Source organism: Hakea prostrata, chromosome 3, assembly GCF_041222555.1.
Source record: "Hakea prostrata isolate BN-2017 chromosome 3, UWA_Hpros_2, whole genome shotgun sequence".
NCBI lineage: Eukaryota > Viridiplantae > Streptophyta > Magnoliopsida > Proteales > Proteaceae > Hakea > Hakea prostrata.
The window spans coordinates 48,463,758-48,535,846 of record NC_142602.1 but is presented as its reverse complement, the minus strand read 5'-3'; the positions used below and the strand labels follow the sequence as shown (position 1 = coordinate 48,535,846).

Here is a 72,089-nt window from a genome sequence, read left to right as displayed (position 1 = left end):
AAGAGAGTTGTTCAAAAATCTATAACAAGTGCAGGAATAGCAAGGAACAGCTAGCCAGAGAGGAGTTCATCAATTGACAATGGAGCCAGTTTAATCTACGGCGATCAGAAGCAAAGCTACTACTGCTTCGAGATTCTCGATCTCGTCTCTTCCTAGTTCCCCATCTCCACTTACCTTCACTGACGTTAGAGAACACGCTACTCTGCTTTGAAGTTTGAACTCTGTTGACGGTTGAGAGTAAGAGTCTTAAACAAAGAGAAAAGTGTTGACTGAAAAAGGAAGTCCAACGCTTCTTCGGTTAACATCAATATTTGAGTTTTCCTTTGCCGCCGATGCTGAATTGCTGGGTCGGTTATTCAAGATTGAAAAACTGAAATCTAGAGATTTATAGATGAAAAAAGAAGAAGAAGAAGAAGAAGAAGAAGAAATTGCAGAAGCAGAGAGATCTACGGAGGATTCAACACTTTTTGTTAACATTTCGCAGATTTGCAAATTTTCTGACGATATTTGGTCAATCTCATTTTCGGAGGTTGTTTTGGTTCGGAGACTCTCGAACCCGTGAATATCGCCGAAACTTCTTACCCCGGCTAATACAAATCTAGTAGGGGGAAGTGAACAAAGATAAAATAAATGATGGGATATAAATTATATGCCAAAATATATACATACACAACTAATAATTGTCATGATACTTAACGGAATTACCAAAAAAAAATGTAAGAAATAATAATAGTAAACTTTAACTTACTACAGGAACACCCCCCCCCAAAAAAAAAAAAAAAAACACTAGGAATTGAAACCTTAAAGCATATGCCATAATTTAATCTATTGAAAAAACCATGTCTAATGAATTTTCTAGTAACACATTGAAGATTCTTATCTTTGCAACTTACCACAAAAATGAATTTTCTAAACATACTATTAATAAACCTTAAATCGCCCAATAAATTAAAAAAATTCTGACAATCATTAATCAACTAACTAATTTAAAAGAAAAGAAAAAAAAAGGATTCATGCAAGTGTCATAATATCGTATTTTTTAGAACAAATTGCACTGGCACCCCAAAATGGAGGCCTTAAAACATTGACACCTCACTTTATGTTTAAAAAACACATAAATCCTATTCTGTTAGAAGGGTTATTACTTGGTTAGTCATATTTTTGCAAAGACTATTATACCCTTGATTTATTCTTCAAGAAATCTATTCTCATTTACCAAAAAAAAAGACTAACTTTGTGCACGATTGGGAGTTCAACCATTTCACTTCTCATTTCTCACTTTTCATTTCTCATTTATCATTTCTCCCTGTGTGCATGTTGAAGGTTTTCTCCCTCCATTCAATCATTTCTCAATTTGAACTCAATCAAATGTCAACTATTAAGTTATTTCTGTTTTTAATTTCCCTCTGCTGCATAAGCCATTGGTAGACATTTTCTTCCAGTAATATTGATTAATACCTGATATTAGTGTTCTACAACTAAACAGGGTTGTTGGAAATACCTGAAAAACTGGTGTTTCTGCCCAATTTCTCTTTTGTTCACAATTTTGACTTCTATTTCATGAAGATATGCTTTTCCATCCTGAACAGCATGGATTTGCAATGAACATGAGTTGGTCTATTGTTGATTTTGACAATGTGGAGGGAAATCCTGTCATAACTCTGGAGCTCAGGGATGGTCCTTACAGCCGTTCTATGTGATAATAAATCAAGGCGATCGCCCAACTTTTTATTGATTCACTTTTATTGATCGCCCAACTTTCTATGTGATAAATTTATTTGCCATCACATTAAAACAAGATCTGAAGAAGACCGATCGGTTGAAGAAGTGAAGAACGATGAAGCCAGAACTTCGAATAGGTTCTTCCGCTTACGATGAAGATCGGTTGTGAAGAACGATGGATTTTTCTTTTCTTTTTTTCTTTCAGATTTTAGTAAGGTCATTTTTGGAATTAAAAAAAATTAACAGTGGGTTAACAGTTTCACTAACAGAATGGACTAGTGTGTTTATTGAATTGGGGTGTCAGTGTTTTTAAACATAAAGTGGGGTGTCAGTGTTTTAAGGCCTCCATTTTGGGGTGTCAGTGCAATTTGCTCTATTTTTTAACATGTTCAGATATTGATAAAACTCTCAAAGAAACCTTATTGTATCAATAAAAATAAATGACCTAATGTCTTTTCATTTGTTTAACTCTACGATTCAATATAAATCATATATCCTAATCATAATACACTTATATTGCAAGATGGATAAGACAAACTCCATTATTTACAAAAAGCAACTGCAGAGAGGTCGATCATCCTTTTTACCTTGGAATAGAAACCATAATGGTATATAGTCTTGTTATTATTATTATTATTATTATTATTATTATTATTATTATTATTATTATTATTATTATTATTATTATTATTATTATTATTTTTTATCAAAGCACAATTACGTTGAGCAGAGTTGTGATGATAGCGTGTTATAAAATGGAGAAAATATATTAAAAACAAGAAAGAAAATTAGGACAAGATGAATTTTGTATGTATTATATATTTATAGTAGAAATAACATTTTATATGATATGGAAATATCAGAGTCTACAAGGAAATACAATATATGATTCTTGCACATAATAAGATATTCTCAATATAGAATGATAGATTATTGTGATCTTTAGTTAATATGTGAATGTGGATCGCCAATGTTGTGTGGTGAGGCCGTTGGGATCTTCATTTGGAAGTTACATATTTTGATATTATCTCTTTGGGAGTGATGAACGTCTACAACTAATATTATTTATAACACCCTAATTTATTAGATTTAAATCCCTTCATTTCATCATGATTCCATAATACTTATTTGTAGATGAAAATTAACGACGTTTTCTTTTATGTAGAATCTTGTTCATTGGTTAATAAACATTCTTAAATAAAGCGAATTTCTATCACTCCCTTATACTTATGTTGTATTTACTAAAATTACCCTATTCAAACTTCCACATTTGATTCCTCAAAAAAAAAAAATAAATAAATAAATAATAAAAAATTCAAACTCTCACCTCTCCTTTTTCCATTATATTTTTATATACCTAATTTTACCCTTTTTTTTTAATCCAGTCAATTTTTCTCTTTCAAGTTGTATCGGTTCACATTATTTGTTTCAAATTATTACTGGAACAACCGAACTATCTTGTATGTTTTTCTCAAACACTAAAATCAATTTTTAGGAAAAAACCTTGAAATCAAAACAGACCAAGTTACCTGCAACTTCTGCTAGTTTCTCCAACAAAGAGAGAAAAATATGGAATACAAATGACAACACCACTCTTACAACAGAGAAGGAAAAGAAAATGAGGAGAAAGAAAAGCCTCCCCACCACAACCCTAATGAGATCCCTCCTTTCAATACGTTGCAGATCACAAATTCCTACCCAAATAGGAGAAAAAACTGAATTCCAGGGGTGAACTAAACCGGAAACACCTTTTTGGAGCAGAGAAAGAGAGATAGCATACTTGCAGTTAAAAAAAACGGAAACTTCTTCGTCTCGCTTGTTTGGCTTTGCAATTTCAAAGAGATATATTTTAACCTAGTGAGCATTGTTCATATAGCTGTTGGTTTGATATGATTGACATAAGCATGAAATCAGCAAGAGTAATCACTTCTTCATTTTGCCCTTTTCTTGATATGTTGGTGATGCATCCAAAATCTGCTCAGCGCTTGGATCTCTGTGGAGAAACTTGCAAAACAGTGTTAGATGTGACCCGACCATGGGATCGGGAGGCCACCTCCAAAGGCTAAGTTAGTTAAGGAACTGATCACAACGGCTCTGGCTAGATGCAGAGCATAAACTGAATATGATAGTAATGGGAACTATGTAGATACCTCCCCTGTACGTAGGTCAGAGTTTATATAGTTTTTACCTTCCAATCCTGACCATTGGATTCGTCTGCATCTTCTCTTGGTCATCGTTGGATCTTTTAGGGTTTTATCCTTGATATTCGGGGTTGTGGGCAGTTGCCAATCTTGGCACGATCTCCACTCCATATCAATGGTAGTTTCCTATTGTAACTCGATCACGTATCCCACAATATTCGAGATCACGTTTAGGCCTTATAATTGTCAAACTATTTCTCCACGCACAATCATTGAGACATGGTCAAGACTGATCTTGATCATGGTTCAACCGGGGTTTAAGAATCGAACCTGGCTCAATTTGGTTCGGTTTCATTTTTCCCGTATCATTTGCCCCCCAAGCCGAGTGATCGGGAGGAGTCTACAGACTGAACACTTGGCTTGGTTTTCTCTGCCTCGATCGTGAACGAAGATGAAAAGTCTTTTGATTGGATAAGATCACATTTATTGCTTCTGATGCTCTCATACAGCGGTGTGCCATTGAGCCACCTGAACTCCTCGTTACTCGTGCATCGTACGCCACGTAGCATTTGGGGAAGCATTGCCGTCATTACCCCGTCGCTCAAACTGTCAGCGATTGAGAACCGTTGATGATCTTGAATCTGGCTTGTTGATTGATTCCACTCAAACCGTCGCTTAATCTTGTTCGTTGATCAAACTTGATCTCGTTTGTTCATACTTGTCTTGAAGTTTATAAATGACTTCTCTTCCTCTTTTTTTACTTTCTACTTCCTTGCGAATTTGTTTGTGCTTGCAAAACTTTTGCTCTAGAGATTTCTTGCTTCCATCTTTGAGAATCAAGTCTTGTTTCTCAGTCGTCAGCTTTCTCCCTCAGATTACAACTAAGTTCCTTCATTCTCTCTACTTGTTCTGCTTGGGTACTTGGTTTGTTCTTCATCTTTCTCTTATTTTTTCTAGAAATTCCTAGTTCCAACCCAATCTGTTTCCCTTCTCTTCATATGTGTAGTGATAGGACTTCCAATGAGGACTCCGTCGATCGTTTGAGTGACTGAGAGGGCTCTGCTGATCAAGCTAGCCCTTCAGCCTCTGTTGAGTTATCCGGTGATTGGTATTATAGGATTACCGATCGTTGGTTGTCCTCTGCTCCTAGGGAGCCTTTGGCCAATGTAGCTAGAGTTCGAAATACTTCTTCCAAGAAGAGGAAGGCTCCTAAGCAATCATGGGCTGGGAGTTCCAGACCGTCTAAAAGACCTTCTACTGGCCCATCCTTTTATGTTTCTCACGTTCGCCCATCCGAACTCACGAGATGAATTTTGATTTTTCTATTCCTTTAGCTTATACTCTTCGGATCCTGACCTCCAATGAGAGGGTTGATTCCAACCTTCCCGAAGAGTTCGGTTACCTTTTTACTCCTCTCTTTTTGTTGAGGTTCTCAATCACTGGAAAATTTGTCCTGGTATGCTCCTTCCAAACAGTTGGAGGCACATCATCGGCATCATTGGGCTATGTCTCAAGCTTGAAATAACCCTGTCATTTGCTTTGTTTTTTCAGTTTTATTCTCTAAGCAAATCCAATCCTCCTGGTTGGGTTTTTCTTTCAAAACGCCCTAAAGGCGAATTATGTTGGCAAGGTGGAATTCTTTTCAAGGGCACCTGCCCCTCCAATCACAAGGGATGGCACCACCAGTACGTATTTTGCTGTGCCCCTTAGTCTGAACTCAACTTCCAATTTCCTGGAGTCGCCCGAACTCCTATACCATGCATAATCGTCCACTTGCTCTCTCTGCTACTTAAGACGAGGCGATTCGGGCTATCAAAGCCATCCAACCGCGTCAAGAAATCCATCGGTATGCCATGGAATATGAGGCAGTCCTTCGTTATTGGGGTCTAGCTCATGGTGAGCGCCCGAATCTTGTTGATTACTTTCCTTTGTTTTTCTTGTGATTATTCTAACTTTTTCTTTGATCATGCAGTGCCTCCCCAATTCAACCCATCAACAATAAAGGCCCTGGCCAAGCAGGGATTTGAGGCTGCGGAGGAAAGGGTGCCCATAACCAAGGGTAAAGACAAGGTTCCCGAGGGCTCTCCTGCCTCGAAGGGTGTGACCCTTTTTGTCCCAAAGGGGGTGATGAAGACAAGGTAGGATCCTGCTGCCAAAGAGAAAGAGACTGTGGACATTGCTGAGTCCACTTAGGATGATACTGCACTCGTTCGGAGAGAAACGGGAGTTGACTGATGATGCTGCTTCCAAGAGAAGTAAGGTCAGTCAAGAGGGGATCTATATCCCCAACTGGAAGCTGAGGCCTCGGGACTTGATCTCTGTAATCAGAGACCTGGCCATTGATTGGGCAGTCAATGCTCAGGCTCCTGGCGATCGGGAGGTTTTGGATTCCATGCCCGATGAAGAGTTGGTGAATTCTTCCATCAGGTTTGTTTTGTATCTTTGTACTTCATATTTCTTCTTCACCTTAGTCTTTACTGACTGATTCTCGAATCACTTTTGGATGTAGGGTCCTCAAAGAGCATTTCTAACGTGATATGGAAGTGCTGATGAGAGTGGGTCATCCTAGCGCTCAGGCTAAGCGCAGCGACGCGATGGTTGAGACCAAGCAACATGAGGTCTTGAAGCTGAAGGAGGAGTGCGCTCGGCTACGCGCTGGAGAGCTAATGGTGGCCAAGGCCCGTATGGAAGAGATGGTGAAGGAGATGAACCATCTGAAGGATTCCCTCTCTTCCTCTGAGTCCAAGATCGAGAATCTCATACGGGAAAAGGAGGAATTGGAAAACAAACTAGCATTTGTCACTCCTTCGAGTCTCGAATGCTTGAACTCTAAGATTAGGAAAGCCTGTGTGGAGAAGTACCTGAACAGCAAACCCTTTGGTCAATTGCTGGCTCACTACAACTTGCTGGCTTACCGAGCTGGTATCAATGATGTCTGGATGTCCATCTTGAGGAGGGATCCTGCTTTCTTGATTGAGTAGTATGCCAACCTCATCAATGTTGAGATCTTTCCCGAGTTGGACATGCCAACCCCTGAATGGGTGTTGGAGAAAGATTATCAACCCTCGGTAAACCCGAACATAGAGGGTCTCCTTAGTGACGAGCCTCCAATGACTCTTGAGAGAGAGACCGTGGAAGAAAATGTTGCTGCTCAGTTGACCGCTCAAGACTAGGCCCCCGAACCAGCTAATGACCAGATTCCCAACCCTCCTTTTTTTTTTTTTTTTTTTCTCTGTTTGTAAGGGTTGGCCCCCCATTTGGGTCTTTGTTGCATTAATGAAACTTTTACTTCCTCATTGTCTGCATGCTGTTGGTGCTTGGTAGTTAGCTTCTAAGTCTTATCCAAATATAAAAACCGAACCCTGTAAAACCGAACACCATGTACTTAATGAATCCCTCAAAGGATCCTTCCAGAGGTCTCATTCGGGTTTTAAATCGATGCCCCATCCTTAACAAATTCCTAAGAATTCTTAAGCTTTCAGAGGTCTCATTCAGGTTTTATACCGATGCCCCATATTTAACATACTTAACGAATTCCTAAGAATTCTTAAGCTTTTAGAGGTATCATTCGTTTTTACACCGATGCCTCATATTTAACATACTTAATGAATTCCTAAGAACTCTTAAGCTTTCGGAGGTCTCATTTGAGTTTTAAACCCATGTCCCATAATTAACATACTTAACGAATTCCTAAGAATTCTTAAGCTTTCGAAGGTCTCATTCGGGTTTTAAACCAATGCCCCATATTTAACATACTTAAGAAATTTCTAAGAATTCTTAAGCTTTTGGAGGTCTCATTCAGGTTTTAAACCGATGTCCCATTTAGGCCATAACTGAAACCTTTTGAATTGAAACTCTGGCGCTTGGCTAGCAATTATTCTCATATGCCCTCCATTCAAAAGGCATTTGGTGCTTGAAAACATGAACTGATATCTTGAACCAAAATTGATGTGATTTACATCAAAATAAAATAATTTCTTAAGGATAAAACTTCTTAAGATGCCTTGAATTCCATGATCGACTTAGCTCCCGATTGGTTGTTGGATCTTTTAGCATATAAGCTCCCAAACCAACCGGTTTCACGATCATGTACGGTCCTTCCCAGGAAGGATTCAATTTCCTTTGGTGACGTGGATCAGAGGCTAGGGTGTTTCTGAGGACTAAGTCTCTCGATCGATACTGTCGTTAATTTACTTGAGCGTTGTAATGAGAGGCTATCCTTCTTTGGTAGTGCTATAATCGGACACTGGCTCTTGCTAATTTGCCTTTTCTTCAAATTCTCGATCTCTGATAGTACCTGCCATCACTTCCATTGGAGCCAATGCTTCTGTTCCATAGGCTAGCTTAAATGGAGTTTCTCCCTTTGATGTTCGGACTGTGGTTCAGTATGCCCAGAGGACATTCGGGAGTTCTTCAACCCATAGGGCTTTGTCAGACTCTAGTCACTTTTTTATTCCTTCTAGTAGGGTTCGGTTGGTGACTTCTACCCGACTGTTGCTCTAGGGCTACGATACCTAAGATGAAATAATCAGGCTGTTCGGACCCAATATGGGTTGTTCTTCTTTCGTCTTCCTCATCCAACTGGATTCGTTCCAATTTTTCCACGGGTTTGGGCCTCTGCATTGTTTCCTAATCCCGATCATCTCTAACTTCTATCGGCAATGCCGTGGCCTTTTGAGGACTAGTTTTGTCCTTTAGATAAGAGACATAGCTTTTCCTAGTGGTTTTCTGATCTGAGGTTACCTCCCCGATTCCTTGATCGGTTGGGGACTTGATCTTCATATGCTTAGTTGACACAACAGCCCCAAGCTTTGTTAGGGAAGGCCTCACGAGTATGATGTTATATGCTGGTAGCTACCAAACCACAAGGAAGTTCACACGAATGGTAGCTTCCTTCAGGAAATTTCCCATTGTGAGGTCCAACTATACAGAACCTTTTGCAACCGCTGTTGATCTAGCGAATCCATACACATGAGTTGAAGATGGTTTTAGCAAGCCTTCTTCCGGCCTCAACCTTTGGTATGCTTAGTATGACAAGAGGTCTACTGATGAACCCATATCTACTAGCACTATGTGCACTTCCCGACGACCAATCTCCACTTTGATAAAGATTGCGTCATCGTGAGGTGTGCACACACCTTTTTCATCCTCCTCATTAAAAGTAATGCTTTCCTCCACATTTGGCTTCTTTCGCCACGGACTTCTCCCGATCCCACAAATTTGGCTTTTGCTTTTAGCTTTCTGAGAGATTCAGGCTCAGGACACCTGAATATAGTCAAGATAGGGGATTGGTTGGCCTCAACGACCTCTTTACCCTTTTTGGACTTTGGAGTGTAGGTACGACGTTCGCCGCTTCTCGAACGCTCCCTTCTTTTTCTGCAGCTGCCCTTTTTTACCCGATCATCTCCTCGACCCTTAACATAGTTTGACAGATGACCTTGGGTTATTAACCTTTCGATATCTGCTTTTAAATGATGGCATTTGTTCGTATAATGCCCGTAATCTTTGTGAAAGCGACAATAATCTCCATATTTCGCTCCCCAGGTTTGGCAACCTGCTTTGGTGGCCATTTCAGGATATCCTGGTCCTTGATCTACATCAAAATCTCCAATCGGGGTGCATTCAATGGTGTGTAATCATCCTAGTCGGGTGAACGCTGCCTCCAACCCCAACGTTGCTTCCTTCCCCGATCTTGATTGGACCGCTTCGTTCTCTGGCTTTTTTCAGGAGCCCTCGGGTCTTTATTGGATGCCTTGGTTTTTCCTTGGCGTGCATCTAGAATTTCAGTTACTTCGGCCTGCTTCTGATATCTTTGCACCAATTCGGGATATGTAGCAGGCATATCCTGAAGTAACAACTCCAAGAGTCTTTTATTGGTGAGTCTAGTGAAGAGTGCAGTCTTAGCCACCCGTTCGTCCAGATTCTCGATCTCTATGGTGACTTTAGTGAATCTTTTCAAGTAATCCTTAATCGACTCATTCTTTCCCTGCTTGACAGTGAACAGGGCCTCTTCCGTCTTTTTGGTCTAAATTCCACTTTGGAATCGACCGATGAATTTTCAGGTCAGCTCTTCAAAGTCAACAAGTTTTCCCAAAGGAAGGTTCGAGAACCACTTCTAAGATGCCCCTGTGAGAGATGACCCAAAGACTCTACGAGAGGATTTCATCGAAATTCCCAGCCTTGCCATGGTCTACTGATAGTAACTAATGTGGGCAATAGGATCTCCCGAACCATCAAATGAGGAAAAGGTTGGAACTCTAAAATTGTGGGGGAACTCAAACCTGGCAATAATGTCTACAAATGGGGTTTTTCTGATGATCGAGTAGATGTCATCAGTTCTCCTCCCTCGGGAGAGTTGCCCCAGTCTCAAATTCATGTCTGCCAGTTCCCGGTAGATGTGCACCATCCAACCGTCATCCGTGCAAACGCTATCTTTGCACGAACGTTGGGAGATGGGTGTGTGAGTGCGGACTCCTCTTTCCTGTCTAGTAATGGTTCCGGTTCGGCTTGCTTGTGGCCAGTCATGTCAACCATCTCTCCTAGGTAATTCTCCAGTTCTTGGTTCTCTGGATCGGCCTCGACAACCCCTTCGAGGATCTCACCCATAATTCTGACCTTAAGCGGCCCGTTCATCTCCCTGTTGGGATCATTCTCATATGGGAGAAGGGCGTGTATCCACTCCTCGCTCTCATCTTCGAGCTTCTTCCCTATCATTAAGATTAGAAGCCTAAGGAGCTACCACCTACCTCGCGATTGTGCGAAGCGTCTGTTGCATCTCTAGAAATTGAAGTTGCATCTGATTCATCTGTTCTTGAAGATTATCTGGGTTGTTGGGATGGTCATCCCTATCCAAGTGTTGATCTTCATGAGCTCTTCAAGTGTTACTCCCCTCAGGGAGTTCTGCTCAAGGAATTCCTCCTCCTGGAGGAGGACGAATATCTTGGAGTCTTTGGGCTGTAGCTGCTGCTGCCTCTGATCTAGTAACCATGGCTTTCTGAAGCATTTCCCACAGACAGCGCCAAATGATGCCTCCAAAATCTTCTCAGCCCTTGGATCTCTAAGGAGAAACCTGCAAAACAGTGTTAGATGTGGCCCGACCGTGGGGTTGGGAGGCCACCTTTGAAGGCTAAGTTAGTTAAGGAACTGATCACAAAGGCTTTGGCTAGATGTAGAGCATAAACTGAATATGATAGTAATGGGAACGATTCAGATACCTCCCTTGTACGTAGGTCAAGGTTTATATAGTTTTTAGCTTTCAATCCTGACCGTTGGATTCGTCTACATCTTCTCTTGTTCATTGTTGGATCTTTTAGGGTTTTACCCTTGATATTCGGAGTTGTGGGTAGTTACCAATCTTGGCATGATTTCCACTCCATATCAATGGGAGTTTCCTATTGTAACTCGATCACATATCCCACAATATTCGGGATCACGTTTAGGCCTTATAAGTTATAACCATCAAACTATTTCTCCACGCACAATCATTGAGACCTAGTCAAGACCGATCTTGATCATGGCTCAACCGGGGTTTAAGACTCGAACTTGGTTCAATCCGGTTCGGTTTCATTTTTCTAGTATCAGCTGGTTTTGTAAACTTAATCTTTTTGTGATTGAGCCTCCCATTGTGGGGAGGGCTAATATAGGTGATGAATCAGTCATTAAGATGAGCAGCCTGAAATAGAGGTAAGAAAATGTGAAACTACAAGGTCATACCTTTGATTTTTTATTTATTTATTTATTTATTTATTTATTCTTTTCCTTTTTGGGTTAAAATGTCATAACTTTAATTGAAGTGTAAAGCTTCTCGTCGTCCTTGAGAACATTAGAAAGAAAGAAGTAGAGTAAGATTGATTTTAGTCTTTGAGAATAGTTTGGTGATTTAAAAAATAAGTATGAATCAATAATATGAACCGGGCTCAAATTTGAAAGAGAGAAACAATCTGGTATAAAAAAAAAATATAAGGATGATTTAAGTATTTAAAAATATCAAGGGAGAATAAGAGGCAAAAGTGTTGTGTTTTTGGGAGAATTAGATATGAAGTTTAAGGTAATATTTAGATGTATTCAAAAATAAATTTACGTAAGGCACGTATTTTTTTCTTTTTTCCCTCTTTCTTTTGTCATCAACAAATGCTAATAGAAACAAAAAGATTGATACTAAATAGGTATGAATTGAGATATATTTATAACAGATGGAATGAGAATTTTTCCTATTTACAAAAGAAGTCTATTAGCTTTCCATGTGAAAAGCCAAGAATACTCTATCTATTGGTTCACCCTTGCAACGCCCAGATAACTTATTGCCACACCCATACATATATAAAGTCCATCATGTTTAATTAATAGTATATACTGTAATAAATTGTTTGTTTAAAATAGTGCATAAATTAAATCAAACCACGCATCACCCATTTTAAAATTAAGCTCCTTAGACCATATATCTGCATTGCAAAGCCGTATATATGTGTAGAATTAATCAAAAAAGTAGTTTTGTAATGAGTAAAATGTCTAAATTACTGAACATCACTTTCGTTTCTCAGAGTGTATGAATGAGGCAAAATCAAATATTTTAATGAAAAAAGAATTTAACTGATCAATCAGAATCAGAAAAGAAATCTGAGCTCTGAACTTGAAAACACAAATTAACTTTTGTTTCATCTGTTTCCCTAACAAGAGATTATCTTTTTCACCCTCTCTTTTCTCTCTCCTCGTGGGTTGAAAGTGAGAGGACTTGCACTTACTCCTGCTGCTGCTGCTACTATGAAAGTTTATATAATTATAAAATATTTAATAATAAAATAAATATTAAACAATTAATAAAGATGAAAGACTTAAAAGTGCAATTATGCAAATATGAAACCATGCATATGAGATGAATGAATCAAGAAATCAGTAAAACTGATTTGGGAATGTTATATATTGATGACATTCATTATTGTTAATGTTTAGATTTATTTTAAATGGAACAAAACATCTGGAAACGAAAACCGTAGAAGATGTATGAAGAAAGAGATTTTATCTATGAATTGAAGCTCCCATTAATTAATCCAAAATCAAGCTTGAAAGTTGATCAGGACTCCATCACCAAGATCATCTGATGATGATAATATAATAAAATCATGCAAATTGAACAATTACGAAAAGATCAAGATCCTTCATGAATTTGCATCAGATAATTAATTGCCACCGCCCAATGACAGATGATATATGGATATATATGGTCATATGGATATTCTGATGAAACCGATCCATGCCCCCCAACACAACACAACAGAACAGAAGAGAGCATATGGGTGGGTCAAACAAATAAGATTCAATTCCTTCCAACCGAAAAAGCTAGAATACTCTCTATTGCCACACCCATGTATACAAATAATAATAACCCACCACCATGTTTAATAGTGTTTATAGAAATAAATAGTTTGTTTATAAAGGCCAGAAGTCTGTTGGCCTTCCAAGTTCCAAGTGAAAATGAAAAGCTAGAAATAATAATACTCCATCTTTCTTTCTAATATTGGATCGACCATTAATTCCATGCCTCTGCATCTGCATCATGGCCCAGACAGACAGATGATACTTAATTTAATCCATACATAAATTGAAGCAGCCCCTCCCTCTCTTTTCTTTTACTACTCCTCCTCCATCTGTCTCTTCTTCTGCAACCTCCTTTGAACTCATTCTCGATCTTTTTAATAGCTGCAAATAATAATGACAATAATAATTCAAAAAAATTAATAGCAATTCAGTCACAAACGCTAGCTGATATCTAATATATATATATTTATATTTCTGTGAAAGGAAAGGATAGCTCACTTGTGATATTGCAAGCCTTCATCTTCATCTATTTATCAACCCTTGATAGTGACAGAGGGTACGTGCTTTATCTTTTCCCAATCCTCCCCGGCTCCTCCTTCTTCCGTGTCTTTTTGGATCCTAGCTTTAAACTCATCCGGGATGCCATATATGTTCAGCTCTTGAAGGGTAGTGACGTAGCGCAACCCATCTGGAATCATCTTTAGATTGTCGCACCAACTGATGGTCAAAACTTTAAGGCAGGGGAAGGCTCCTTGCTGCACCTGCACTTCCTCTAAGTCTGAATGTGACCATATTCTCAATTCTTGGAGTTTAGGAAAACCTCCTGCTGAACAAATCATTTCCTTTCCTTCAACTACATTGTCTACTAAGTGGAGAATCTTCAAGTTTGGTAGCTTCTCTAGTGTTTCCATTGGATGGTCTTCTTCCTTTAAATGTGACCATACCAATATCAACTCTATGAGATTCGGCGGAAATTCATCAGAGACAGGTATCTTCTCTAGTTTCCCAGACAATTCAATATAACGGAGATGCACATGGTGTGAAAATGAAACAAGATCAAACAAATTAGGAGGGAAACCCCGATCTAGAGACAAGACTCTAAGTTTTTCCAATTTGGCCAAAGAGCCAATTAATGCCTCTTTTCTGTCCAACGTGGTCTCCCCTCTATTGTATGATATAACGAGTTGCCTCAAATTCGTCAACTTGTCAATTGCACCTATCCAACTGCCTTTATCGAGACACAGCGTTTGGAGTTCCCTCAAATTATTGATTCTAGAAGGACCACTTTGACCACCAATCTTATTCACAACCTTTTCCATGCATTCCACTACTCTACCTCTACTTGAAGACCCCTGTAAGTAGTTGCAAATAAGATGTCTTAGTTGTTGCATTCTCCATATTTCCTTGGGAATGTCACTAAGATTTGTCTGAAACAGATCTAAGGTTTGTAAATTGCAAAGGTTCCCCATTGAATGTGGAATTCTTTTTATTTTGGTTCTTTTCAAGCTCAAGTACTTCAGAAGGACGAGCCCTCCAATTTCCTCAGGTAAAGTACAGATATCTTTGGCTCCCTCTAAATCCAATACACTAAGTAGATTGAACCCCTTCCACATCTTTTTGTCAAGTAGTACTCCTCCTCCACTAAAGTCCAACAAAGAATGAAGATGGAATAGGATACTAGAACTGCTCGGTACATGATGATACATACCATTATTGTTGTCGGAATGGATCCCAAGCCACCGGAATCTATTTAGAAAAGTCGAAGCCGAACAGTTACTAGTGCTACTTCCGTATATTTCAACAAGATTTTCTTCCTTGGCTTCTGAAACTGCTATGTCCAACAACAGATCATGGATACAGCATGTCTCAACATTTCCATCTGAACTCCTCTTTGTTGCTTGGATCATGCTCCTATCAATCAACTCTTCCAGGTACTCCTCTGCCACATCTTCCATTGACTCATTGCCCCTCTGTTGTATAAACCCTTCTGCAACCCATAACCGAATCAATTTTCCAGATTTGATCTCATGGTCTTCTGGGAAAACACTAAAATAGAGGAAACAAGATTTTAAGTAATACGGCAAGTCCGTATAACTTAGAGCTAATATGGCCATGCATTGCTCTTGGCCTTGATTAAGCTGCCATTTCACACTATCAAGTGTCTTCTGCCACATGCTTGTTGTCTGTGGCTTTGTTGATAAAACACCACCTAATGTCACAATTGCAAGCGGTAATCCATGGCAGCTGGCAACCAAATCCTTTCCAATTTCTTTTAATTCACTTGGTAATCTTCGCTGATCATGTGGCCCCTGAAATTGGAGGACCTTCTTTTCAAAAAGTTCAAGACTCTTCTCCTCATCCAAAGGCTGAGGATCAATAGCATTTAAAGGATCAGCATGTTTGGCTACTTCCAAATTGCGAGTAGTAAGTAACACTCGTTGCTTCCTTTGATGATTTTGATTAGGATCATATAGAAATGCCCTTTTCAACATATCCCAATCTTGTGTATTCCATACATCATCAAATACAAACAGGCAACTTTTCTGTTTCAATTGATCATAGAGCATTTTCTTCAAATCTTCTTCATTCATATTTTCCAGGTCCTTCTTATCCTGCTTCCCAACTTGTGATACTGTCGAGAAGAGAAGATCTTTGATTTGGTAGTCTTGGGAAACATAAATCCATGCACAAGAATCGAAACTCTTCTTGACCTCGTAACTTTTGTAAACTTTCTTCGCGAGAGTGGTCTTACCTAGACCACCCATACCAACTATGGAAACAACAAGAAGCTGCAGGGAATCTTGTTTTGTCAACAGAGTTGTTAGTTTTTCAATCTCTTTCTTAAAGCCCACAACATCACCAACTTCCTCTTCCATTGTATCTCTCCTTACCTTCTGCACAAATCCATCTCTTGTAGAAGTTTCTTGAAGTTCAGTAGCTTCAATCCCATACTTGGATTTGTTGGCTGAAATCTTTTCAATCCTTCTATTGATATCTTTCAATTGATTCCCTAACTTGTGCAGAGTGACAAGACGTTTAGGATAATTCATAACTCTCAACCCAATATTTTTTTGTTGTTGTTGCATGACTTCAGCCATATACAAATCAAGTATATCATTAGCAGAGAAAGCAAGGTTTCTGATTTGGCTCACCCATGTGTCAAACAATATGTTTCTTCTGCGCGTTTTATCAGCATATCTTAGTAAAGACTTAATCCACTCAAGTTCCTCATGAAGAGAGAGGATTTGAGTTTCTACTCCACCAAGAAAATCAGCTTCTTGTGACATCAAGGTGCCAAGCTTTCCAATTAGAGATGTGACAATTGACTCTGCCATTTTTAAAGCAGGCCTCTTCTCTTTTCACCCTGGTTACTTTGATAATGTGTCTACAAATGACCTAGGAAAAACAATTAAACGTAAGTATAAGTTAAAATTATTTCCTGTAAGGTATTTTAGAAAAAAGATAAAATAAAACCTAAGGAGCATGAACATGTGTAAAACCAGGTTGTAGGTAAATTCTTTGGGTCCCTCTATCTTAGCTCACTTGTATACTCATATGAGGACTTGAACCTGCTCTTGCTTCTAGTAGTAGTAGTACTACTAGGTTATGTATACCTATAAAGTATCTACCGACAAAATAAAATATTGAACAATCCAGAGAGAAAAGAAAAACCATAAAAGTGGAATTATGCAATATGAAACTATATATATATATATAATGATGTAATTAATTTAATTTTAGTTCGCTCTTATTAGTTTCATCATTCAGTTTCAAACCTATTTGTATTGGATTCGTATCCCTTTTAGATGTTTCAATAAACTTCTACATATTTAGAAATAATAATTCACTAAATTAATGCATATCTACGAACTGCTGCAATATCTTCACGGTATGTAAGGTAATAGAACATTACATGCTAGATAGTGTTAGTTGCTGACATATCACAAGTATGACAGTAATTAACATGTGTTAACAAAAACACAACTACCTAAAGAATGGTTTAGCACATGAGATTAAAGAATTTACCCAAAAACTAGTTATATTAGAATAGAGAGTATTCTACATGCACACCCCTGGTTTTGCCACAAAACTCATGACCTCCCTTGTCTGGCAAAAACTTTAGATATGTCCATTCTGTTAGTCACTCTTAAGGACCGTTACCAGAACTGAAATAATTTTTACAAATACGATCAAAATGCCCCCTTAGCTAATGTGTAAAAATGGCTCAAATGCCCCTTAACATCTATCTTCTTTACTGGTTAAGTTGAGCCGACAGAAACAAACACCAACAAATATTGCCCACCAGGCCACCACCACCATTTGTTATGTTGAATTATTACGGCTTTCCATTCACTGATTAAGGTTCGTTTGATTTTAGGGGTTCATTTCATTCACTGAGGATATGGACCAAACCCAAGTAAGGTGACTGTTAAATTTTTATTTTTTTTTTTGGTCCATAAGGTGACTGTTAAATTTTTGATATAGTAAAGAAGAAACATTGTTGGATTGGGGAGTAGGTTCACCATTAAAAAGCTTTGAAAAGGTAAAAGAGACACGAAGAGAAGAGAATAAATGGCTTTTCTTCTCTTATTTTAGTCTCTAGATTCTTCTTCTTCATTGTCGCCTTGAATTATCCCATTTGATCACCAAATAGCCGATGAAGCAGAGGTTTTCCATGGCGATCACCATTTCAATTCCTCTGCTTTTGCATTCGCCTGTCACTCTTTATTCTCCTCCAGCTTTTCACTTCTAGGCTAAAGTACCTACGCACAGAAGATACCTGCTTCAATCGTGTACCAAAAGAAAGAGACATATTTTCTCTTCTCTTGTTGAAGCTCACCAAAATGTTTGAAAGGAGAACATTGTCATCATGCATGTTGAAATTGTAGGGCTTACAACTGCGTTGTCCCTTCACAGGTCTGTTCACCCAAAACCCTAATAAGTTCGGATGTTGGTTTTCATGAATATTATGAATCGAACACTTAATTGGGCTTGGGATCCGGTCAATGTGGCTAGAGCAAGTGGAGTCTGATCCCAATCCATACATAGTAGAGTGTTTAGAAAAGCAGCACTAATATGCTTGAAGAGCAGCCTGCTTTTGTCACATCTCAAGAAGGAACCGGAACCAAATATGGGAGTGATGCTATCCCAACTCTTTTAGTTGACTAATAGCTTGAAATTTTGTATGTTTTCTATCTAGACTTTTGACTATAGGGGCCTTAATGACACTCCAATCACAATTACCAAGACATCACATGGCCTACTCTTGCTTGTGTCTATAGACTTGGTCCCCATTTGAATCTAAAACCCCATTGGAGTTCCTTTTCTTTACAATTAGAACTTGAAGTCTTTTGAACTCAAAGAGGTCTACCTCAAGCTTAACATCAAGAGTAAAATAACTCTCATCACTGCATTCGTACGAGGGTTTTTGCGACACCCTTTAGGTAATTTCTTTCTCGTCTCCTTTATTTGTAAGTTGACTGTTGTACCAAGTCCCTAGACTGGACTTGGTGTAATGGCACGAGGATACTCTTATCCTAAAATGATTGGTACCCTTGTGCTAGTTCGAGATTGTAAAGGCACTCTTACTTAGACCATGATTTTTGTAATAAAAGGAGTTGTGTCTCCTCTATTGCAACGAAAGGGACTCCCTAGTGGAATTTCTCAACAGTTAGAAAAGAGCGGACATAGATAGAGTTGAGTCAAACTACTATAAGAGTCTTGTGTGCTTTGCCTTGTTTTAGTTCTCTATTTAAATTTGATTTTGTACTTATTTATTTCATAAAGGCAATTTCACTAGTTCAATCTATTCCCTACCTCTAGGTTGACTTTGAATGGGCATCAAAGTCAAAGTTCACTTTCATTCGCTAATATTGAGTTAAAGATCCACGTGTTGTATGACTAGTGCTCTAGGACTGGAGGGACATAACACCTCTAGACGGCCAAACTTCAATGGTGAAGGCTTTGCCTATTTATGAGCCAATTCAAGAACTGCATCTATGCATTCGACTTGGATGTATGGGATGTAATCATCAAGGACCCAATTATCATTAAGGATGACTTAGGAAATAGCAGAAAATGTAGAGAAGACTGGATCCCCACTGAGAATCCCAAGTTTCAACTATACACATAGCCACTATGTTCTTACAATGTACCTTGAATGAGACGAATGAGACGATTTACGAATGTTGTAGAACCTGCAAATCTACTAAATGAATGTCTGGTAAGCTCTTGATCACTTTACGAAAGCACCGAAGATACAAGGGAGATGAATCTAGACATATATATATTGTAGTCTGAAATTTTTAAGTTGCTAAAGGTAAAGATATTACCTCGTTTTTTAATATTGTACTACATCATCAATAAAGTGCATAGGCTTGGCATAGATTAATCAGCAACATAGAGGTTTTGAGAAGAATATTAAGAAAATTTCCACCCCATGTAGAGGCTCAAAAGAACCAACCACAAAGATTCCAGAAATATATCTACAAAGAACTTGAAGAGGACAAATGGCATGAAGCTAAAGATCAAAATAAATAAAAAAGAATGGTTGTTGCCCTCAAATCTTCAAGCAGTACCCTCAATCAAAGTGACGATGAAAAAGAGTTTGACCAAATAAAAAAGATTTAGTGACCACAATCACAAAAAGATTCATTACGTTCCTCAAAAAGTAAAAAGGACGACTCAACAAGTGACAAACACAGACAACAAAAAGGAAAGCCTAGAAAGCCATGCTCATACGAGAGATATCTGATGACAAATAAGAAAAGTAAAACTCAGATGAAGTCATGAATCTTGCCCTTATGACCCAAAATGGAAAAGATTTTGAGGTATGCTCCTTTTCCTACTATGAAGATATTGAAAATGTCAATGACAATGATGAGGATGACCTATAAAAGGGCTTCGAAGCCCTACACAATGAAAACATGAGACTTGCGGCTTCAAACATAGCCCTAAGGAGGATGTTTGAATCAAAATACCAAGGTTTTTAGAATTAGTCTCAAATATATTAAAATGAGAAAGACAATGAAAATGTTACTAGTGCTCTACACACCTTGACAAAGGGTCAAAATTCCCTTGATAACCTCTCGGAACACCCCAAACATCACCTCAATACAAGGAAGGATTTCGATACAATGGAGATCAAGGACAATTGAAAATGAAATGTGGTTACCTTGAAAAGGAGACCATGAGAAATACTCTAAAGAACCTAACCGAAGAAGGAACCAAGAAGAAGAATGGGATGATCCTTTGAGCTCATCATTTGTAGGGTGTGCAATGAGCCTAGTCACTTTAAGATGAGAATGATCATGCACTCCTACATGTAGTGGAAATAATTGATACCTTAATGGTCGGTTAACCAACAACCAACCCAAAGAAGGTCCAACCAAAGCAAATTTCCTCATAGAAGACCACAAAGACCATAACGAAGACCGTACACGTATCCACCATATGAATATCATAAAGACTATCAAGAGAACATACTATATGGTTATGAAGGATATCATGCATATAAACACTTGCATACACACTACACATGACAAAGCATGCATGGATGCTCATGAATGAGATGACAAAGAAAGCCATGGAAAAGCCCCAAAAATAGTGTTGGGGATGGATGCACAACCACAAAGAAGAACACAAGTAAAACAGACTCAAATAATTTATTGTGGTTTAGAAAAATTTCCAAGGCCCACTAAAAAAAATTAGATTATACTATTCCCGAAAAACCTCAACACTCTCACATCTTATAAAGTGCTACCTTTTTCACCTTCTTTCGTCGGTCATCCTACAAAGATGAGACTTACAGGGAAACCTAAAACCCTAATCTCATAAAATTAAAATTCCACCGATGTACTAGAAATTGACTCAAAAACACATTCCAATTACAAATACAGCCAAATTTTAGTTATATGGACTTGTATAATACAATCCCAAATCCAAAAATCCCAATCTTAGCTTGAATTCTGCAAACCACCTTGAAGTAAACCACTGTTGATGTTTAGTTTGCAACTGTATTTGTTTTTGTGTATCCTTGATACCTTACCACATGACCCACATACCCTCCAGGGTTGTCTTTCCTTGCCGCCATAACCTAAACTTGCAAGGAGCACCCCCCCCCCCACACTTGCTGTCATATAGCTCATCACCACCATATGATGTGACGTGGCTCCACCTCTCCTATTATTGTAGCCTACTTTGAGAGATCAGCACCATTCACCAAATCCGAAGCCAAAATCACATGCCTCTTTCTATATTTGCCCTTTTTTGGTGCATGAACACATGCAACTTTGTCCACTTGTACTCCTTACCCAAGTTGCAACCATAGCTCCACCTGTTTTAACACTCCCTGCAAGCCTTACAGTTTAACAATCATATATCCCTACATCACAACCATGGCCCCTCTTGAAACTTAGAGAACTCCACCTTTAGATGAACATCTGAAACCTTCAGAATCTAGTGTTACCAATGAAATTAGATTCTTCCTTAGATCTGGTACATATCTAACCCTAATCAAAGTCGCACAGTCCTGATTATAATGCTTTTAGAATCTTAGGTTATGCTTGTTATCCTTGCCTTAGGTGTAAACTATTTACTAGGGTGAGGTGGGGCCCATGACACCTAAACCGCACTAGGAGACATGCAAGAGTAAATGGGGGCATGACATTCACCCCTATAACAAGAATAAGGAATTTCGATCTAGGTTGCATGTTTTCTTTGGTTATAGTTCTTGTCATTGGGGATGTAGATGCTTTGATCCTAAGATTGGAAAGATTTTAGTTTCCTACCATGTTTTGTTTGATGAGCAATAAAATCCCAGTGAGAATCCCTCTCCACATCAGACACCCTTGCCATCGATCCTTGAACCTCCTCCTGTGTGATCTTACCCTATGGCACCACTACCAAATTCGGGCCCACCCGCTTATCCCCTTGGCTAAATCCTCCTCCTTTGGGCCCACCTTATCCCTCTCCTCTCCTACCACTAAATCCTCTCTCTCTCTCTCTCCATGCCCTCCTCTCCCCCCCCCCCCCCCAAAAGAAAACTTGTGGTCAAGCCACCCTACGATCCCTACCCTACCTTATCAACATGTTCTCCCTGACCCTGCACCAATCCTAATATGACTGTAGATTCACATCCCATGATTACCATATCTAAAGAAAGTCTATCCTCCTAGGGACCTCCTTACCTCTATCCTTGATACTGACTTGACTCTGATTGAGCCAATCTCCTTTACCACTACAAATAAATCCCCTCATTGCGCAAGGCTATGGATGATGAATTTACTATTATTTTGAATAATAGAATTTGGTGTCTCATCCCTCCTCCTAGTCAAACAAATGTTACCAACTACAAGTAGGTTTGTCAAATAAAAAGAAAGACTAATGGTTGTCTACATGAAACAACCTCCAAGGTATGCTGACTCACATCACCAAATTATATTTGTAAGCTTCATAGGTCTCTATATGACCTCAAAACAGGCCTCTTGTGCTTGATTTGATAAACTTAGTTCTTTATTGGAATATGGCTTTATTAGATCCAATACTGACACTTAACCCTTTATTTATCATGGGACTGCTAGCACTATGTATATTTTGGTTTATGTTGAAGATATCATTCTCACTAGCAGTACTAACTCTTTTCTTACTCAATCATTGCACAAGATTGCCTCTGTGGTTGCTCCAAAGGACTTAGGCCCATTGCACTACTTTCTTAGTATGTTTGTTTCTAGATGTTCAGATGGCTTTGACATCTCCCAATAGTAGTATAATGAGGATCTTCTTGCAAATATGATTGATTGTAAGCCTATCACTACTCCAAAGCCACCTTCTACCCAACTAAGTAAATTTTCAAGGAAGCACATGGCCTATCCTACCTTGTATCATAGTATTGTTGGGGCTCTTCAATATGATACCATGACCAGACCCGATATTTAGTTTGCAATTAAAAAGGTGTCGGCAGATTCCAACTCTTGATCGCTAGTCTACTATGAAGAGGACTCTAAGTTACTTGAAGGGCACCTCCTCTTATGGCATTGATATTAGTAAGTACTTCAAAGTTACCTTAACAGCCTTCTCAGATGTTGTCTGGCCTGGCTACACTGATGATTACAAGTCTATTGGTTGTTGTGCTTTCTTTTTGGGATGTAATATTGTGAATTGGAAATCCAGGAAACAAGCCACATTTTCTCGTCCATGAACAGAATCCACATACAGAGCTCTACCCAATGCTGTTGTTGAACTTACATGGATTCAATCTCTCTTATAGGAACACTTTATCTTTCTGCCAGATGCTTCAGTTTTGTTGCGTGATCATGTTGGTGCCACATATCTTACAACAAACCCAGCTTTCCATGCTCGAACCAAGCATATTGAAAATGATTTTTGATTTTTTCCATGATAAAGTTGCAAGAAGGGATGTTCAGGTTTGTTTCCATCTACAAAAGATAACTCACTGACATCTTCATGAAACCTCTCTTTTATCAATGCTTCAGTAATCTACTGTTCAACCTCAAGGTCACTTCACTACCCTTGAGTTTGCAAGGATGTGTTGAGGATATTTCTAGGAATTCATCCCAAGCCCTAGCATCCACTTCTCCTAAGGCTTATGCAGTTAGGATTTCTCTCGGCTGGTAAAACCCTAGCCACCACTAATTTAGAAGCGCATGAAGGTGACAATGACTCTACCTTATCCAAAGCAATGTTTGAAGCAAATCATGACTCTCATGAAGGTGACAAGGACTTTTCTTATCCAAAGCAGTGTTTGGAGCTGATCATGACTCTCATGAAGTTGAAAAGGACTTTGTCTTATCCAAAGCCGTGTTTGAAGCTTAACATGACCCTTGTAAAACCTTGGATAATATATTATGTAATCTCAAACTCTTATCCAATATTTAATGTAGACCCAAACTCTAGATGACTTGTGATACACAGATTCCACACGATCACAACTACCAGAGTCGTTGTTTTCCTAGACGATTGAAGAACAACGACTCTGGTCCTACGAACTCTAGGTAAAGAGCATATAACACTCCATTTGACCATAGTGGTAACATCTCAAACTTTCTGTGGATGTAGGGTGCATTATTCAACTGAACCATGAAAATCCTGTGTCATCTCTCTCTATCCTCGCTTACTCTCAAACTTAAATGTGGGTTTCTAATAGTCCCAAACTCCACTTGCCTACCTTAACGGTTAAAACCCTAAACTATCACTCCTAGAGGTGGGTGAAGGAATTTCCTCTTCATCCATCTTCTTTCTTTCTTACACACATAGGAGTATCTACAATTGAGGAATCACAGTGAGTAAATAAAATCTCACTCATTGATTCTTACTAAAAATGAAATGCTATTTCCGAATAAATCCCCTTGTTAGCAAACCATTGCCATTACCGGGTTGCTTGTGGTTAATGGAGGGAGAATCAGGCTAAGGGTTTGCAGCCAATCAGCTACTAATGGAATCACAGTGGTATTAACAGCTAGAGATGATAAGTGTGCGGATGCTTTGGAAGTTCTCAATGGAACTTGGCTCTGCAGACCCTGATAGTATCGTTTCCCTTGCTAGTTTCTGCACAACCGTACTTCGAGAAGGTATTTATATATTGGTAGCATTAACATCAGATTTCAAGAAATTACGAACCATTTTTATTTATGATGAGCGAACAGAAAACATGTCTCCAGGTAAATAGCGCAGGGATTAGTTGAACGATAGAAAAGGCTGATGCTTTAAAGGCCACTAGAATTGTTGATGGCAAGGTTATAAGACTTTGATCTTGGTTGAACAGAAGAACCAGATCTGAAGTCTCTTGCTAGAAGAATATCATAGAGTTGGCTATAACAAATTTTGAATTACTTCTACTCACAAGCTACTTGAAAAATGTCCGAAGACTAATTTTTTCCAAACTAAAAGGATTTTGGAGGTGCAAAGTGATGATAGTCTCGCAGAAGAGAGATTGGATGAACTGTTTCTATAGAATTTCAAGGAAGATGATTATGCATTAAAAACGAAAGACTGGCCTGCTTTTTTGGCTGCTTGTTCAGTCTCAAAGGTAGCTCGGAATGGTTGCACAAAGATTTTTAGCATCACCATGCAGTAACTCCGCCTGTCACTGTTTTGTCGAAACTGACCTGAATTACCAAACTGGAACGTTGAGGGTGGAAGCATGCTCAGTAAGTGTTGTGAGGTGTGTCTTGGAAGCAGAAGAAGCCTGCTTAGTATATTCTAGGGTACTTTTTCTCAAGTACTTTTAAGTTGAGGGGTATTTTAATTTTTTGAGAATGTCAGGGATAAAAGCGATATTTTCTTTTACTTTGAGAGAAAGTTGACTTGGGAGGTTTTTGTCACCCTCTTCAAGTAAGAAGCGATGTAAGTGATGAATAACACTAATATTCTCACAGAAGTGGCATAAGTGTCATTAGCATGCTAAGAAAATGCCCAAGTGTCATTTAGCGAACTAATATGGAAATAATTGTCATTGTAAGTTTGGTTTACGTGATTCTTCAGATTCATAGTTCTCCAGGTAAAAACTTCTTATTTTAAAAAACGAAAAAATTTAATTCTTTAACAAACTAGCCTGACTTTTTTCTTATACAAGATTTGTGAAAATCATGGAGATCACTTCATCTACTTTGAAAATCACACTCTGCCCAACCTCGAGAGAGGACCTCGCAACTTAGGTGTTTCTCTTTTTCTTTCTCTAACTCAAAGATTTGCTAGAAAGAAAACATTTTGTTCTCTTCTTCTATGGCAAAAGGCAAGGTCAAAAATTTAAACATTCAGCCCCAAAAGAAAAATAATAATAATAAAATAGAATCAACATGATGATAGTGTTCAAAATTACATAAATGCCCCTAAGGTGCAAAAGTATATACAAAGACATGAAATCACATTTGAATGCTAAAAATGGTTAAGGATGCATAATTACCACTAACAACATACTAACCAAGCATTCAATACATTAATAATATTAAAAATAATAAGATTGTGGAGACGACTAAACTACCCTTATCAAGATGCAAATGCAAATAAACAAAATAAATCATGAAATAAAATCGTAATTGATATATATATATATATATAAAGAAAGCAATGGAGGTCTTCCTCGAGTTCTAAACATATTTCATTAGAAAATGACAAAGAATGCCCTTGAAGGAAGATGGTAGAAGTACATGTTCTATTTAAGTTCACTTCAAGTAGTGGGTGTAGTAGTAAATGTCGTAAAATAATTAAAAAATATAAAAAGTTTTAAACACCTACCAAATATTGACCACCTCAATTTTTTCCGGCTGGGAATCTTGAGCCTGCACCTAACTAACAGGTGGGTTTACCCTGAGGGGCTGCTGAATATAGAGCAAAAAGAAAGCCCAAAAAATTAGTAAAAGAATTAATGCATACAACAAGGTTATTTTGTTTGAAATAAGTTCAAGTGGAGAAAAATTCAAATGGCTTTTATTGGTTATTTTTTAATGCATACAACAAGGTTATTTTGAAATAAGTTCAAATGGCAAAAAATTCAAATGGCTTCTATTGGTTATTTTTGGAAGAGTCACTTAATAAGATTAAGGGGCCTTTTTTTTTTATCAATTCGCATTCTCAATTTTTAATATTTTTTTGTTCTTTTAATGTTTTTATATCTATTATAATACTTCATTTATTTAAAAGAATGAAAAAAAAAAAAGAAAAAAAAAAGTCTAGAATCAATAATAGAATTTTGCTCTATTATGGATTATCGGCTAAGAATTCATTCTAAGTGGTTTGTATGGTAAACGTGTAAATCCAAATGATGAAGTGGTGCAAAATAAGGACATATTGATAAAATCACATGTTTTTAGAGAGGGGAAAAAAATGAAAAAGAAAAAGACACAGTGGGAGAGCAACCTTCTTGATGTTTCTCACAACTATTTAGTCTCTCTATTCGATCTTATGCTTCCGAAACAGTCTCTACAAAGATCCAGAATCGGCTTCTATGTCTTCTCTCCTCTGCTGCTGAAAATGGTGAAGTTTTTGATCTATTAGGCATGTTGTTTTGGTTTGCGTTCGAGTTGAAGATATTATTGCAGTTGAAGACGGAATTTATTAACCAAAAAATGCTTGTTGTTTCCTAAGGCGATCCCTTAAAGAATCCAAGGTGGTTCTACTACTAACGTAGAGTGGAGTAGATTGTGACAGGAATAGTTGTTCCGTGGACCACAACCTCACGTTCTGGTCATCCCTTCTTCAGATCTTCCACAAAGTCTTCTGCTCATAAATAAAACCTGAAATTCACGCCAAGGATACTTTTCTTCCCCTTTACTGCCTCTTTGTTGCCCTCCTATTTCTGCTCACTATCTGTTTGTTAATTTGTCTCAGTGGAGTACTCTCCATCAGCACCATTTGCACCTGCACCTAACGCAAAAAGAGAAAACAAGGTTTCGCTTTGTCCATCAATATTCTTTCTAGTTTCTTGTTTTGGTGGGTCTTATCCTTCTGATTTTGGCTCAGTCTTCAAAGCCAAAAACCCAACCATAATAATCAAATCCGTTACTATGGAGTATCTTAAATCCTGATCAATTGATCTACCTCCATTAAGACCAACATTCTTTTTCTAATAAAACTCCCAGATGCTTGTGAGAGACCCAGTTCGATTTGCAATTAGACTCATATTGATTCTGGCCCATTTAAACTAGGCTCAAGTCGATTGGTGTCCATGCTGCATGCATATTTCTGAAATTCAAATCCATATCAAGTGAGGTTGTCCCATCAATTGAGCACTCAGTCTTTCTGTTGTCGCATGATCTGATTATTAGGTGTGATAAGGATGATTTTTCATCATTTCCCTAATTGTCTCTGATTTGAATTCTTTCCCTATCATTTCATCCTCTCATTTGAATTCTTTCCATATCATTTCATCTTCTCATTTGAATTCTTTACATTCATCACTCCTCTCATTTGAATTCTTCCATACCATCTCATCCTTCCATTTCATCAATATCCTAATTTGGCTTTGGTTTGATTAGGTTTCTCTATTAAATCATTTCCATACAAACATTTTCATGGATTATATTTCCATACAAACATTTCCATGTATTGTATTTCTATGTTTTATATATTTCTTTTATTGTTCATAGTTACCTAATAGCATGGGATGTATGCTTCCTATATATTTGAGGTTCTCTCATATGAAATCATTCAACCATTTTTCCCATTGAAGTTGTTTCTTAATATGGTATCAGCCTAACAAACGATTCTACATCTTCATTAGCCACGCCTCATCTTCCACCTCTTCTTCAATGGCTACCAATACTATGTCTTCAATGGATTCCTCTCATATGGTTCACTCTTTTGCTACAACTGTAATCCCTTCAGTTGTTGCACCATCTTTCACCACAGATCAGTACCATACACTTCTATCTCTGTTGGAATCTCGTAACATTCCACCATTGGCAAATTGCTCGATGAAATATCTTCTCTATGGGTTATTGATTCGGGTGCCAATCTTCATATGGTTTCCGACTTATCTTTATTTCATTCGGATAGTCTTGTTCCCCACACCCAATCTATTCGTCTTCCAAATGGTGGTTTTGCTTCCGTTACACATATTGGGAATTGCAGCCCCATACCCACTATACCTCTCACGAACGTATTACATGTTCCTTACTTTGGTTTTAATTTAGGGATAATTACTGTTGCCCCCTTGTATTCTGATTTTATTACTACTTTATCCCCTTTACTTTTTAAAATTGCTAATCCAACATTTAACTTTGTCTAAAATTAATTTTTCTTTTTTAAAAAGAAACTACCGAATAAAGAAAAGACTTGATTTTTCTTCTCTAAAAAGAATTCGCCGAATGAAGGAAATTTGTGAATAAATAAAACTTAAAATAGAAACTAAAATATTAGAAAATATCAAATGTAATTCAAAGTTGAAAATTGAAAATCTCCTAATATATGCTAACTATTGTACAAAGTGTGTGGTCCCACCAAAGCCAAAATTTATTGTAAAATACAAGATTTTAAGGATATAATTGATATTCAATATAGTTTATAGAAAAATGAGGGTAATGTCATATTTTTAATTTCTTAATTTTAATGAAAGGGCAAAATAGACATTGAATATTTGATGTTAACAACCACTTAACACCATTAAAAGTGAGGGGGGCAACAGTAATTTCATAAAGAAAGAGGTTTGATTAGTAATAAAACCAAAGTACAAGGGGGCAATAGTAATTATCCCTTTAATTTATTATCTGTTACCCAACAACTTCATTGTTTCATAACTTTCTATCATGATCATTGTGTGATAAGGGACCTACGTACAAAAGGAGAGGATTGGGCTAGGCAAGGCGTGCAATGGATTTTATTATTTGGAGTTGGGTTATCTCGTCGCTGCTGTTGTTTTACCACACCTTTGGCATTCTCGTTTTGGCCATCCATCTTTAAATGTTTCTAGTTATATTGCACATTTGGATCCGAATATTTCTTTTCCTAAAGATTGTGTTTGCTCCATTTGTCCTTTAGCTAAGCAAACTCAACTTCATTTTCCATCTATTACAAATTCTACCACCTCTTGCTTTGAATTGATACATTGTGACATATGGGGACCTTACTTCGTTCCCTCAATTTGTGATGCAAAATATTTTTTAACTATTGTGGAAGATTTTTTACAATGCACCTAGGTGTTTTTGTTAAATCATAAATCTAATGCTTAGTCCTGATTAAGAGAATTTTTTGCTATGATCAAAACCCAATTTGGATACCAAATTAAACAACTCCAAACTGATAATGGTCGTGAGTTTTTTAATCACCATTCAAATGCCTTTTTTACAACTCATGGTATTATTCATCAACATAGTTGCGTTGATACACCCCAACAAAATGGGGTTGTTGAACGCAAACACTGCCATCTTCTTAATGTGGCACGTGCTCTATCTTTTCAAGCAAGTCTACCTCATAAGTTTTGGGGTCCTTGTGTTTTGACAGCCGTTTACCTAATTAACCATTTACCCACCCCGCTGTTACATGGTAAGTCACCACTTCAAGTTTTATTTGGCAAGATCCCTTCATATTCTCATCTTCGAACTTTTGGATGCCTTTGTTATGGTCATAATCATTCATCCATTCGTCATAAATTTGATCCCCGAGCATCTTCAAGTGATTTATTGGATATCCATATGCACAAAAATGGTATACGATTTATGATTTACAAACACATAAGGTTTACATTAGTCGTGATGTCACATTTGTTGAAGATTTTTTTTCCTTTTTCAAAATTGTCATCCCCATTATTGTCTGTCTTACCTATTGCAACTTCAGATATTGATAGTTTACCCATCTTGTTAGATCCACCCTATCAACCACACCCTCCCCAATCGGTTGAAGAACCTCCTTCACCCACCCTCCCATCCACTACCATCTCTCGGTCATCTCGGGTTCATCAACAGCCACCCCATCTTCAAGACTATCATTGTTACGCCATAGATGCCCAAGCTCCTCCTTAAGGCACAGGTATTCTCACTCCTGAAAATTGTTTTTTATCCTATCATAGATTATCCTCACCCCATTTCAGGTATCTCAAGGCCCTCAATGTTATAACTAAACCTACAAGCTTTGAATAAGGCTATTATTTCACCTAATTGGAAGAAGGCAATGGACAATGAAATTGCAGCTCTTGACCTTAACAAGACTTGGTCTCTTGTACCTTTATCCCCAAACAAGAAACCAATAGGTTGTAAATGGGTTTACAAAATTAAATGGCATTCAAATGGGTCAATTGAGCGTTATAAAGCTCGTTTGGTGGCAAAGGGTTATACTCAAATTAAAGGAGTTGATTTCCATGAGACATTTGCCCCAGTTGCTAAGTTGGTTACTGTCAGAACACTTCTTCCATTCTCGCCATCAAAGGATGGTCCTTGCATCAATTGGACGTGAACAAACGCCTTTCTCCATGGCGATCTTGATGAAGAGGTATATGTGACACTTCCACTTGGTTATCATCGAAAGGGGGAGAAATTAGTTTGTTGCTTGCACAAATCATTATATGGGTTTAAGCAGGCATCCCGTTATTGGTTTTCCAAGCTTTTTGGTGCCCTTATTGATCTTGGATATACACAATATAAGGCATATTATTCTCTATTTTCTCTACTTACAGAGTCTTCATCTACCTTTGTACTTGTTTATGTTGATGACATTTTAATTGCTGGGTCTGACACAATTGTGATTTCCAACTTAAAATCACTTCTTCAGCAACGTTTCTGGATTAAAGATCTTGGATTGCTTAAATATTTCCTTGGTCTTGAGGTGGCACGTTCCAAAAAAGGTATTTTCATCAATCAATGAAAATACACATTGGACATCTTAACTGATGTTGGTTTCACAGGTGCTAATCCGACTCAATTTCCAATGGAACAACACTTCAAGTTAACTACTTCTGATGGTGAGCCCTTACTTGATCCAACACCATACCGTCGATTATTGGGAAGACTTATTTATCTCACAATTACTCGTCCAGATATTGTTCACACTGTGAATGTTCTTAATCAATTCATGTATGAGCCTCGTAAACCTCATATGGATGCTGTTAATCGTTTACTTCGTTACCTCCATGGCACTCCAGGACAAGAGATTCTTTTATCTGTTGGTCGTGAGTTATCTCTTCGTGCTTATTGTGACTCAGATTGGGCAAGTTGCCCTATGACTCGAAGATCTACTATTGGATATTGTGTATTTCTTGGTTCTAGCCCTTTATCTTGGAAATCTAAAAAACAAGCTATTGTGTCCCACTCATCTGCTGAGGGTGAATATCATGCTATGACTGTCACTACTTGTGAACTCATGTGCTTAGTTACAGTGCTAAAAGATCTTGGCGTCATGGTCCCTTGACCAATACCTTTATTTTGTGACAATCAAACTGCTTTACATATTGCTGCGAACCAAGTCTTTTACTAGTGCATCAAGCACATTGAAATTGATTGTCATGTGGTTCGTGATCAGGTTCGACATGGTCTTATTCAACCCACCTCCACCACTAGTGCTGCTCAAGTTGCTGACATTTTCACCAAGGCCCTTGGAAAATATTTATTTCTCAGTCATAGAGGCAAGTTGGAGTTCTTGACATTCATTCTCCAACTTGAGGGGGAGTATTAGGCGTGATAAGGATGATTATTCATCCTTTCCCTAATTGTCTCTGATTTGAATTCTTTCCATATCATTTCATCCTCTCATTTGAATTCTTTCCATGTCATTTTATCTTCTCATTTGAATTCTTTCCATTCATCACTCCTCTCATTTGAATTATTTTCATACCATCTCATCCTTCCATTTCATCAATATCCTAATTTGGCTTTGGCTTGATTAGGTTTCTCTATTAAATCATTTCCATACAAACATTTACATGTATTGTATTTCCATGTTTTATATCTTTCTTTTATTGTTCATAGTTACTTAACAGCATGGGATGTATACTGTATGCATATTTCTAAAATTCAAATCCATATCAAGTGAGGTTGTCCCATATCAATTGAGCACTCAGTCTTTCTATTGTTGCATGATCTGGTAGGCTCTTTTGAACCTCTTCGAAATTTTTTCTCTCAGCCCTATTGTATTCTCTGTACTATTTAAACCTCCTTTATCTCCATGTTTCCAATTTTTAGGTTTTCTATGATTTTAGCTGCATTTTAGATCCTAATTCTAGTTTTTACTTAAGTTTCAGAATATGAAGACATGAGGCCCGGGGTGGTAGGGCATTTATTTCTTACCCAAATCAATTTAGTTTTGATTTGGTTAAATGGGAGTTTTGGCCTGTGTGAAGTTAATCGTTAAACCAAATAAAGGAAAAGCAAGGAGAAAACATGACTGAAGGGAAAGGGAAGGCTGGTTGAATAATCAACACAATTTGAGTTGAGGGGAGTGGAATAGAATATTTATTCAATTCTCACGCATGTGGCATGAAGGAAACAATCACCAGCCATTAATGAAGAAAGTTCTCAAAAGTTAAATCATAGAAGGGGTGTTGATCCAGAGCCGTCTAGCTTATTTCTAGTTCCTTGGTCCAGTCTCTTGCAGTCAGACCTAGTGCATTGTGACTGCTCTAATGAATATTTTCGTTTTTAAAAAAAAAAATCTATACCACCCATTCATTGTTGCATTACAAGGTCTCTTTTCTTTATTTCACTACAGAAAGAGAAGGTGAGAGAAAACATAGAATAAAGTAGCAAACCCCATATTAACTAGGAAAGAGAGAGAAGATAATAATTCAATCTTGATTAATTGGGCTTTTTTGGTATCAATTTGCATAATCATTTTCTAATTATTTTCTATTTTGACATATCAAAACTTATTTTTCATTTTATAACTTATTTTCAATAAAAATAACCCCTATTTTTTTATTTTTGATCAAAATGAATTCTTGTACTCATTTCCTTTAAATAGGCATAATAGAGAATAATAATTGATAAAAAAAAAAAATTCCAACTATTTAGACTACAAGCATACAATATGATACTAATAAAAATAAAGAAATAAAGAAAAGCAAAGAAAGTCTTCAAGAGAGTCTGAACCAAGGTCCGACATGTCAGACCATGTCACCGTGTTGGTGGTTGGCGACACCACCGACACGGCAACATTTCGCTGACATGTTGACGATATTTTGCGGGGTGTCGATGAAAAATCGGTCCCTAGTTTCGGAGGGTGTTTAGGGTCATTTTGGCTGGAATTTTGTTGTGTAAACTAATTTGATGCTAATAAACACATTGAAAACATTATTTTGGCCTGAAACATCACTTAATCTAAAGTTTTTGATTGGCACATGTCCGACTATATGCTGGCAAAATTGGAAGTTTGAAAAATTCATATAAACTAATGTAACATGCAAAGAGAACACAAATACACAACTAGTGAATAGATGTACTAAAGTTTACAATTATGTTGAGTATGGCACATGCTTCACATTTTGTTGTCGGTGGACACGTGGGTCCGCCACCCCGGTGAGCGGGGTCCAGGAGGCCGCCCTGACGGGGGTTTGGGGGCAATGCCTCCGGAGCCTATAGAGGTCTTACGTCACTTTGGCAAAAATCAAACGAAAAATCGGTGAAAAACGGAATTGATTTTTATTAAATATGATGAATTTGGCGATATATTGCTGAAAAATTGACTTTTCGATCGGCGACATATTGTCAACTTTTTGTATAAATTGTGTCGCTGGGGGGAGTGGTATTGCCCCCCAGCAACACGACAATATATCGCCGACACAGTGTACATTGGTCTCAACTACATCAACGTCTACATTAGAAATTTTTAAAACAAATTATTGAAGGCCGGTCTAATGAACCATCAATGCGTGAGAATAATATAGAAAAACAATAACTAAAAGAGAAACTAAGTTTCATACCTTAGGATATATGACCTAGAAATTCCCAAGTCCAGGGTTTCACAACTGCTTCCTAGACAGAAAGAAAAATGGCAAACTAAAAATCCAAGTGGTTTCAGGTTGGAGAGTTAGGATTCAATTGTAAAATCTGTTGGCATCAGACCCTCTATTTAAAGAAGCATGAAGTTGTCTTCTTCCAGAGTGGTATTGTTGTTTCTTAATGAAACATGATGCCTTGTATGTTTGCAGAAGCAACCGAGTGGGTGAAAAGGAGGAATTTTGAGGTAAACAAGCAAGGAATTCTCTAGTCATAAGACTCATAACAGATACAAGTAACCTATATATATTCCATGCACTTTTATGCATCTGAAAAATGAATTTTAAGGAAATAGCAAAACTATTTTCTATTATGATATTAATGAGTTATCTAATGGCATGTCGTTCTTATGTTGGATATATATAAATAGGAAGTGTGTAATTTTGATTTTGACACCCGGGTTTGACACAAGTCATTTTTAGTTTTAAAAAAATAGTATTTTGTGTTTGCCTCCTTCGTAAAAACCAAATTAAAGACTGATGTGCGAAATTTCAGCAAATTTTGAAGGTTCGCCATTTGGCAAACCGGCAAAATATAGTCAGATTTTGGCCCCTATTTCGGATAATATTTTAGGTCATTTTGGACCCAAATTTTGTGTCTACCTAATTTGATGCCAATATTTTGTAAATTTGTACTATTTCCTTTAAATTCTTCCATGTAAATTCTCCTTTATAATCACATTTAACATGTTAACTTCTGAGGCCTAAATCATTCGGACATAATTGGAAATTTTACTCATTGACCTTGAAGATTACATTACAAAATCTCTTCATAATTTAAATTGCATCCAGATATTCTTTTATGTATATATTCTTCCCTAACCACATTTGGCACGTTGGCTTTTGAGGCCTAAATCACTAGAACATAATTGGTAAGTTTGCTCATTAATCTTGAAGATTTTGCTACAAAATGTCTTTCTAATTTTAATTATTTCCAGAAATTATTCTCTATAGATTCTCTCCTCCTTAACCACATCTGGCACATTGCCTTTTGAGGCTTGAATCATTGGGACAAAATTGGTAAGATTTTCTATTGATTTTAAAATCTCCCTTGAAGATTTTGTTATGGAATTGCAATAGAAAAAGAATAAAAACCATGAGAGAAATCGCCTAAAAATTGTGAGAAATTGTCAAAACATCGCAAAAAATCGAGATTTTGGCAATATATTCGTCTATCGCCGATATCTCGGTGATTTTCTGCCCGTTTCAGTTTCACCCCTAAAAAAAATTCGGGTACCACCGAAGCGGCCAAAATTCGACAATATGTTGTACCATATTAAAGACACATTGGTTTTTTGTGATTAGAATACCCTCATAAATTTTCAAATTTTTATTTTTTAAGTTCCTTAACTAAATACACAACCCCAGACTCTACCACAAAACTCATTGAACCCCTTAGTCATTCAAAAATTACAAATAGGTCCACACCATTAGTCACAATTTAAGATGGTTACTAATTAAATAATTTCTAAATATTACCAAAATACCCTTACGTGTCAAAATGACTCAAATGCCCCTGAAACACTATTTTCAAAGCTGAGCCTTACACACAGAGATAGGTGATTCACCCATCTTTATTGGTTCAATTGAGCCACACGGAAATGAAGGTCCCTGCTGGGAAGCACCCACGACTGCCCCAAGCCACTCGTTGAAACCACAAATTTTCATAGTCATAATTCCTCGCAAGATTCTACCCACCACAATTCCTCAATCTCACGATTTTCTACAAGCAAAATTTTCAAATATGACCAAGAAATGTAACCAAAGTTTTTTTTATTTATTTTTTTTTTTTTAAGAATATGAGGTTCATTCGGGCTAGCTTACGTGCACCACGATTACATCCTCAAGGGAGCTTTTATATAATTAATGCCGCCGAATATAACCAAAGTTCTTTCTCCTCTATTTTTGTTTTGCTTTCCATTCAGCCATTGTTGTTCTTTTAAAAGAAAAGGACACAACTGATGAGAGGAAAGCCAAAGCTACAATGAGTCGAAATGCACAAGGTGATCACGCATATTTCTTTCTATTCACTTTTGTTGCCTCATTTATTTTATCGGGATCATTCAATTGAATTTGTATATGTGGTGCAAATCTAGGCACATGTACGGTCACAAAAGGGGGAAAAAGAAGAAACTGAAAAATATATAAGGGTATTTTGGTCAAAAAAATCAACGTGCCCTTAATTGGGTTTTTTAGATACCACATGAGTTGCAAATGCAAATTTTTTTTTTTTTTTTTTTTTTTTTTTTTTTAAAGTGACTTGAATCAAACCTCAAGCGGTCCAAATAAAAGTTACCCTTAAGAAATTACTTTCACAACTCCAGAAGATGAATATTAACTACGGGGGAGCTGGTGGTTATTTCATTCGATTGATTCTGCTCTTCTTGAGGGTAACGTACAATACTATTCTATCCCACCATTTTACAATTACGGGGTATCCGACCTTGTCTACTCTTGGAAGTGGGTGTCCCTCAAAGGGAGGTGATCTCAACTCGTCATTTCACATGCGTATATGTCTAGATACAAGGCTCTACATCATATACCAAGTTGTTTTTCACCTATGAAAACTATGGATCCTTCATCTAAGATATGGAAGCTCTACCTGAACCGGTTCCTCAAAAGCAAAGAAAATCTAGTTTGCTTTGTGATGAAGAGGATGAGGATAAAAAGCATCTCTTTTTATAATGTGCTTGGTCCAAGTGCGTGTGGTTTAGAGGGCCATTGGATGATTCTGACAGATCTTGTTTACAACTGCTTAAGTTGTTTAAGAATGACAAAATTTACCAACACAGGTTTTTCACTATTTTTGTCATTACATGCTATTGCACCCAATTCTAACTTTTTATGGTCAATCCATTTGGTTGGCTTAAGAACTTATTCACAAGAGAAAGAGTGAGTCTAGGTCAGATTTGAGGCCGTTCAACCACCTTTGAAACTTAAGTCAGATTTGAGATCAACACTGCCCCGAGATCAAGGGCTTAAGAAAACTAGAAAGACGATGAGCAGTAAATATCCAAGGAGTAAAATGCACTTTACCAGGTATGGTGGTGGATGAGAGGTATCTATAGTGGAACCTGGTGCTTCGTGATGGTTGGATTGTCCCGCGTGTCCAGAGTTTTCTCCTTTGAAGCTGACACATGGCATCTTGGGAAACAAAGACTTATTATGCTCTAAAAAAGACTAGCAAACAATTGGAAACAGCACGGGGAAGAAGCAAGGGGGCTGGAAACTTCAGTTGTAGAAGACACAATGGCAATGGCAATGGCAATGGCAAGTAAAGGAAAGAGAAAAACTGGTCCGTTCATCCTATTTTTTTGTTACTAAAAACTGTTCAAAAATTCAAATGGATGGCTAGGATTTGATCAGATGAACGGATGAGACTAACAGAATCATCGTATGCGTGAGTAGCAATTATGGTGGGTCCATTGGGAACCCATCGTTTGGAAGGAAGTGAATGTCGGAACATGCCTTCTCAGACTTGACGTTCTATATGCTTTATGTACCGTAATGGCAGGAATACGTAGTGTATGTGCATCTATGTGATTTCGATTTTGCTTCAGTCATGCACATTAACTATCTAGCCAAAATTTCAGACCGTTGGATCCAAAATTTCAGTTGACATTGGATCTTATAACGTCTCTTTGTAAGATGTTTGTAGGCTCCTTTGTCATGCATGGCATTTAGCTTTGCAAACGCAATCAAACCGGTGTTCCTATGTGATGCATGGCTAGGTGGCTTATGGATTCTCTGGTCTAGCTCCACTTTGCAAATGGTTTATTCAATATGAACATTGCCAAAGCTCACAGGTTATAAATCCCTGGGTGGCTAGGAACATTGCCAAAGCTCTTCTATATAGATCTGTCTAGTAATCATCTTACAGGACAATTGCCTCTAGAGTTCATAGGGATGCCTGCTCTGCTCTCATCAGCTCCTTTGGTAAAGTATAGCATGCTTACTGCAGATCCAGAACATTACCATGCACAAAATCTCTTGGTTGTATAGCATGTTTACTGCAGCTTTTATTGGCCAAGTTACTGTTAATGTGGTTTTCACTTTTAAGATTGATAAGCCAGTATTTCTTTCAAATACAGCTATATTGATATGATTAGATGCAAAACTTGGCATCGGTAACTGCCGAAAAACAAAAGGAAGCAATATTTATAATGAATTCTGAACCAAGCCAATTCCACCCTCAAGAAATTCAGAAGGCTTTCTCAAGACTTACATTCTACATAAATAAATAAAACAATGGAGAAACTGTAGACCTTGCGGCAAGATTTAATTGACTAACAAAAAAGGAAGCTTAGATGGCCGATGGGAGACTTCCTTTCCATCGGTATAACCTCTATATTTTTGAGCCACAGTTCAATTTCCCTAATGACAGACACAGCTTGAAGAGATATTTATATTTCTCTACCATCCCGAAACAAAACTAGTGAGGACCGAAAAAAAAGTCCTTAGTTTTATCAAAACTTGTCAAAATTTTGTTGAAACCTGTCGAAACTTGGTTCAACCCAGTTGGACCAGCTGATTCATGAGAAGAAAAAAAAATTTCAAATTTCGTGGGAAACTTGAGAAATTTCATGGGAAACTTAGGAAATTTTGTGGAAACCTAGGAAATTTCGTGGAAACTTAGGACTTTTTCCTGTAAATTTTGTAGCTTTTCCAAATTTTCAATTTTTTTGTTTACTTCATGTTTCCCCAAATACCATGACAAATAACCCCTCCATTAGGATTTCCCTATCCAAAGTGCGTGTTCCCTCAAGCTAGTTATCTTAAGCATGTTGATGACCAGACTCATAAAGTTACAGTTGTTGATTATCTTGACAACCATAGGCATAAAATGTCATGAAATGTCTATGTTTGTTGGTTGGAGGAGAGGATGTTACAAGCACATAGTACTGCTTATCTCACACGATAGAATCCAATATTGGCACTCCTTTAAGCACTAAGTTGTATTTTTATTTTATTATTGTCAACTATTTTGAAGTTAGAAATTATATATTGAATGTTATGTGCTTAAGTAGTTAAGTTTATAATATACTTTTCGAACAACTCTACATTGATGTTATGTTCATTGAATGACATATCTATATTGATTTTTTTAGTAAAATACAATCAATGTGTTTTTTATACTCTAATTAGCTTAAATACAGAATCTCACCCCAAAATACTCTCTAAAACCTGTCGAAACTTGTACGGAAAAGTCATCGGTTTCTCAAAAATTTCCAAGTTTCCATTTAAGTTTCTCCATTTTCACCCGGTCAAAACTTGAGTTTCCCTCGAATTTTTTACCATGTATGCAAATCTTGACCGGATCAATTCAAGGCTTGAATTCTTATCAACACTGCAGAAAACAACCGTAGAGATGTCACAAACTGTTTCAAACTTTCTTTTAACAACTAAATGTGGAGAAATACTATAGAATCTGCAATAAAATTCAATTGAACTTTTGAGCATGGAGAACCTATTATAAAAACGACAAACAAATTAATGCCTCTTCATCATGATTCGAGAGATTCCATATGGTGCAGAAGCTCACACAAACTAATAGTAGGACATGATCCAACATTTGAAGTGACTTACCAGATGAGACACTCTCCACTGGCTGCCACCTTGCAGGAAATCCAATCAGGAATAAATTCCCCTAATAATTTCAACTGTTCTTCAACTTCTCCTGAAAAGAGAAACCAAGGAAATTTAGCTTAATTGAAGCTTCAGTAGATCTTCTAATTTCTTTCAGTTTTAATAATCAACATCTTACTTCTATCAATTGTATGATTTATACCACAATGGCTACGAATTATCTTATCCATTAGCTTTTCCTTTGTCATAACAGAGCGATTAATGGACTGAAATATGAGGAGGATCATGTCAAACAGCTTAGGTAGGCATGCAATCATCTGTTGCCTCCACTCTGCTTGTGACACACCTGTATCCAACTCCTCCATTGCCTTCATCTGTTTCTCTCGTATCTGCAAGGAATCATGTTGATTATTTCCTTGCATTCAAATATGAAGCACTTCAATGTAAATGGAAGCTACAAAGTTGACAGGCACTCTGAAAAACATTAAAATTAAACGGTAACTGGTTCACTTCAATGAACCAAGGAAAATTATTGATATCAAACCCACAAGCTTTTAAAGGACTTACTGATTCTAAAAGAGACTCTGGAAGAAAACCAATATCTGACTCAACCATTGCCTGCTCCCTTACATCTAACTCATCAAATTTCAATGACCTAGGCAGCAGCCGCTTTATTGATTTGCATGGAGTGTTGAAGTTGTCATCTGGGCTCATACTACATCTCTTCGGTGTCTGTAATTCCGGAGTGACACTCACCGGCCTGGAAGGAGTTGAGATTGGTTTTGCAGGAGTACCCTGAATACCAGAAATTCCTGATGATGAGTGGTCCTCTGGAACTTCATCCCCCTATAGAAGATTTGTAAATTGTTAACTTGACATAAATATGATGTTACAAAAGAATAAAAGCTAAAACAGTAAACCAACTTATCTGCATATATCTGCAATGTAAATAAAAATAAAAAATAAAAACTGTTTGGAATTGATAGAAGAAAAAAAAACCCAACTTGTACCTCAGGATGAGCATGGGAGAAACTAAAAATCCGCTCTCGGAACACCTTCCTCAAGCTCAAGTACTCAGTTCCCTCTTTTTGCTTCTTATCATTTTTGAAGGCATTGAATTGCAAGGTAACTTGAAGCTCTGGCTTCTCACAGAAGGATTGCTCATCTTGCAACAGAACCTTCTCTATTGAAACAGCTTCAGGCAATAAGTACTTTATTTGAGCTAAATGGGAAAAAGAAAACCTCCTGAAAGAACACATGTATAAAAGAACGACTACGCCTAATCTGACCTAGGGTTTACTCATCACGAACTCATATAATTAAAACAAAAAAGGGAGGAAGTGGAGAAACAATAACAATAGTATCATCAGCTAATAAATAGGGATTTTTTCCATTCCTAACAACAATCTATTGGAAGGCCAGAGCCTACCTGTCTGTTAGTGATTCGATCTTTGAGCAAATGTTGGTGAAAGTAGACATCGACCCCTTCGACCGAAGCAGCTGAATCGAACTTTCCATGCAATCAAAGAACTCACACAGTAACTTGTACCTGACTCCCCAACGAAAATTAAAAAACAATTAATGCCGGCGGTTAATTAAAACATATTGACTTTAATTCTGGAAACAATGACAAGCGGAAGGAACTAAGATCGTACTTGCTGGGGAGCTTCGTGGATACTCCACTTTTAGAAGATCCACCCGCTAAACCAGAAGTCGATTCCGAAAGCTTCAATCTTTTGTCGGATGAAACTCTTGCATTCGAGCTAATTTGATCTTGTCTATCAGAGTAGCCTTCTTCAAGCGGTGTCTGCAGCCCTTTCGCAAACTCTTTCACGGAACATTTGTTCCGTGTTCTCCGTGGGATTTGTAGTGGCTTCTCAGGAGTTTTCAAACTCCACTGATCATGAACCGATGCTTGGACCCCATTAAAAGAAGTGGATTTTCGGTCGATGTTCTTGGACTTCAAGCCATCGAGATTCGATGGTTTCACTTGTGATGAATCTTTGGTTGTTTGAGAGAATCTGGAGGAATCCATTGCAAAGGAGGGAAGTGGAGATCAGAGAATGAGACAATATTTCTTGGAAGTTCACTAGTATTTCAGCAAACAATAGACATGACTGGCAGGTACAGAACATACCCACTCAAATCAAGCAATTCTAGATTCTCATAGCTTGAAGTAATGGCAGCTACGGAGGCGTCCGTGATTTCTGAACCAAGTACAAGAGAGAGCATCCGCAGATTCCTGAATGGAGAAGCAACCATATGGAACTAATAAATATGGTTGCCTCCTTTTTAATAAAAAGAAACTGAATTGCATCATTTAAAGAACTAGAATCAAACAGTTCATGTCTAGTGTTTTCTGCAAAATACTAGCACATGTTGTTCTATAATATGCATTCTTACAAAACCGACAAAGGAAAAAATAATTCAAATATCATTGCAGATAACCTTAAGTTTGCAGCAGCAAGAGCAAGCACAACAGTGTGAGAGAGTTGAAGTGATGCAATGTGAACATTTTTCAACCCCGGGCAGGTCCTTCCAAGACTATCTGCCATGGTAACAAGATCAGTACAATCATTGCCCTGGTGAGAAAAATCCAATGAAAGTTCCTTCAAATTTGGGCTGTGAAAAACCTGCCAAGATCCAGCATGAACAACCAAGAAGGTTAGTTGAATAAACAAGTAGATGTAGAAAATCAGACAGAAATAAAATATCCCAATTGAATATAAAAATAGGAAAAAAATCAAGAAAATCACTATAAAAAAATAGAAAATAGATCCAAGAAAATCACCATTTTAGACAAAGAGAAGAGATCAGAAAGCCAAAGAGTAGACAAAGTTGAAGAACAGAGACTGATTCCTCCAAAGTTCAAGCAACCTTCCATCTTGAGGCTTGAAAGACAGCGTCTATCAGCAACAAATCGACCTAACTCATCTCTGCAATACGATGTCAGATGCATAATTAACGGTCACTAATCATACAGTCAAATACATACTCCTGCACCCAGAAAATAACCTAAACCAGCTAACCTAACAATAAGATAGAACTTAACAAATTGAAAAATGAAAAAAAGAAAATATCCCAGAACAGATGGCACATTGTGTCACTAGGGTTGAGATTATTACATATTAACTTGATAGACTGACCAACTATTTTGCCAAAGGCAAAGATATTTAAATCCTTCTACAGTAGCAGAAAAAACGCCAAAAGGCAAGTAAGAGTAGTAGCTCACAATTTATGGTTAAGATCGTCAATTTCATTGCTTTTAACCAAATGCAACAGAAAGGCCTCAAAATGTACAGTAGAACACAATTCCACGGACTATTTTGGATTTACCAATACTCAATGGAAGCAGAATGAGGAGGTACCAATAAAACCAGATGACTTCTTCTTTTTCTTTTTCTTCTTTTTTTATTTTTGGGAGAAAAAAATCCAGATGACTTCAATCACTCAAAACAATAGCAAATGACTCAACCACATAGTGACATAGGTCCATGATAATGAAAGAAATTGGGACCAAACCGAGGTTGGGAAACATACACAAGAACAATCCAGTAATAACCATGAGTCCATGATCACCCACTAAACATTGAGAACCCCAACTTCAACAGGAAAAACTAGAATAGAAAAATTAACAGAATAAAAAAAACATTGCCTGTTTTCATGATAGCAAAGATCACTGGCTAATGGGGAAATTAAAATAAGTTTACCCAGATATCCGATTCGCAGCCGAGTCAGACAAACGGATAGCCAATGACCCAAGATTAGGGCAAGAGAACGCTATGCAAGACAGCATCGTTACATCCACGTCACTGAAACAATAAACAAGTATGAAGACCAATGCTCCTGACTCTTTCCTGATTCGATTAGAAAATGTAAAAAAAATGAAACAAATAACAAGATGAAAACATCGATCTGGGAAACGTAAAAGAAGAAAGAATCACAGATTAAAGCTAATATATTTAATCCACTTTTCAAATTTCTCAGCTTCACATTGCCTCGAACCCTAACTGTTTTATTAGTACACACATTATCGCCGATAACCAATGCCGTTTGACTTCATGCGCTTCTGTCAAGATAAAACCCTAGATCTGCAAAACCATTACCTTAGAACTACAAAATATCTAACCTTTCAATCATAAGAGAGAGGCTAACGAGTCCCGAACACTTCTGCAACAGTGACCGAACCATTCCAACCGGAACTTTGGAAGGGATGTTAAGCTTTAACTCCTCTGCTGCTCGCCAGATCTTCCTGGAACAGTCTCTCCACCCCCGACAAACATTCGCCGCCGACAACAACGACGTAGGCGGCAATCTTCGCAGCACCTCCCAAATGCAATTCCAAGGAAGCCGAACATCACCGGTTTCGACACTCGTTTCAGGCGATCCATCGGATAAACCCTCATCATCAGACAAAGGTGAAAGATTCACCTCGTTCTCGTTGAATACCAAAGCTCGGCGAGGATGAGACTGAGGCTCCTCGTCGAATACCAGAGCTCGGCGAGGATGAGAGTGAGGCTCGCGTTGTGGTGTATGAATAGATAATGAAGAAGCTGGGGTGCTGACGGTTGATGAAGAATCGGCGGTGAAGGTCGTGGTTTCGGCATTGCAAATGTGACCTTTCTTTGGTTGGCCACAGCGGCCACAACTGTAGTTACCACGCTTCTTGCCGCTCATGATAGTTGAGAAATCGGAGCTGGTGGTGGCGGCGTTGCCGGAAAAGGTATGAGAGCGGTGGTGGCGATGCAATTGGTTCAGATCTGCGAAGAGACAAAGTTGGCTTTGGATGGAAGAGTGAAGGAGGGTCTGGAGCAGGGTATGAAACGATGATAGGAACGCGGGAGATTAGTATTGCTTTCGCGCCATGGTAGTTTCGAACTCTGGAAGAGAGTCCCTCGAGAAGAGGTATCTGCTTTAGACCGGACGATTTGAAATAATACGGGTCGGACCGGATTTGTATGGGCCAATATCAGTTGGGCTAGCTATTGCTATATGTTCGAAAAATTGAATCGAATGGGTTATTTAGTTGAACTTGCCCATGTGGGCTAAAAAGGATTTTATTGAATTAAGTGGGCTTAAGTGAAAGGTCTACATAACCTTGAGGCAGCCCATGTGAATTTAATACGAATAACTACTCTACATGGTTCAATGGCTCGAGTGAGTGAATTGGTTGTCTTCTCCTTTGTTTTTTCTTTTTCTTTTATTAGAATAATTATTGTTGCCTCCTTGTACTTTGATTTTATTACTGCTTTATCCCTGTGCTTTTTAAAATTACTATTCCAACCGTTAACTTTGTCAAAAATTACTAATGCCCCCTACCGTTAAGCTCTGTCAGTTTACTGATGATGTGGCATCTATATATTGTTTCAAAATCCCAAAAATAACCCTTCAATTATCTTTTTATTTATTTGCTCTTTTTCAAGTTATAATATTACCCTTAATAGGAAAAAATTAACTTTAATTTCACTTTTCTTTTTTAAAAAAAAACCACCATATAATGGAAAGATGTGATTTGTTTTTCTCTAAAAATAAATAACCAAATAAAGGAAAAATGTAATTAAATAGAAACTAAAATATTAAGAAATATCAAATTTAATTCAAAGCTGAAAATTTGAAAATCACCTAATATATGCTGACCATTATGTATATTACCAAATTTTCTATCAATTAGATCTTATATGCTAATTTGTTTGTAAAACTTCAATCATGGTGATTATGAAAAATTTAAGTGAAATGTGAAAGTTTCAACAATCATAAGTATGTGGTCCCACCAAATTCAAAACTAATTCTAAAATATAAGATTTTAAGGATATAATTGATATGCAATATAGTTTCTATAAATGAAGGTAATATCATATTTTTTACTTCTTAATTTTTAATGGCAAAATAGACATTTCATATTTGATGTTAACAGCCACTTAACACTTTTAGAAGTGAGGGGGGCAATAGTAATTTCACAAAGAAGGGGGTTTGATTAGTAATAAAACCAAAGTATAAGGCAATAGTAATTATCCCTATTTTATTTTATTTTATTTTATTTTATTTTATTTTTATGGTGATTACTGATTAGGCATCAGACTTACAAATGTCAATCTGCCAAGAGGGTGAAATTTGGTCGAATCATCCTACCTGTGACAGACAACGCCTTTGGATTCAAGCGATCAACCACACTGCTACCACTTTCAGAAATGGAGGAAAACTTACAATCATAAAAATGCTAGCAAAGCTCCCCTGTATCCAAAAACTAGGCTTTTCATCCAAATTCTGTAATCATCTCTAGGAAATAATCCTAGCTGAGTGTTTAAGATTGCCTAACGTGCGATAAGCAAGTCATATGAAAATCAAACAATTAAGAGTAGAAGCCGATGGAAGGGCTAATGATATCATCTAGGAAATTGAAGCTTAGGAAGCTAATAGTGAAGAAAGTTAGGCAAAGCACACCATTATCATTTCCATAAATCTATAAAAGAAATCATAATAATGGTTTATGCACTTCATCTTACTCAGTTTTCCATTCAAAACTTTAAAGATACCAACTCAAAAGAGTTGGTTCAGCTGGCACATTCCAACACCTCAAATATAGAAGATCAAAATATTAAATCTTCTTGGAGTTTGGATTTTGCCCCCAGAAATATAATTTTTTTTTTTTGGGTAACATATAAAAGTTACCCATTCGCTAAATAGTAAACTACCATCCCATCGTCTCAAAAATAAAAAAAGGTAAAAAATTTTGAAGTTACCATTTATTATTTGTAAAATCCCAATGAAGACGTATACAAAGGCACCAATATATATAGATGTCATTTTTTGAATTCATGAAGCACCGATAAATATGTTGCATTCTTACCAAAAAAAATAGGTTGCATTAGCACGCTAAGTGATGTTTTTTGCATGGACCATGCTTATGCTTAGGTCTCCGACTAAGTAAGTTATTTTTCACATATATGTTGGTGCCTCTCTATGTTATGTTTTCCCTGAGATAGGCATTAAAAGACATTAGCAAACACTACATAACCCGACATCAAACAAAACTATAATTTTCTTTTGAGTCACAAGATGCAACCCTCAACTGCTCGGCTGTGATGTCGTAAACATTAATCCCTTTTGTTTATCCTGCTCCTCTTTGTACGTGTAACTCTTTTTTTTATTGTTATCTTTATATCATTCTACATCTGATGATATGTCTTCCATAGAAAGATTTGTCATTTCAATTTTGATGATACAATCGACAATTATGTTGGACAAGATGATTATAACATTCCAAATAGAAACATAGAATAGTTCTTTGTAAAAGAAACCATTTATATCTTATTTTTGTATAGAAACTTGATGAGAATGCAAATGTTTTTCAATTATTCTGTGGAAATATACTAAGTTCTTTTGGTAGAACTAGACATTCGCATATATATTGTCTAAATGATTGGATTCATATTCTTATGAAATTCATTGAAAATTTACAAAGAATGATGAAAATGGAGGAGAGCATCTTAATTTGGAGCCCGATAATTGATGATTTACTTAATGAGTAAAATCATTCAAGGCTACAAGGAACTATTAATGTCCATACAAATTAAATAGTTTATGTAAAACCTTAATTTGATTTTATTTTGTTTAGATTTATTCTAAAACTAATGATTCTGGTTTAAGGTATTCATTTGAAATTAATTGGATATTATTCAATTTTGGAAAGTTATGAATGATTCTCTTGAGTTTGAACATTACATTTTTGGGACTAATGCTAGAGCCATATGTAAAACATAGGAGGAGATTGTTGAGGTATTTAGTCATACCCAACTTATGTTGAGGTACTCAAGTTATACCCAACTTATGTTTTAATATGGATCATCAGATTAGTTACGATCTAACGGTGTGATGGGCCTTTGTGGAAAAGTCAAATTACCAATAGAACTCAGTATGGTTCTATAAATACTAGCTGGAAGCAACGGTCTGGGTATTCCAATCTAGATACTCAAGGTGTAATACTTTAAGCAACAACCCCAACATATATGACTTAGTAACATAGTTGATTCGGAAATCAGGACATGGCAAGTGTTGTGGCAGTTCTAGGATGGACAAAAACTAAAGTTCTATGAAGTCTGCTTGAATTTTGTTTGATTAGCACAGGAGCACCGATTCAAAATCATAGTGTTTCCTGATATTTGCATCTACTCTTATCAAATCAAGGCGATCCGAGTCTCTCCTGGTCAGGTTTATAATCCGGATGAAATTTGATGGCTGAAAAGTTTTTTGGGAGGTCTGGCTTTAGATCTACATTTATTCCATGAAAAGGAAAATGAGTGTAGACTGCTTGTTTGAAAGCTGGTCCATATCTATGTTTTCTTGTTGAACTTGGTATCCTTCATGTGTTTTATGATATTTGAAGGTGTTGCCATTGTTGCCGCAGTCAAGAGTTCAAATTCTGTTTATCTACTTATGTTCTTTTGGCCTTTTCTTATGTCAAAAAAGGTGCAGGACCAAAAGATTTAAAGGCAGTTTGATTTGAGTCTGATCTGAGTCAAGATCCCATAAAGTGAAGCGAGTCTGGATCACCTTGTGCTCCCCAAACACATTTGTTTTTTCATCACACATAATGTGTGGGGCCAATATTTAAAATCGATAAAATCATTCAGCGGTGGGATCCTTAGTGGGTCTCACATGGGCTCCACACAATATGTGTGGTGCAAAAGCATTAGGGGAGCAATATGTGCTCCCCCTGTGAAGGGGAGGTTATCGAAACTCAAGGGGAAGCTTGTGGGATTAAAAGAGACCTACTTTGTGGTTTGATGCTTAGATACATTTTCGAAGGGAAGATTTGATCACAAGTTCAATTTTGGAGAGAGGTTAGTCATCCTTAATGATGTAATTTTCTTTTTGTGATGTCTAGTTTGAATGGAAACTGATATATCCTAATTCGACATAAAATTGAGCCTTATGCTGCTTTTAAAGCAATAATGTAATTTATAAATTAACTAAAAAATGATACAAGGTATTGCTTTCATATGGAAGAGAGGGGGAAGTGGATATTGGGACTAGATATTCTCTCCTTTGTGAACAACCCATGCCCCAAGTTTCTTCTTCCATTTATACATTCTGAAGTTGTTTGGTTGTTTTCATAGCAGGTATCGTCCATGACCACAGAATCAAGCAACTCTGATTTGAATAATCTTGTTAATCAGAGCAGTTATTCTTCTACTGACTAATTAGCTCCTGCAATGTAATGTTCAAAATGATTTTAGCCAACCATGATGAACTGCACCTGCTCTTCTTAAGCTAAATTTCCTACTTAATATGATTATTGTTTTTGGGAACCCATGACCAATTCCAATGCTCATGAGGCTAAGGGTTGAGATTAAGGGTTCAACAACCATCTTTTCTTTTACTTTTGGTACTAGATGATTTTCTTACATTTTGTACTTACTGATTTTATTTTGTGTTTATCTAAATAGATATATGATTCCATGTACCAGATGCATCAAACAATCTACATAGACCAATAGAAAAATCTAGGAAGGATCATACTAATAAAATTTAAGAAACAAAATCAAATTAGGGTATCTTCATTGAATAGTTAAATGAATCAAATAATAATTGGTCAGGTAAGGAGATTTACATATCCATGTCCGATTGGTTTTCATACACAGCCTTACCCCTGGTTTCAAGGAGGCAGATTCCAAGCCGCAACCCGTTATAATCCGTTTTACAACCCGTTTTGTAATTTTACATTAAATAATATTTGAATTGTTATATTACCATTAGGTAGTTGGTATAGACAATTAAAAAAAATTAAGCATGAAGTCAAAGATCAAATAGTCATTTTACAACCTAATATCCAGGTTCTTGATTTCTATAGAATGGGTGGGTTTTTTTTAATGGAAATTGACCAATAGCAACTTTGCTTTTATATAATTTTTGCTTTTGTTGTAGAATACTCAATTGTTTCTTCTTGTTCTTTTTCTTACACATCATAAACCATTAGTCAACCCGAGTCTAAACCATTAACCCAAACCATTAGTGAGCCCGAACCCAAACCACACCAAACCGAAACTGGCCCGAAACCGTTATCTTGCTAATGACCCATGTTTGAGTTAGGTATTTTTCAGCCTGAAACCGTTAAGCCCAGCCCGAAATCACTCCAAACCGCACCGTTGACACCCCTAGACCAAGCAGTCAGCTATGTGCACTTGACCCACAAACTCTACAGTTGGGGAAAAAAAAAATGTTTCTTGGGCATGTTCTTTTTGCACCCTTCCCCCTGTTAGATCTTTTTGCATGTACCCTCATTGGCTGCCCTTTGTTCCCTCTTACAACTCTGTCTGCTTGCTCTTTCTCACCAATGAATTGGAAATTAAATTGGGATAAAAATTTTCTCCTTATTCATGTAGTACAATATCCACTTGTACACCACTTGTCAATAGTGTAACCTACTTTGTAGACCACTGAGAGTGGAATCTTTAAGGTAATGTTGTTTTATGGTGATTCAATGAGTTTTTTTAGGAGTATAGGTACTAGCATACTTGATGACCAAGTACACTATATCTAGTTGGGTTAGGGCTAAGTATTAGAGGGCACGAATAACCATGGTTTGAAGTATCTTACGATGTAGCCAATACAATGCATATAGGTGTATGCCTCTTTGTTTTCTTATAAGGCTTGTATCAGATTGCACCAAAATATATTGGTCAGTACGATAGAATACTCGATAATAGACGCTATGTCTCTTAAAATTATATGATTGGTATAATACTCGATATTGATACTTTAAACCTTGCCAACGACATTATATTATTATGTTGAATTTTCGTAGAGAATTCAATTTGATATAGTGATGAGGATGATCCACTTATTGTTGGAATTGGCTTGCTAGTTTGTTGACTTTTTAAGAAGATCTACCTGTATAATTGGATTGTGACAAATGAGACACATTTCGTGATGTGCCTTACCCGTGCAAACTGAACAAGTAGCAGTTCTTTAAAGATCAATAAGGCGGAACCAAATCTAGGTACTTTAGGACTTGGTTGAAGGTTGAATTTGGAAGGTTGGGAAGGAGGGTTTACAATGATTCTGAGTAACAATAAACAAGGTTCAATCTAAGTTTCAAACGATTTTGAGTTTGGTGAGCCAGGGTGAAGCTCCGCCATTTATTTTAATTATATGTAACAAGTACTCCTTGAGGATGTAGTCAAAATATGCATAAGTTGGCCAGGCAAGCCTAAATTTTAAATTTTCTTTTAAAGTTTCCAAGAAAATAGGGGATGGCTGGGGGAATTGGAACTGGAATTGTCCCCAGTCTGACAAATACTTAATGTTTCCTTTGAGGGACCCTAATGGGGTGATAACTTTGAGATGATCCCACATAGTATTTCCAAAGGATATCCTTTGGGGTTTGGTTTTCCAAAATTTTTCCTTTTTCACATCTTATGATAGGAATGCACAACAAAAAAAATTGATGAGGTGCTTCTCATTAATCAAATTAAAGTATGAAACATGCATTTAAACAAATTAGAGAATATGTATACTTGGAGAGCTTCAAGTGTCCCTCCTCCGGTGGAAATTTTCCTCTGTTAATTATTCTAGTTCTTCTTGAAATCTCTTTACAAGTCTAACTTCTTGAACAAAACCCTATATTCATCGCAAAAGGAGTCTAACGTAAATTTCCAAGAAAGATATCACTAGAGCGGGGAAGTTGTTCCTGAGTGAATTTCGCTCACTCTCTTGTTATTCATTGAAAAAGGAAGTTAAGCCAATAAAGCCAGACACACCAACCTTCATTAGTAAAGCAAATACCCTATTTTTGTTCCTTTAAATATAAATTCTGTATCTATTTTAAATTCCTTCTCCCTATCAACTTTTGTTCAACTCATATTTTTGTCACCAAGATCTTGGAAAAATTGAAGTAATGCTTGGTGAACAAAGTATCAATCAAGGAGGCTCCACACAAAATAATCATATGCTAAAGGGAGATGACAGATTTTAGTGTCAATCTAGAGATTTAATATCTTTATTTATGGTCCCTAAGTATCAAAAGAAGCTTTCAAAGGCTTTCTATGGCCAAACCAAAAATATATAGGCTCACAGGAAACTCTATTTTTGATGCCCTTGATCGATATGGGGTTATCTATCTCTGCATCATGGTCTAAAAAATATTTTCATGAGGGTGAGTTCCTCTAAACTCGTGAGGGAGATACACAAGCAATAATAATTTAAATAGAAACATGATGATAGTAATCAAACACATACATTTTTAATCAGATAATAATGCAAGATCTTCTAATCGTCATGTTAATTTGATTACATTGGGAGCCCGATTCAATCATCCCTTTGTGGATTCTGTCATTCTTTCGGCCTCACAACTCCAACAACTCAACTAAGTTACTTGGTTAACCCTAATAGATTCAATTATCACTTCAAAAAATGCACAAGTAACGCACCACATGTTATCCAACACTTTTTGACTCATTGGTAGGGTCACCTAACCATATCATAACATGATGTCATGAATGAAAAATACAAGATGCCACCTTTCTCATTCTCATTCTCATATTCATAATAGAATCACAGTCTCAATAATTAAATATAATTAAATAAATGACTGCAAATATAAATACTAATACATGGTTCATATTATGCAACAAACACAATACATGCACAAATTCAATAAATCACATCCAAGGACCTGAGGGCAAACTGTTAGAACAATCGTGAATTTTTCTTAAAACCCTAATAAAAATTAGGATACAATTTAATATTCAGAGGAAAAGTTGCATGTACCTTACAACTAACGTATACTGAAAAAGTCAATCCAAAACTTGAATATTAAAATTTGCAAAGTAATGAAGCATTTTCGATTCTTCTTTCTTATGTATCCAATAATGATATGTGGTTCAAATTAGAAACAAACACAACACATACACAAATTCAATAAATCACATCTAAGAATCTAAGTGCAAACCCCCCTCATCATGAGTTAATGAACTTAAGTGTACTTAACCTGAGTTGATAGGCCTCATGCACCTATGAGTGCTTCTACTCTCTTTTGTGAGAAACAAATATTAAATTGGTGTAGGAACACCAAAAATGAGTCTCTTGTTCTGCCCAAAATTGGGTGTTGCTAGACTACTTACTTAGGCTCTTTTTGGTATCAATTATCATTATCAATTATGAAGTTTTTTCATTATTTTAAGTTATTTGGTATCTATTATCAGTTTTATTTTCATTTAAAATAATAGAAAAACTTTCAAAATTCATAATGAATTTTTTTTTGTCTATTATGAATTATGGTAATAATTGCATTCTCTTCATTTATGCACAAGTTTACTTAAAATTTTATGGTTAGGATGAGAGTAAAATAGTCAATACACATTTTTTTTAAAAATAAAAATCATACTTTTTCCCTCTTTTATCACTTGCTTACTATTATTTACTAACAATTTTTTATTTCGACACCAAACTTATTTTTCATTCCATAATTTATTTTTGACAAAATTCATCAAACCATTTTTCATTATTGACCAATAATGAATTCTTGTACTTATTTTTTTAAATAGGCATAATAGAGAATGAGAATTGAAACCAAAAAGAGCCTTAGTAGCAAACAATTGGTACTTTCAATCGACTAGTTAGTACCAACCAGTTCCTCCAGTAATAATAGTGTTAAATTCTGGGATTTTATGTGTTTTGGTTCCAAAGTCATGTCAAAGATTTCAAAAGCTTGAAGGGCATCAAAATGAGTTTACAAACTATATACAGATTGGTCAGATTAAAATTAGAAGGAAAAAGATTATGGCCCTTCAGAAGCAAGGATTATGGTGTAGTTAATGCTTAAGGGAAGGTAGCTGAAGGAGAAAATTTGGACAAAGGAGAACCATATCTTAAGAATTCTTCTTTTAAAGAAAAAATATCCCAACTTGTTTTGGTATTCTTAAAAGGCCATTATGGTTGAGGAGGGTTTTAAAATGTTTAATATTGATTTTCAAATTTCATCCAGCTAATTAAAGGATTAAAGATTACACCTGATTATCCAAGGGTGATTCAAATAAAATGGTTAAACAAGATTTCCTTATTTTTTGGATTACTCAGGTTGAATGCAGTAAAATAGATAGAGAATGAGAGGCAAAGATTCTAACAATGTGTAATGTATTGGAAACTAGATTCACATTATCATCTTTTATAGAAGCAAGTGGTCTAGTTTTTTCTGATAGATTTTGTCTATGAAAGGGTAGAATTTTTAATCTTTCTCTCCATTTGTCATGCAAAGTTGCCTAGATTTCTGTCAACCTTCAAATTCTTACTCAAGGTTTTATGAAGATCTTCAAAAAATTTAGACTTTGTTAACCCTTTCAATCCACTTCTAATCTTGGTAAGTTTGCAAATGGCAACCATACAAATCAGGCTTCACTAATAACATGACCACTGCTATTTCTCCTTCAAAGAGATGTCAATCTGAACCCCTGTTCTTCATATTCTGACAAGAGAACCTGCTTCTCCACAAAGAGACCTGTAACTTCAAATGGATCCTCAAGAGTTGGAGACACATTATCACAATAGGATACATGAAAACCAACAACTTTGACGTTAATCTGATGAAAACTACCAGAACAGATCCACAAAAACAATTTGGACTCCCTGAAAAACCAAAAGATGAATGCTAAAACAGAGTCCAGTAACTGGATGTAGGAGGGAACCAGTGCCCAGAAATCTCTTAAGGATCTAAGGGACAGATACAAAGTTCACAATTTGATCTTGTTAAACAGATTCCTGAAACAGAGTATCACAGAATCTTGTATGAAAAAAATTACAATGCAAAACCAGGAGCCCTAAAAACCTAGCAGCATGTGGTAGTCTTTATCCAGATAGCAAAACAAAAGAAGCTGATTTCGATTGATATAAACTAGATCTTTCTAATAAAAGTTGCAGCAAAAGTAGATGCACACCAAAAGGAAGAAATCTAAATGGAAACTCTCAGAATAGAAAAGGAGAAGTTTGCAAGTACTGATTCAGGGAGCTCTGATTCCAAATGATAATAACATAGAAAGAAAATCCCTACAAACAATCTAGGAGAAGAAAGAAGAAGAAATGAGAGAAACAGTCCATGATATCGGTATTCTTCATGTCAAATCTTTACTTAGAAATGAAAGCCACCAAAAATCATAGTATCACATCAACTTCATTGTAATGCTCCTGCAACACCACATAGAGCTCTAAAAAGGCTCCAATCACTTCACTGAGAACATAATTTACAAAGTACATGGATGAATACAAAACTTCCCAACAGCGCTATCTCAAACTGTTAAGCACTGACTCTCAAAAGAAGGGAAAGACAAACACAGAACCCCACATATCATGCATCAAGAAATTGAAACCGTATTCTTGAAGCAGTAAAGCAGAAATTATGCTGGCTAAAATAGAACTAAAAGGACGAAGATCATAACCATCAAAACAAAGCCCAAAGCTCAAACTGAAAGACCACAAAACTCAAATGTTTCTTTCTGTTCATACAACAATATTGGGAAGGCCAAATGTCTGTACTACCTCCTCTCTCCAAATTCTTCTCATTCCGAATCACTTGAACTGGAGCTGGAGCAGAAGTTTGAGCTTGCACTGGAATTTGCTTGATGAGATCCAGCTGAGGTACTCTTAACTCCAGCTTCAAATATTCATTTAAATGACTGCCTTGAATCTCCAGCACTTAATCCGTATATCAAGGCGTCCCAGATTCTTTAGGACCTGATGTACTCTCCTTGGCTCTTTCCATTTCCTTCACCTCCACTTCAAAAGACCTGGCCTCAAGAACTGGTAATTGTGAACCAGTCGTACTCAGATCTGTATTCTTTTCTGATAGACCAGAATCAGCCATCACAACTTCACTTGTCTCCCCTACTGCTTTATCATGGAGAGATTCAGCAGCGCAAGTTCTACGCACTCCTTCCTGGAGCTCCTTTAAAGCCATGTCAATATCTTCAAAAGAGCTTGCCCCGTGGAGGGATAGCTCTGCATCGGTTACAGTTGAACTTGCATCTCCTGATGATGGCTGAGAGTCAACCAATCCATGTTCACTATTCTCCCTGGTCAAGCTCTCATGGAAAGACTCGGTAACTGTGTTCTCAAGTCCATGATTCTGGAAGGTTGCATCAATATTTTCCATGGACTCTGCTTCAAGAACTGGCACCACTAAATTGTTCAAAGACTGAATTGAGTCTCTTTCTGATAGCCCATAATCACTAGGTCCAATTCCACTTTCCTCTGTTACTGACTTCTCCTGGACTGGTTCAGGAAGAACGGTTTCCTGAAATCCTTGATTGAGTCTATTGAAATCTGACTCTATATCAAGGGGGGATCTTGCTTCAACAGTAGAAAGCTCCGAACCAATATTTATTGGATTAGGACCTTGATTGGATAGTTCAACATCAGCAGATTCAACTTCCATTTTCTTCAATGATGGCTCATTGTGGATTAATTCAACAACCATAGATTTTTCAACCTCGCCTTCAGAAACATGCTTAAATTCCATATTGGCATCACCAATGGAGTTTGCTTCAAGAACTTGCAACTCTGAAGTAATTTCAGGCACTTCCAGAAATCTGTCTTTCACCAATAGACTTCCGTCCCCACTTTGGACTCTTGCGTGGATGCCGTCTTCTGTGTTAGTTGGAACTATCATAGGCTTGATCACAGTTAACATAGAAAGACTTGATGAATCCTCATTCTCAGTAGCTAGCACATTGGCTTCCTCATTAGACTTTACTAGAAAATCAAATGAGTCCTGTATCAGGGATTTATCTATTAGTCCCTCATTATCTGCATGTCATATGCTCAGAATACATGCTTTCTATGTGGACCATATACTCATCATTAGGAAGCATTAAGATGACAAGATGAAAAGTATGACAGAATCATCATTGCCACCAAAACAAGGTCAAGTTCTAGAAAATGTTTAGGAAAGCTAAATGGACCAGTCCAAAATCTAGGGTGAGAGAACATCAACTAAACAATTAAAGTTTGTTAAGCTACTGGCACAGGCATAGCATGTAATGAAGCAATGTGTGAAAAGCATCCTAGAGTAGACACTGGCCAAGTAAGTAATAGAGCAAGCTCCAGACTGATCAATGCGTGAAAAGCATCTTGGACATGTATACATGGCTCCAAAGAGTTGCAAGGCATAGGACTACACAACTGACAGTTGAAAACTGAAAGGGGATGGTCTAAGAACAATGGGAGATCCAGATCCTACGGGAAGTCAACTCAGCTTCAAAATGGTAACCCTCATTTTAATTCACAAAATCAACCTGGCTTCATATTTCAAAACAAGTGAGACCACCCAAAATACAAGAAATGAAAGTCGAAATAATAATAATAAAAAAATGTAGCAAATATAGTGCAACCAATCTTCTGAAGTTCAGATGGGTAAGAGATTAGCTTTTATTTTCCATCAAGGATAAAGTACATAGTGCAACCAATCTTCACAAAGCAATTTTCAATCTTGCCTTTTGAGCTTTCAGATTCCAAAAAGTGGCTTCCAAAAGCCTGTTCAAGCATAGTCTGATCAATTTTACAAGCCAAACTTTTGAAGAATGCAAATGGATCGTGGCTGATTCTCCCAAAGAAAGGGATTGGGGAAAAAGCAAAGCAGTTAAGGAAAATGCGATATATTTCACTAATTACACCATGAACAAAAGTTACAAAGAAAAAAAAAAGAGGAAAAGTAGTAACATTATCACAAACATCAGACCAATATACGACAGCTGATATTTCATGTTCTGTAACTCAAAACAGGAGTACTAACCTGAGTTTCCCGATGATCAAAATCAGTGGATTGATGAACAGTAAAGTCTTCCACCAAAGGTGTGGAATTCTCCATTACAGAAGATCTCAAACCTTCAGATGATGCTCCATCTGAATACCTTGATGCCATAATGTCCACCTTAATGTTGGCATCATGTCGCTGATCCCCTCCACAGAACTCTGGATTGGAGCTTGACAAAGAGAGATCCTGCTCTGAGTTAAAAGATGCTTCCTTACTTGTCGAACTTGAGCCAATTGCAGCTTCCCCAACTACTAGTTTTGGAACATGAGGATCACAAGAATTCTTGCCATCTTCAGAAAATCCCACCTCAATACCATCATGCTCACTAATCTCATTAACTTCCTTTGACTTAAATTCATTTTCATCCACTGCACACAAGGTTGGTGAGGCCACCCATGAACCTTCATTTCCAGGAGAAATTTGTACTCTACTCTCTTCATAATATACAGATTCAGCATTTTCCTCATCAACCAGAACTGAAGGTGAACCAACTTCAGAGACCTCTACCTGTAAGTCAGAAGCCATGGAAGGAAAAGAGGTGATAACTCCTTTATCCACATAAAAGAAAGCATCTTGGATGGGTGTAATGTTAGAGATTGTCTTCTCAGTCGCTGATGGACTAGAATCATAAACAGGCTCCTTGATTTGAATATCATCCCCACCTTCCATGATCCTGCTCCTAAGATTAGAATCTGATTCTATGAGAGATGATTGAATGGACACACTGGACCCTTCAGTATTATCATCCCTATTAAGCTTTAGATCCCTTGATCCTTCATCTGGATCTGTATGGAATAACTTTTCGTGCACTTCTGATAATGATGAGCTTGAGTCACTGTATCTCTCTTCTACAGCAGGAAAGTCCTCGTTTTCAGGTTCCACAAGCAAAGCAACAAGTCCTGAGTGGCTCTGGTGCAGTTCCACTTCATCGGAAGTCTCCTCACCAACTTCATCAACAGAAAAGTCTCCACTCTCTTCAGGATAAATTTCTGCTGAATCTAATTCTTCAGAGGACTGGCTTTCATGTTCAACATGATCAGAATCACTGTCAATATGTATCAACCCTCTGTCCTCATTGATCCCTTTGACATCAACAGCATCAATTTTGACACCTCTCCTTTCTTCAGCATCAGTCTCCACTAGGTCGTCTTCTTTTGAGGTTTGACTTTCATATTCAGTGTCATCAGAAGCATGGCCAATCTGAGAAGTCAGGTCACCTTCTTGAGATAATTGTGCCTTCTGATCTTCTTGATCTGCAACTGAGAAAGCTGACTCTGTTTCAGGAACAGAACTTACTTTAGAATCACTCTTATCACTCCATTGTCTATGAAATATGGGATATTCTGCCCCCTCTGAAGCTAACCTTTCAGTAACAAAATAGGGCTTCAAGTGACTTCTCTGCTTGGATTCTGCGGCTGCTCCCAAACTGAAGCTTTCATGCCTTCTGAACTGCATTTCCTTCGGTTGAAATGCTGTGAATTCTTGTTGGAAACTGTCATCCATGAGATTGGGTTTTTCTTCATATGGTTCATAAGGAAGATCAAAAGGGTTTCGTCTAGGCAACAAGACAGAGGGTGCAGAGCCAGGAATGGGTGGTAAACCCATGGCCTCATAGGAATCGATAGGAAAGTCAAAAGGGTTTTGCCTTGATGTCAAAATAGGAGCAATGGAAAATGGAGGATCATTACTGTCCAAGTCTATTAGGTTTTTCTCAGGTTCCATTGTCATCAATTTCCTCAACCTCCGCTTTGCTATTAAACTCTCCAACCGTTTGTTCCTTTCCAGCTCCAAAGTCCCAAGATCCATGAGATTCTTCTGATCATCTTCTGTCCATGTGACAACATTGTTAGTTCCATCCTCTTTGTCACCCTGGTTCTCAATCTCCTCTTCTGACTCACCACTGCCATCATGGGATCTATTGGAACTTTCTGAAGCTGCATCCTGGTTCTCAGTATCCTCTTCTGATAGGTTACTGCCATCATTGGACCTGATGGAATTTTCTGAAACAGCATTTGAGTTCCCAAGAGATATAAGAGGAGGTTGAGAAGCTTCAGACTCTAAGAGTGGATGGAGTTCATCAAGCAATGGCATGAGATCAGCCATGGAAGCATCGGGAGAGGAACTGTCATTGTGATCAGAATCTGAATCATAAGACCCAGAATGGCATTCAGCATGTTTCCAAGACAAATCTTGAGAAATGGAAAATGCCCCACTTGGCAAATCAATTTTCCTTCTTGGGGTCTCAATCTCTCTCCAACCAATGGAAGTAGTACCATCAATGTCTTTGCTAGCACTAAATGCAGCTCCAATAAGTGACTCCTCCTCATGAAATGCTTGCTTCTCAGGGAATTCCATCATACCAAACTCTCCCTCCTTAATCTGTTGATTCTCACCAAGATATTCTTTTGGTTTTTCATTTGCAGTTGTCTTACAATTGTCATTAATAGTTGAGTAAACCAAGTCCGCATCAACCTTATCTGCATTAGCTTCCCTTTCCTCCAGAACCATTGGCTCCTTCACCATTTTCTCTTCAACTTCCCTTCTCTTCTCCAAATGGGCCTCTGCAGAAAAGCTCTCATTCTTCCGCACAGTAAGATTATTATCAATAGCTGTTGCTCTCAGAGAATCAACCTCACTTCTCCCCCTATCATCCTTCTCAATTTCAGGGATATTTGGATTCCCAAAGATCAAAAGAGTCCCAAGGAGAATAGCAGTGCAGAAAAGAATAGGGAAAGAAGAGACCAACAGTCCAAACAGAGAAGGAAAGTATCTATACAGAAAAATGGAGAAGAACACCATACCAGAATAGAAGGGATGATCTCGAACTGATCTATAAAGAGTTCTGATTGGAAAAATCAGAACTCTCCTGATACGGACTGCAATCTCGATTACATTAAGACCCATCTCTTCCTACCTCTCCCAGAAATAAATAAATAATCAACAGATGAGGGCTATCAAAATCAAGTCTTCAAACAGAAATGGAACGAGGACAATCAGATCCAACCCAGAAAATCAAATTCTCGTTCCTCTTTTCCTTTCTCTCAGCCCAATTTCAAATAGCAAATCAAAACTTGATTAACTTATCATATATCGACAAATCCACATCTCAAAATGCAATCAAATCAAACCTTCGACCACAACATTCAAACAAGATGGTCAATTTCAATCCTGAAACCAAAATTAAATATTAAACGATATTTATGGCAAAAGCTAATATATTCAAATACAAAGAGATGTGCATGAAAATGAGGGAAATATCACTTACTTATCAAACGGAGTTCCAAAACAATTGGTTGAGAATCCAAGACAGACTGTCAAGCCTCCTGCTTCTCTGCAATGTTTCTGGGTATTGAATTTTCATTCTGCAATGCAAAGGAAGAGGAGAGGCATAAAAAAACTTTCATGGTCTTCTTCTCATTATTTCTTTAACACAAAAATATTTCTTTTTCCTTTTTTTTTTGGCCTTTTTTGTAAGGCATAAATATTTCTTTTTTGAGTCAAGGCTTAGAAAACATTTGAGGGCCTCATGTCAGCAAGAGGGCAGAGATTTACCCCAATCCCTTCTAAGAAAAGAACAGGGGTTAGCTTCTTGAACTCTTTCTAGTGTTTCTACCAGAAAAACAACAAAAATCTTTCTGTAAGATAACTACTAGTTGAGTACATAATAATTTTTTTTTTAATTATCACGATAATCTCTTCTAGCTGGTTAATAAATGACAATAATAAAACAGAATGGATGATTGATAGCCACAAAAATGCATGTTTGTTGTTCTCAGTTGTCACCATGGTTTAAGCCTCTAGGAGATTTGTATCATATCATATTCTTTGTAATACTATGGTACAAAATTAACCTTAAAGGGTTGACTGAGTTAGCAAAAGAATTATATATTAAATATGAGGTCAAGAGTTTAAATATTTATAGGGTCAGATGCGAAGTCCCATCATATAATTAAATTATATATATATATATATATATATATATATATAATGTTACTTTAAGAATGTCGTTAAAGTGCACGCAATCTGCTTGTCCAGATGAACCTCATATTAGAAAGAAAGAAAAAAAAAGATATGGTACAAAGAGTAAAAATAGTCAAACAAAAACATTTTTGAATGAAAATTTAAAGATGAATTCATCAATTATCATTTCATTATCGTCTTAGTTTTAGAAGTGACCATACCCCAATCATGTACCATATTTGATAACAATTTTATTGAGTTATATATTAGTAGATTTACATAATTAGATATGTAGTGGTTTATTTTATTTTTATTTTTTTCTTCTTAATATTATGGAATCAATAAAATAAAAACTTACGAGAATAAGGATTGTCAAATCGGAAATACGAGAATAAGGATAGGGATCCTTTCTAACTCTTTGCATGTTTTAATTCACTCTAACATCACATAGGCAACGGCAAGGTGATTGCTTTGCCCCTAACTGAAAGACCTACACAAGATGAGTTTTGTGCGATGCTTCAGAGCATTGAAACAATTCTGATCCTCAAAAATAATATATTTGATAAACACAATAGGATTTTCCGGGGGAGGGGGGGGGACCAAGGTGCAACATGGGTTTGACCATTTTGACCCCGATTTTCCTAGGATCCTAACCCTGGGCTTGAACTTCACTCTAAGCACATAATAATAAAACCCAACATAATTCTATAATGGTGACTACAAAAATCCTAAAAGTTGGTGGGCTGATTTGGAACCAGCCCTAGTCAAATACTCAACCTAGATTTGGCCTTGACCTTAATCTAGGGGCACCTAGATCTATCATAACCTACTCTCGAGGCTAGAATTTTGAGTGTAAACCTTGTTTTGGCTCGAGATTGACTAACACAAGTTTGGACCATTACAGCAAAAAACTTGCACTCTTTAAGTATCTTTGTTTATAAAATAAAAAGAAGTAGGAAAACATTAACATGTAAGACCCACTTATAATGGAATGAGGTATAAGAAAAGAAAGAAAATGATTTTGTAAAAAAGTTAGAAATGAATCTTATTTTTATTATATCCCTCACTTTCAAAAAACAAAGGTAAAAACTCTCATTAAATATATGAGATTATTAAAAGAGAAATATAGGATTGGAAAAGGAGGGTCACCTTAAATCATTAAGCAAAATTACTTAATATTTTCTAAGCACTTTATTTTGGGGGGAGAAAAATAGAATTATATTAACTAAAATAGAATTAGTTCCTGCTGCTTGGGAGAGTCACCGTCCCTTTCTAGATAGATCTATAGCCCATTTCCACCGTCTTTCACGTTCAACCCTGTACCATGCAATAATCAAAGTATTATTATTTAATTAAATCCCAATTGAAATGATCAGGTAATCCAAAGTGTAGGTCCTGATCAGATCTATTCATATTTCTAGTGTGCTTCCTGTTTTGGGGGTCTTTAGCTCCTTTAGCCAGAATAAAATGATCTTCAAAATCACACCTGGGTCCGCCTTCTTCCCTGCAAATACAACTTCATTCCAGGCTTTCTATACGTAATAAACCAAGACAGACACAACAGATAAAATCCAGAAAATCAAAGGTTTTTCCCAATTAAAACAGATGAAAAAAAAAATCCACCAGTAGATGAAGGAGAGAATCAACACTTAACAGTTAACAGTTATGTTCTAAGGGGATCTGCAGCCAATACATGTTTAGAAAACCAACAGGACAGCAGAATATGCCACAAAGTTTCGTTCGGACAGTCACAGAAACCACACTTTCCATCAGTTCTATTTCATTTTGAGACAATGCTATTCACAGTTAAAACATTATGGATAACTCTCCAAAGGAAGATCTTGTATCTTGGGTGCAGCTTAAATTTTGTAAATAGTATATAAAACCTAGATTCATTGCTATCCTGAATAGCATTCTCATAAGATAGATGTGAAGCTAGTAATTTAGTAGAAAACTTTCCGTTCTTAGCAAAAGGGTTGGACCGACCATCATCAAGAACAGTGTAATGAACTTTTCAGAAGCTCAGAGATGAAATGGGCAGGAACAATGTATTGTTCCTAAGCACTTAACTCTTGCAAGGGTGCTCAAAATACCTACCTTTTGTTGAATAAATTTGTATCACTCCCCCTATATACTTAGACCCTATTTACTAAAACCTCCCTACCCAAACTTCCACATTTGATTCCCCCAAAAATCCAAACTTTCACTTCTCCCTCTCCCTTGATGTTTTTAGCTACCCAAGCTACCCCTCTATTTCTTTAGCCCAAGTTGGTTTTCTCTTTCAGAACGAATCGGTTCCCATTATTTGGTTCAAACCTACTACTCTAACTACAAAACTATCTTCTATCTCCTCAACCATTTCTATTAGGAGTGAAAAAGAGATACAACCGAAGAATATACCTTCTCAACCATTTAAATCAACTATATTGAAGAAAAAAAAAGAAAGAGCTGCCACAGAGACTACAAATACTAGATAGAGACTGGTATGGTTAGTATACTAGATGAGATTATCATTGCATCCTTGCACCTTGGCATATACTATTCATGTGTGATATTTATACGTTTTACCTTGCGAGTTCTTTGAAATTCATTCCCGTTGGTAAAATATTTTCAAATTTTCCTGCAGGTCACATTGTCTTGAATGCATATGAGTTCTTTGCACCTACAGAGACATATGAGACACCAATTGTGGACGACTGCGAGCCACACAATAGTTCATGTGCACGTATGGAGTGTTCTTATGGAAACTCAGTAGATTTTATAGTTATTTTCGAGATTTGGAGATTATTCATTGGAAAACCATCCTCTAGTTAGTTTTCATTAAAGGAGGTAATTACTCACTTTTTCACCTTTTATTCCTTTTGTTATGCTTGACATTCCTTATTATACATATATATGACCTTATTATGTATATTTGACCTTATTCTTCTGCTCATGATCATGATGCTGTAAGGATTAAATTTATTGTCGTGTGTAACTAATGATGTTGTGACTATGGATCACATACATGGGTAGTTGTGTGAAATCCAGCCCTAAACCTAGCCTAGACACCCTGTTTGTTTTGGGATAAAGAAGTGACTTGTGGATATTAGACCTATAAGTGGGACCCAGAGTTCAGTGTGGATAGGTTTAGAAGACCTTAGAAAGTCAGTTCAGAACTTTCCCTAAGTTGGTTATGGGCCCAAGTGTCGGATTTAACTCCGGGAGACCAAAATTCAGCTTTTTGATGAAGGAAGACCCTTTGGTTGATCCTCCAATCGACCAAGGCATCGACCAAAGCTGCCCAGATTTGCTGAATTCTTATTTTTGGAAGTTTTGATTATGGGATCCTCTATATAATGCAACATTGTGTTAAACCCTATTGTTTGGCCTCTCAATTGCTAGTGAACGTGAGAAGAACCCTAAAGCCTCCTCTTCAAGCCAAGGAAGATCCCCAAGCATTCCTCTTTATTTCTAATTTGGTTTCATCTTCATCTAATTTAGTAATCTATCATTCTTCTCTGATTTCTTCTTCTTACTGTTCTAGCATGATGTTTTGATTATGGAAAAGGTGTTACACTACTGTAACTACCTATTATCTTGCCTCCTTGTTTCTTAGAGTGAACCCCCAATCACTCTATGCATTCCTTGAAGCCATATGGTGAATCTCCTCAATTGTTCATTGATTTTGATTGAGTTTTGGACAGCATGATCATCCTACTGTAGTTTCCTTTCTAATTAATGATTAACATGTGTAATCTTAGTCTATACTGTTGTTCTAATGTATTTCATCCCTTTGAATGATTTCCCATTAATTCTAGCCATTCTAGCTTGCTATGTTGATCATTGATTAAGCATTCTAGAAAGTTTCTATTTTTTATTCCTCTCACTTTAGGATTAGTATTCTTTTGATTATCTATTTAGTTACTTTTGTTATGATTAGGAAGATGGTATTGCATCCTTGCAAACACCTCTTCTATGATCTTCAAGGTTGCGAATCTATTCAATTCTAATGATGCTATGATTCCCCTATTTGATTTTCTACAAGGGATCATGGATATTTTCATGAATGCATGCTTGATGTTATTTCTTTTGTATTATTGATCTATTCTTATGATTATTCTTACCTCTGATATGTTATTGATATTCCATTAGAGTGAAGCTTTGTTCTTTCTAATTCCTCCCTTGAATCCATGGTGTGTTTTTCTATGAAAACCATGTTGTTTCTAATTTAGAAACTTATGTTCCCAAATTAGAAAATGCTGATTTTTTACCATGGATGATGTCCAATTCATGCTAGATAGTCTTATTATGTTTGTGTGAGGTTTCCTTTCGAATTTCGGATCAATCGGACTTCAAACGAAGAAGATATGACCAAAGCAATGTAATCTGCCCGGATTGAATTCTGCCTGGTCGATACCATCAACCAAAGACCATCGACCAAGCATGCTGCTGACAGCAACTTTATTCAGTTTTGCTCCGTTTTGACTCCGATCTTTTGGGAGTTTGTTCCGAAGACCTATATATATGTTTTGTCAAGCTTGTTTAGGTGATTTTAGATCTGTTCTCTGATATTTTATTTGAAGACTATAAGTTCGGATTTCGAAGTGAGTATTCCAACTCATAATATGCCTATTTACATGTCTTAATGTATTATGACATGAATACATGATCTAGCTGTTGTTACGTTGTTTTCTTTACATCATGATACTTCTGCAACAACAGTAGCTTATCCAAATTGTGAATTAAATATTAGAATTGATTATTGATTATAAGAATGTGATATGGACTATGATGTGGATATGAATGTGAATATGACTTGTATGGAATCATGATGTGATATGAATGCCTAGGTCGTAGTTGTGGAATGGGGAATGCCTTATTGGCATTTCTGTCTTTGGACATCAGTGGAGGTGGTATGGGACGCTCTCCTATGGTGCCCCTAGACTCTTTCCCTAACTACTGGTTGACATACCTAGGATTGGTATAGCAGTGTTTGGCTAGGAATACCCCGTTATATCAAACCTAATTTGGAAGGGTATTGAGACCGAACGACCCATGGTAGCAATGGGGATTTGTGGGCGCTCAAGATCGGTAACCAACCCGTGAGAGGACATGAATCACATTGAGAATACTCGTAAGAAGCCATTCATTGGTAGGGTTGCAAATAGTAGACTTGGGCTCATGGGTGCTCGAAACCGGTAGCCAACCCATGAGAGGACATGAGAGCTTTCCGTCTATTATTTGTGGATGACAAATAGGGTTGATGAGTCCGTAGTTCGGGACTACGTTGACTATAGTGAGAAGGATACCAGAAAGGATCGCCTGGGGCGAGGAATGGATGTATTTGGATTTGAGTTGATATAACTAAGTAGAAGACTTGCATTTGGCTAGGCTTTACCTTGACATGCGCCAATACTTAGACCAATGGTGATGTGAAGAGAGCAGTGACCTAAACCCCAACCATGGAATGTCCCGAGGGATGCTGGACCCACTGCTAACCGATGATGTGTGATTTGAGACCTTCCCAAAGAAGTATGGTGCTATGACTTAAAACATGTCTGCCAATAGAGACTAGCATACATACATAGAGTTAGAAGCATGCTTGCATATATTGTTTCATATCATCGCATATATGTTTGCCTGTGAATGCATGTGAAGATGTTTATTTTGTTTGGATTACTTGCTAAGTTCTTTTGAGCTTACCCTTCGGGAGACTTGTTTTTTAGATGACATTACGGGACCGAAAGGGAACTCGTGCCCCCACATGGAGGACCTTTCCATACATGGTACAGCTCCGGAAGTCCTTGGATAATGTGTTGACCAGCGAGGCAGCCAACACACAAATTTGGATTGCATTGACGGCTCCTATTGATGGCAGCTAGCATCGTCTTATTCGCCAATGGGATCGTGGGCTAGATGCTGATCTGAAGCTTCAAGAGCATAACCTAAAGGTGAAGAAGATGAAGACTGAAGAAGAAGAAGAGCCGACTGAAGATGTTGATTAGACTTCTCTTGTTTCTTCTAGACGTTTACTTTACTTGTATTAGTTTAGAGCTTTACTTTAGATTTCGATCTACCTTCCACATATGTTGTGGGGTATATTTCCGCTATCATTTACAGTTGTCTTTTGATTTGGTATCATGTAATTCCGCACTCTAATATTCTTTAGTGATCCTTTTGAGATCCTTTCTTGACTTTGATTAGTAAAATACTTGAATACAATGATTTGTTCTTGCTTTTGATTATGTTATTGTGCTAAATGGATATGATCGTTCCTAAACTTGATATTCGGGGTTGTGGATCACGCCTCCGGGTATTCTAGATAGGGTACCGGCTGGCGGGATGTGACAAGTTGGGTGGGTCATTGTTAGGTGGGGTGTAACGGAGGTGGTATCAAAGCCATGGTCATGAGTTCCTCAATGATAATATGGTATACAATATCTAATCAATCTTGGGTCATAGATTTAGAAGTGACCCAACAATACTAATAGTGAATACTAGGTACAACTGTTGAACTAGAACAAAAGAGTTAGTGAAGTACAATAAGCCAAGTATGAACATCATATACAATAAACAAAGTGAAACAAGCTCAACACATAATAAAGGGCTAGGAAATAATGCATAATACACAATTAACGAAAAGAGAAACCAAGATAACTGACTTCCGTTAACTTCTACGTCCATACATCTGAGTCAAGGTTTGCTAAACCCATGCCGTCCAAAAGTCATAACTCAGGTGAATAAAAGTTATAAAGACTAAAAACAATTGAGTTAGTTTGGCCTAAACATGAACCTAGAATCAAGTCTAGTCCCTTGGTGGTGGTGGTGGCATATACGACTGAAGGATGCCGGTCCGTTGTGCTATCTACTCTCTTATCTCCGGCACCTACTCCTCCATGTCCATTTGGTGCTCAATTTAACCAAGCTGACTAACAACATCCCCACAATGAGGTGTTTGAGCGGGTATCTAGAGGTGGGTAAGGTACGGCCTGCGATCTAGATGAATGGCCTATCTCAACTTGCCGGCACAATTGATCCTCTCCCTGGCCTCCATCCTCTTAGTCCACAGGTTGGACAGGTGAATCATCTTGTTAGGGATAATGTATGCACAACCACGAACAGAGAAGAACACAAGCAAAGCACACAAGGGGAATTTAATGTGGTTTGGCAAAACCCTACCAACATCCACCAGAGAGAAAAGGAGTTTCACTATTTCAGAAGTTTCACTATTTCAGAAAACTGTTGCTTGTGTACCAAGATGTTACGCAAGTGCACGTGTTGCAATCAAGTAATAAATGATAAGTAGAGTATCGATCCCATGGAGAATTCTATCCTTAACTTTCAATGTAAAAGTAAAATCAATTTAAACGAGATTAACAAGGTTGATTTGTGATTGACTAACTAAATAACCAAATGACAGGTAATAAAACTAAGGAACTAAAATGGAGATTAAGCAATAAAGGGAACTTAGTGAGTGAAAAGAGTGTTGGGAATCAAGTTTCCCCTCCCTTGAATTGTATAATGCAAATACTAAAGTAATACTACAACCCCAAAATATATCAAGAATTTGGAATGAATGGCAATATGGTATTTTCCAATACACATAAGCTAGCATCCTAAATCAACATCCGCATATTCCTATGAAGAATTGAAATATGAATGCAATTTAAACCCAATCCAATCAATGGTAATGTGAGGTAATTGGGTATTCCTACCCAACCTACTAATTAACACAAACTAATTAAAGGTTATGCTAACTCACACAATTCAACAAATATCTAGATTGCATTAACTTTCTAACTAACTCAATCATAATAATCGTTCATGAAAGATTCTTCAAGAACCGATATTAATCAAAATATATCATGTTGAATTCGTTGACAACAAGTTGTATTATAATAAAACTAAAGAACACATGATAAATGCATCTCAAAATTCAAGTTAGGTACTACTATCATCTCTAACACAACACAAGTTTAGCCCATAAAAGACATTAAAAACACAACAATAGTTATTGTTAACATAAAGCTAGAAGATGAGAAGATAAGTTTATAAGAATGAAAATAAACTAAAGCTTCAATGCTTCCACACGAGCTCCAGCCTTCTTCTCCAGCAAATCAGCAACTCCATCAGCTCTCCTTGCTTCCGCATGAGACCAACCTTGGTTCTATCTTCTCTCTTGCCTCCTTAGCCTTTTTTGTCTCTCTTTCCTCTATAAATGTATTCAATCATTAGGGTAGAACCTGGCCATAGGATTAGAACATTCCTCCTGAGATCAAGGGCTGAGAACCATCATGTATTTACAAGAATATTGTCCACTTAAGTTAGCCCTTTCTGGTCATTTCCATTTGAATTGGATCTGAGAATATTCTGCTCCGTTGCTGTGGCAATGCTGCAGAAAAGTTAAAGGACAGAGCTTCTTCTCCTTTTATGGCTCTTTACCTACATTTTTCAAGAGAAAGAGAAACAATCAAATTCATCCACAAATCTGAAGAGAAATTCAAGTAAGAGTGACAATAATGAACTAAAAAAGACACAACATGTTAAGACTAAATAAGACAACATCTAATGAATACTATCACTAAAACAAAGACAAAATACTCCTAAATCAAGCCATCTCAAGTATAAAGTTACCAATCTTAACTCTATACTTGAGATAACTCATGAGGTAAAGGTTCTTCTGCTTGGTTATCTTCTCCATGGATTTGATCCATGGTATTATACTTGAGATGGTTAGCATACTGGGTCTAATACCATTGGGTGGAATGTGACTGAATGAGTTCCAAAAACTCGTGAGGTAAAACATATCACACATGAATAGTATATGACAAAGTGTAAAGATGCAATGATAATCTATAATGCATCTAGTATGCTAACCATGCCAGTCTCTATCTAGGTGACATGCATTAAGCAATCAACAGACCCTTTTGCATAGTCCATACACAAAGACCTTTCTCGACTTAATTGTCTTTTGGGCATCACGTCCCCTCAAGGCCCTTAACTGCCATTTGGGTGACTCAACCAAAGGTCCAAGGGCAAGTCAACACTCTCTCACCACAACCAATGTATATGGGGATTAGGCCCATCATATCACCACCATTGGTCTGAGATTGGCTCATGTCAGGGAAAATACGTGGCAATGTGCAAGTCATCTACATGTAATGCTATCCAAGGTCTAGATACCTTTTCTCATGCCACATGCCCTTTTGGTCCAGTATCCTTCCCAAGTTTAGGGATGTTGATCCTCATGTTTCCTAACCATCTTTTGGATAAACACCTTGTGACATCCCCCATTTTTAGCCTAATTGTGGGTCATGGATTAACCTACAAATAGGGCAGGGTTGGCTAACTAAGAGGGATTACTAGGACCTAGGGGACATGTAGGGAGTATTGTGGGTTAGGATGACAAGTGGGTAAAGGAGAAAACCTTGAGAAGTAAGAGAGAGAGGTGCAAAAGATTAGAAGTAGGTGTAAAGCCCATTAGAGACCAAGTAGGAGGATAGTATGACCAGTTGGTCGATAGGCTTGGATGATAACCATCAACCGGTGGGCCCATCTGGTTGATGGTTAAAAGGTAAGGTAAAATGGTAACGTTGGACCTCATGACCTATAGGCAACCGTAATGTGGGTTGGAGACTACATTTAGTGAGAATCAAGTGGGAGGTGGGCAAGGGGAGAAGGAGGAGAGGAGCTTAAGACCTAGGGTTGCTAAGCTCTATTTAAAGGCTAAGAACTGTCCATCTCACTTAGGAATTGTAACAAGGTAAATCTCACTCCCCTCTACGGCTCTACCTATCCATATGAATTTTATTGCATTTAACCAAGTATGTGTTTAATGGTGAAATCACCAATGCATGGGAATGGAGAACGCAAAGGGGTTTTCCCTATTAATGGTTTCTAGGGGTTCTACTATATTAGTATGAAATTTTGATATAGGTATGTAGACATATCTATTGGGATTGAATAAGATTAGGTTTGACTCCCAAATTTGGGAGAAATGGAACCCAGAAGTGGACTATGGTAGAGGGCTTTTTGATTAGGTAAATAGGGTAGTAGGAGGCCCTTTGGGTCGGAAAAACTCGTTTGAGAGTCTCATTGGAAATGGAGGAAAGGAGCCCCAAATTTTGGATTGGTATTCCTTATGGGG

General features: G+C 37.2%; 3 protein-coding genes across 4 annotated transcripts; all 3 read right to left on the bottom strand.

The window, feature by feature from the left end:
- Window positions 1–13,424: 13,424 nt before the first annotated feature.
- On the bottom strand, window positions 13,425–16,513 carry LOC149022385 (putative disease resistance protein At1g50180). Its single transcript, XM_089147271.1, has 2 exons — window positions 13,677–16,513; window positions 13,425–13,559 (listed from the first exon to the last, which is right to left on the bottom strand). Exon 1 carries the CDS (start codon window positions 16,511–16,513, stop codon window positions 13,712–13,714), a length of 2,802 nt encoding a protein of 933 aa, XP_089003397.1. The 3' UTR covers window positions 13,425–13,559; window positions 13,677–13,711.
- A 15,553-nt stretch (window positions 16,514–32,066) lies between these two features.
- On the bottom strand, window positions 32,067–44,970 carry LOC149022384 (uncharacterized). The gene is made up of 13 exons (XM_089147611.1): window positions 44,330–44,970; window positions 43,911–44,012; window positions 42,992–43,136; window positions 42,649–42,833; window positions 42,338–42,442; window positions 41,856–42,221; window positions 41,630–41,749; window positions 41,211–41,445; window positions 40,768–41,046; window positions 40,379–40,589; window positions 40,201–40,291; window positions 39,910–39,961; window positions 32,067–32,216 (listed from the first exon to the last, which is right to left on the bottom strand). The coding sequence occupies exons 1-13, from the start codon at window positions 44,875–44,877 to the stop codon at window positions 32,067–32,069; spliced, it is 2,589 nt and encodes an 862-aa protein (XP_089003737.1). The 5' UTR covers window positions 44,878–44,970.
- A 10,358-nt stretch (window positions 44,971–55,328) lies between these two features.
- Window positions 55,329–61,477, bottom strand: LOC149022383 (uncharacterized). Of its 2 annotated transcripts, none has more exons than XM_089150506.1 (3): window positions 61,266–61,477; window positions 57,980–61,168; window positions 55,329–56,959 (listed from the first exon to the last, which is right to left on the bottom strand). In XM_089150506.1, exons 2-3 carry the CDS (start codon window positions 60,902–60,904, stop codon window positions 55,898–55,900), a joined length of 3,987 nt encoding a protein of 1,328 aa, XP_089006632.1. In that variant the 5' UTR covers window positions 60,905–61,168; window positions 61,266–61,477; the 3' UTR covers window positions 55,329–55,897. The 2 variants fall into 2 exon arrangements, with proteins under 2 accessions (XP_089006632.1, XP_089006633.1); XM_089150507.1 differs by having other exon boundaries at window positions 57,980–61,128.
- Between the last annotated feature and the right edge of the window lie 10,612 nt (window positions 61,478–72,089).

Bases quoted from the DNA above. Each gene is read 5' to 3' on its own strand.
- LOC149022385 (XM_089147271.1), bottom strand. From the start codon at position 16,513: ATGGCAGAGTCAATTGTCACATCTCTAATTGGAAAGCTTGGCACCTTG.
- LOC149022384 (XM_089147611.1), bottom strand. From the start codon at position 44,877: ATGAGCGGCAAGAAGCGTGGTAACTACAGTTGTGGCCGCTGTGGCCAA. The intron at 43,137-43,910 runs GTAAACTTATTT...ATCGTATTGCAG, and splicing joins GCTGCGAATCGGATATCTGG to AGATGAGTTAGGTCGATTTG. The intron at 42,222-42,337 runs GTATGTTCTGTA...GGATTCCTCCAG, and splicing joins GAATTGCTTGATTTGAGTGG to ATTCTCTCAAACAACCAAAG.
- LOC149022383 (XM_089150506.1), bottom strand. From the start codon at position 60,904: ATGGGTCTTAATGTAATCGAGATTGCAGTCCGTATCAGGAGAGTTCTG. The intron at 56,960-57,979 runs GTTAGTACTCCT...TCCCTGATACAG, and splicing joins TTGATCATCGGGAAACTCAG to GACTCATTTGATTTTCTAGT.